Below are 72,089 nucleotides of genomic sequence, written 5' to 3' on the forward strand. Positions count from 1 at the left end.
CCATTGAATGGCATCAGGCAACTCTTTCTCAAATTATTTCATTATTCACTCCCCAGAATGAAAGGAAACAGAAATGTTGGGCATTTTCCTCAAATTATCTCCTTTTGTTTAACTCTGTATCCCCCCCACCCCCACCCCAGGCACGGCTGAAAGCTCTCCCTGAGCCTTTGTGATGAAAATTGTATTGAACTTAAATCACGTTTTACCACAATTGTGCATTGTTTGTGGCTATGCATAGCCTGAAAAATAAAGGAATGTTCCATAAGTACAGAAGAAGTGGTCTCTTCCAGTGGTTAGGGAGCTAAATTAAAACTGATGAGATCTGGATTTAATTCCCTTCTCTGTGAAAAACTGAAGCAAGTCATGTGCAGTCAGCTTTTCAACTGACTTTTTCTTCAGTTGGCAGGCCTACTCCAGTTAACTCGATCTCTCATTTCCCAGAATGCTCAGCTGTTTCTTTTCTTCCAAAGGCGGCCTTCTTTTGTTGCCTAAATCATAGCGGACAGCTCCTGCCAAAACCCCAGTCCTATCCAAGGATGGACTCTTGAAAATTTGATAGACTCTTTTCTTTTTATGGGGGGAAAATCACCTTGTTTTAAGCACTCCTTGACTGACATACTGAGATAAAGTATTCAAAATAGTCCCATTGGAATTAGTAGGATAAGTTAGGATTCACCTAACTTGTCCTTTTAATTAATTAATTTTTACATTTATATTCTGCTGTTCCTCCAAGGAGTCCAGAGCAGCATACATAGTTATGTTTCTCTTCACAACAGTTCTGTGAAGTAGGTTAGACTGAGAGAAAAGTGACTGGCCCAGAGCCACCCAGTGAGTTTCATGGCTGAATATGGATTTGGGTCCTTCCTCCCCTGGTCCTAGTCCACTCTAACTAATACACCATGCTGGCTCTAATTTCAAAGGGGTTACTTTGAGTAATTTTTATCAGTATGTCAGCTCTTATCTGTAAAGAAGATATATCAGTGCTCTTTCATTATTGTTGTTACAGAGATATTTAATATATGTACATACTTCCTTTTGTTATAAGGTCTGCAGAAGATGTATCAGCTACCACCCTCTGTGACTGTGGCTGCTTCACATACAGTTTGAAACCACAGGTTGGTGAACCCTCGGTTAGCTACCCAAAGTGCGAATCGTATTGCAGACGATCATCCATCCGCAGTCCATTCACCTCTGGTTTCCGGACAGAGGAACCCCTCCCTCTTCCTGGTCCACCGAGACCCAATCCCAGCAAGCCATTCACATCGCCGAACTGCGGGCAGGGCATCAGAGCATTGTTAGGGTGGCTGTAATTGGACACAATCTCCAAGGAGGCATGCCCAGCGAGATCATGCCTTTTCCAACTTGATGGTCAACTTCAGCAGGGTAAATTTTAGATTTACATTTTAGTTTTTTTAGTTTTACATTTAGTTTTACCTTTTAGCCCCTTCCTCACTGTACTGGCAGAAATGCCCTTGCAGTGACTTAAAAGCTGCACAGTCATGCAGAAGCACAAGTATTTCCACCCGAGAGTGGCAAGAAGCACTTCCATACGGCAACAGGGTATGGGGAGATACACGCAGGACAGCAGCCAATGAATATGGGTGAGTGGCAGGCTGGTTGCTGGCACAAGGTTTGGAGCAACAGCGAGAGTTATCCCGTGACACAACCATGCAGCTGGTCCTGTATCCCGGGGAGGATCTAAAGCAAATTAATTGGTGATGGTGTTTCTGGGAGATGTTGATTGATTGATTAAGTGCAGTCAAGCCGATGTCGACTCTTAGCAACCACATATATAGATTCTCTCCAGGATGATCTGTTTTCAACTTGACCTTTAAGGTCTCTCAGTGGTGCAATCATTGCTGTCGTAATCAAGTCCATCCACCTTCAAAGTCCAGCTTTCGCATCCATAGAGTATCATGGGAAGAACCATTGTCCAATCAATTCTAATCTTTGTAGGTGTAGATACGTCACGGCATCTAAATAGCCTTTCCAAGGCCTTCATTGCAACCTACCATGTGCTCGTCTGCGACATATTTCTTGACTGCTGCATCCTTTACTGTTGATGTTACGTGCCTGGAAAGGCAGCATCCAATGAAGGCATGTGCCTCCCACCTTTGCTCAGGGGGATTGGCCAGTATTCAATACATCCAGAATTTAGAGAAGGGGAGGGGGACGTCCACTCACCTTCACAGTAATCACATCATTGGGAAGGGCTGTGATGGGGATCCCCCCCCGCAACAATCACTGCATACCCCACCATCTAATGGCAGCCTGAGAGCAGCAAGTGGACTTTTTCTAGTGGGAATCCACTTGCCAGCTGCCCAGCCATGATTAATAATCAATAACCAGGAAGTAGTTATTTATTGATTAATTTGAGGATCCTGCATCCCCCTTGCAGAGATCCACTTTTAATCTCCCTGGGCAAAGACAAACTGTCTTCCCCAGTTGGGGAGGAAGGGACATGTTGTCCCCTTCCTCTTCCCCTGCCCAGGAGTGCATTGGACCCCTCTCTTCCCACCCTTACTGTTTATAGATAGACTTAATTTACCTTGCGGACAAATCCACGCCTGCTGGCAGCTTCCCCCCCCCCCCCCGGTGGAAAATCATCTGTCCTGATTAAGCTTGTCAAAGGGGGAAATGGTCTCTTCAAGGTGATGAGGGAGAATAGCAGGGTGATTGCATCACATTCCCCTGCCAAAACAGTGTGATAACATGATGCAACAACTTTCAACACACCTGCTTCCTCCTGTGCTTTTGATTCTTTCTGCTCCAGATATCAGGGCAAGGTACCCGGCTGAAGCCAAGCCCTCTTGGTTCTGAAACTACTCCCTCAATGGCCCCCTACCTTCCTTCCCAATATGCCCCACAAAGCAAGCTGCCTCTTCCCCATCCCAAGCTGATCCCACCCACCACCCACCCCACCCCACCCCGCCCAAGCCCTCAGAATGACCATTTACATGAAAGGCAGTCTGTGTTTCTCTTCCAAGTAATCATAGGGACAGAAAATGGCTGAGGCTTGAGTTCAGGAAGTACACTGAAGTATTCCCAAATGGTGAAGTGAGCAGGTCTAGTAACACATTTAAAATAACATTGTTTCCAGTGCTATCTATAAATATATATATATAAGCATGAAAATAAAATGAATTTCAACATATAAAAGAAAAGAACTACGCAACCTTAAAACTGCAGTGTAAATTGTTTACAAACCATTTTACCTTCAAATGCCATTGTGATGACCACAGAGTCATAAATTCATGAAACCTTGGAAATGCAGATGATTCATAACACTAATGTGAGACTCCAGTTAGATCTTATTCCATTTTTACTTACGAAGTGTTCCCAAAAGAGACACATAAACTGCACACTGTAGCTGTCAACAAGGTGGGTGGAATGTGGCAAAAACTCTGAGAAAATTCTCTGAAATTTCTCCTTGGAAAGAACCCTGAAATTGAAGAGATTTCAGTTTCTCCTTCTGGGAACCCTGAAAGACTAAAATTCAGAGGGATTTCCACATTAGAGAAATTTCTACACATTGTTGTGTTCAATCATACAGGCTGGAGCTCCTCAGTGTAAGGGGAGCCTGCTATTTCTTATTTATTTATTTATTCAAGTTTTATAAAACAATTAAAATCAATTAACAGTTAAAAACAGGCTATAAAACACCATAAAACAATCAACAGTTAAAAAAAATTCGAAAACAGTTTAAAACCCTGGAAACCCAGGTTACGACAAGTTAAAAACATTGACAACAATTTAAAAACCCTGGAAGGCCAGGCCAAACAGATATCTTGGAATATGTTATCTTGGAAGTGGCACGTGAATTCAAGCTCTTGACCTTCTGGCATTTGCCCCTCTCCTTCTGAATGTAGGTTGCAACCCAGAATCCTCAGTGATGTCATAGCTGGTTCATCCTCTCTATTTGTACAAAGATGCCCTCACCCTCACAATGTGCTGAAAAATGCATTGACCTAGCCAATAAAAAACAAGGTTATAAACACTGAGTGGGGATTGATGAGAACCCCTACTAACGACTAATACTGCACTGGTGCAACTTCCAGACTACGGTTTCACTGTCACACCATGGTGGGAAAGAGACATTTTTTAATTATCTGTCCATGGTGCCTTCTGAAAATATGTCCCTGAGGGTCACACAACCCTCACAGAAATATTTTCTTGACATTTTAGTTGGGTTTGTGACAGTGCAGGCTGTGGACACTCACCCACTACTATTCAATACAGAGTTATTTTTAGTAGTGATTCTAATAGACATAGATAGCCCACAGGTCAGACTTTTACCATGCAAGTCCTTTAAATGAATACAAATTTAAAGTCTTCAGAATAAAAGTGAGGTGGCTTTCTGCACATTAAAAACATATCTGGAATGAAAAATGGATAAGATTTGTAATCTTGTGGTGGTAAAGGAAACCAGTTGTTTCCAACGCTGGGCACATTATTAAGCCAACAATAAAGTTCAAGTTGTCAGAGTCGGAGCAAGTCTCAGCTGGGGGTGGCTGTCGGCAAATACTTATATTGATTTCACTCCAAAGTGCATCAGGCTTTCTAAAGAGCTCTCACAGTGAGGTGCTTGACTTTGGTTGTTAATTTTGAAATGACCTACTGGATGCAGACTGGTCATATTTGTTGCCTGGTGATTACAGCTGTTTTGAAGATGAGTTATCACGAAAGCTGCCTCTTTATTTGTAATGCCTAGAATAAAACAGAGCTGTTCATTTCAAACCAAGTTTGCATTCAAATTCTCATCCCGTTGGGGAACTTAGCAAAAGTAAACCTGTAAAGGGGTTAGAAAATTATTAGAAAGAATTTAAACAGAAGATGGATGGAAGGCCAGGTCCTTACGGGATATTTCACGTTCCATTGCTAACACAAGCCCATTCAGAAACTGCACAACATAGCACAGGACCGTCCAGAGGATTTATGGAACCTGGGGTAGGTGTGATGTTGGGGGCCTTCTAAAAAGACTCATGTATGAAAAAAGCTGGGGGGGAGGCATTTGTGAGAATTATTGCATTGGGTGGTCCACATGGGAGAATTTTCACACGTAGCTCCTCCTTGCCCAGTTTACCATGGTCAGTTCAGAGTCTACATTTTGCAATTCAATCTCATCTTATACTCTGATAAACCATTCATTCTCTTTTTAAAATGGAAACTTTAAACCAAATACAGGTGGACCTCGATATGTGCGGGGGTTCCATTCCGCGCTGCAGCCACAGATATGGAAACCGTGGATATTGAGTTAAGGGAACCCATGGGATCACAGGGGTTAGATTCCTAGTCAGCCCAAAATGGCCAAAAATCGGCCAAATTTCATGGGGGGAGCTTCTTACCTTGCTCTGCTGCTCCCCTAAGTCATGCTGTGGCCCCAAATTGGCCAAAATCAGCATCCCCCCATTTTTTAACAAAGATGGAAGCCATTTTGTGGCTCCGTCAAAGCAAATGGTGACTGGAAATGATCTCTGCAGTCATTTCTGGCCACCTCCAACCCACAGATACACAAGGTTGGCATGTGTCCCACCCCCTGCCATTGTTGCCAAGGTTGGGTGTCTTTTCCCCGACCACAGATACATGAATCCATGGATATGGAATCCGCAGATAATAAGGACAACCTATATGAAGCATTCTGTTGAACAATGCAGCAGGGTCAAGGCAGAGATTAATAGTATGCCTAGGAGCTGAGGCAGTGGGGTTGCTTTGAGGGGCCCAGGGCAAATTGCCCTATTTGGCCCCCAGACAGCCCTGGCATAACTTGGCTGGTTCAGAACTGCCTGTGCCACTGCAAGTGTCTAAAATACCAGCCATACTATTTCAGAACGTCCCTCTTCTGTTACTAGATAAAACTGTGCAGTTAGTGCAGCACAACTGTGATTGCATAGTTTTAAAACGCAGCTGAACAGGGCTGTTCCACAACAGCATGGGTGGTGTTTTAGACTCCTGCAGTGGCTCGGGCAGTTCTGAATCAGAGCTTAGATGCTTTAAAATTGCATGAATCAGCTATTAGATCAGGGCTGCACAACTTAGGCCTTCCAGCTGCTTTTAGACCACAACTCCCATCATGCCCAGCCACAGTGGCCAATAGTCAGGGATTATGGGAGTCGTAGGCGAACATCTGCCAGAGGGCCAAAGTTTTGTAGCCCTGCATTAGATGTTTACAATTTGAATTGAAATGTCTGTACTGGGGCCAGTCAGAATGGAGGCCAGGAAAGGCATTTGGCTTGGGCTTCAAGCTTAAAGGTGACCTCAAATTTAGACATTTTTTTCCAAAAAAAAAAAAAAAAGGTGCCTTATTTTATGTTCCTGTGTTGTTACTTTTAATTTTTATTATAGCTAGGGGCCTCAAAAGCTCAAAGTTGTCTAGGACTGTCTGACCCTCTGAGAGGACTTAGTCTGTACACACATACATGTTTTTGTCTGAATGACTGTACCTGTGTTCAACATACGCAGATTGTACAACTGTTGAATATAATGCATGAATAGGACTACAGTGGTCTCTATTATGGCTGCACCAAATATTCATGATTTTTTATTTGTAGGATGTGGGGATTCTCACCACCACCACCACACTTTTGATTGTGAAAAAACTTCATTTAGATTGTGAAAACATTCACTTTTTCCAGTAATATCTGTGCCATTATTTCCTTTGGGTGCTGCTTTTTCATTTCTACTAGTTCCTTCTGAACCAATTTCATGGATGATCCCACCCAATCAGGGATCACATGTTGAATGGAATGACATCACAATGCTACATTTGATATGGTAACACTACTGGGCTTCAGTAACTAAAACCACCACCAAAATCACATATATGGCTCCATTGCTCCAGCCAAAATTACCTGCCACCTCTGTGGCTGCCCTGCCCCATTAAGCTCTCCCATCCATGCATGCTGCCTGGGCTGTGGTGTCATTAAATCATGCATTCTGTTGGGCAAAACCTAATAGAGGCAGAGCAGCCATGGAAACAACAGGTAATGTAAGAGAGTGCTTTCTTCTTCATGAACTCCTCTGCCTATTACGTAAGATCATCGGGATAGGGCCCTTTGCAGTTACCACTAGATCATTGAGTGGGTGACCCAAAACCAGGCCTTCTCTAGGGTTGCCCTGGGGCTCTGGATTGCACTCACAGGGTTCTGGAACACACTCCCAAACAAAATCAGAAACTCCCCATCTCTAGCTGTTTTTAAGCGACTTTTGAAAACACACCTATTTTATTAGGCTTTTAGTTTATTATGTTTTTTAAAGCGTTATTGATGGTTATTTAACTTGTATACATGATTTTAGGTTTTAATTACTTGGGGGTATTAATTTGTAAACCACCTAGAGATTTTATATGGGACATTATATAAATGTGATAGACAGACAGACAGACAGATAATCCGGGTTGGGGTGGGTCGGAAGCGGGGGGCAGGCAGGTGGGAGAGGAGAGCTGGTCTTGTGGTAGCAAGTATGACTTGTCCCCTTAGCTAAGCAGGGTCTGCCCTGGTTGCATATGAAAGGGAGACTAGAAGTGTGAGCACTGTAAGATATTCCCTTAAGGGATGGAACCGCTCTGGGAAAAGCAGAAGGTTCCAAGTTCCCTCCCTGGCTTCTCCAAGATAGGGCTGAGAGAAATTCCTGCCTGCAACCTTGGAGAAGCTGCTGCCAGTCTGTGAAGACAATACTGAGCTAGATAGACCAATGGTCTGACTCAGTATATGGCAGCTTCCTATGTTCCTGTGAAGGGCCCTTGACAGCCCTCTCCTCAAGGGGCCCAGGGACAGTTCATGTTCTTATAACAGGGCTGCCCAATTACGGTTATGCTAGCACTTCTTATGCTTTTATTAGCTGGAGAAACCATACTTTTTGCTCTTCCAGCAGTAAGGCCTTGGGCACGGTGAGTATCTACTGGCAGAAAACAGAATAAGATGATTGTCGCCTACTTGCAAGGAATAAGATGCCACTCCAGCTGCTGCAGTGGTACCAGTGCAGAGATGGAAATGGTAAGGCCCCCTCTCCCAAGCCAGAGTGGCTGCCAAGAATAGTGACTACACAATAACATTCAAGCCAAGTCATAGTGACATGGCAGGCTCAAAATACAATGTGACCTTCTCTGCTATTAGCCTGCTGCTTTCAGTCTGGGTTACACGATAAGCAGAGTTGGCAAGATCAGATTAGCCTTTACTGTAAAACATGTGGTGTGTGTGGAGCAGGGGAGGGAAGACTGCCATATTCGGTTCCTAATAATGATGCCGATGACATAAAGACTAGGCAACCGGATTATTTCTTCCAGGGAAAATACCATGGTCCAAAATAAATTTGCTAAACAATGTTCCCTGACTAGAAGGAACAGTGAGTTCTAAAACCATCTTTAGGTTTGCTGTGCTTTGCCGGCAAGCCTGAGCCCTTTTTTAAGAGGTGAGAAATGCAGTGGCATGTTTATGAATCTGTCGATTTAAAAATAAACACTGGGAAAGGGAAACAAACCCATGGAATAGTTGCTGGTTGGGCTTTATTGCTCTTGACATAGAGCATGGGAGGGCTCTTTTTAGTCTTGGGTAACTTGTTGGCTTTGGACTATAAATCCCATCATCCCCAGCCTTCAGCCATTGTGGCTGGGGATCATGAGAGTTGTAGTCCAAAGTTACTCAGGACTGCTTTAAAGAAAACAAAAACCTGAAATTATTGACATTTTGTTTCGCAGTTCATTTTCTGGAATCATTAGTGAAAGATAAAGAGGGTCATTTCCTGTAGGTGTTGTGAAGGGTATATCTATTTTTCCCCAAATGTACCAGAACAACAGAATCATGAATGAATCTTGTCATTTCATTGCCTTTAGGCAACAGAACATAAACATGCAGCAAGTTGGGTTCAACCTGTTCTTTCTTAGTCAGAGTCTAGGGTGGAGGAAAACTGACACTGAGTCAGGCACTTAAAATGGTTTATGTCAGTCAGAAGGTATCATACAAGGCATGGGGAAAATCTGCTTTGCGGCTGTGAGCTGACAGATTGACATGTAGAGTGGGTGAGGCTGGTCACATCTATGGATCGAAAATCATTTCACTCTGCAGATACTGAATGTAGATATTTATTTCCAAGCTCAGATGGGAAGCAGGAGATCGGCTATATGCAATGGTTATGAAGAACATTTCCCAGGCTGGGATATCAGATCTGAATTCCCCATAACTGATTCCTATGTTGAGCTATGTTGAGAGTAAAACATAAACATGACTCAAATACACCCTATGTGAATCTGAAATTGGCTCCTCTGACCTTTAGGTAATAGGAAACCCTGGATCATCTGCTCTGGTAGCATTGTGAATTCCAGGCCAAACAGAAGTACCTTCACTGCATCTCTTAGTCATGCAACTGCTGCTTCAGTTTCTGGGAGGACTGATGGTATGGACATTTTCCATGTGGGGTGGAGCAAAAAGATTGAGTTCATGAGCCAGGCCCACACATTTTGGTCATCGGCATCATCTCAGAGGATGAATGCTCATAGTGGTTTCTGGCAATGTCTACTCATCTGGAGATGGAAAGTAGGTGATAGCATTGTTGCACCTGTAGATTTCTCTGTGTGATCATCCCTGTATCCCTACTCTCAAGCAGGGTAAAATTGCAGTCATTTTTGCCCCAAAGGGTCAGGGTAACGGTGAACAAACTATTGTACTTTCTCCATGGAATAATCTTTGGAAAACTTTCCTGCCAATTTTCGTTTCCATTCCTCTGACATCAATAAAATTTCATAGTAATTTCTCTATGTTCAAAACTTTTATAATAGCACTGCAAAGTTGGCCATTGCAGACCCAATGGTCTGGACAATCAGAGCATGATAGCACTCTGGAAGCTGAAAGTCTTGAAATGCTATCATCTATTTTCCATCTCTAGACGTGTAGACCTTGTAAAAAACCACTATGAGCATTCATCCTGCAGATGGTACTGACCACCCCAGTACATAGAACCCTTTCACTATGTATAGCAATTGCTAATGTAGCAAATTGTCAATTGGCCAGAAATAGAGGTTGCTCCCAAGGAATAACCACTTGTGCCCTCCACCTGCCTCCAGTAAATAGCATCCCTTTCATAAATAGCATCTCTTCCTTCCTCTTCAGTATATATAAATGGAAGTTCTGCTTTGCAGACTTGCTAATTTTTTGCATGTTAAACAAGGCGTCCATACTTTTTAAAAAAAATCAGAATGATTTTACTTCAAATGTTTGCCAGTAATTTACATTTAGGAGTATTTACTTGAAAATCATTTTAGATTTATTATAAACCAGTATTTAGAACCCTGTTGCAGTGAAGTAATGCTCTGTGCCATAGCTTCAAAAACTGGCAGTGCACATACATCACAATATTGCCACAATCCTCCCCCCCCCGCCCCTGCTATAAAAGTCAGCAACTATGTACACACTGGAAAGCCTACATTCCAGTATGGAACAGCTCATTTTTAAAGGCAAGGCCATATTTAAAAGCAGTGATGAGACTATGCTATTAACTGCAGTGATAACATATATAAGGCAAGAAGGTGCTGGAGGGCAATTTCAGAACCATTCTAGACTTACTGTTGCCAACAAACATAAGCACATAGGAAACTGCCTTCCTTCTAATGAGGCAGACCATTGGTCCATCTAACTCAGTATTGTAGGGATGTGCGAATCTTTTCATGGGTGAATCAATTGAACTCAAATCTGGCCAATTTGAGTGATTCAACCTCAAATCAAATCACCCTTGAGAATGCTTACCAGACTTGCGGTCGAATAGAATCACCCTCAATTTGATTCAGCAATTTGAGCCTCCATTTTGTCCCCAGCAATCTCAATTTTGTCCCCTCCAAGTTTCTGCCATCACTGCCAGGAGTACGGTAAATGTTTAGGATGATTCATAGGGAATCCCTATGAAGAAGTTATTTCACAACCGAGAATCCACACCACTTAATTTTTTTTAAAAAAAAATCACCCCATTGCCCGATTCTTTTGGGGGTTGGGTGGCAGTTGGCACCCATGGGACCTTGCCACCCAACCCACTTTGGTGGCCCCTAGCCCTTAAAAATGTGGCCAAATCGATCCAAATTTGAATCAATTCTAATCAAATTTGAATTGGATCAACCCAGATTCAAAGGAAGCAGATTCAATCTTGAATTGAATCATGCTGATTTGATTCAGACTCAAATTGAATCACAACAATCAGTTCATGCACATCCCTACATTATTGTCTACACAGACAGGCAGTGGTTTCTCCAAGGTTACAGGCAGGAGTCTTTCTCAGTCCTATTCTGGAGATGCCAGTAATGGAACTTGGAGCCTTCTGCATGCAAGAATTTTGAGTTTGAATTTAAATTCAAACTCAAGAATTGAACTTCTCTTGCTCCACCTCCCACCCACTCAACTATTCCCCCTGCAAAACTATCCCCCCTTCCTTTCCACTCACTTACCTAGTTTGCTGTTCCAATGGCGGTAGAAAGGAGATAGGTCTTTCTCACCCCTACAGTATCCAGCATTTTATGAGCCACACAACAGGAGTGATGGGAAATGTAATTTGCAAGGGTGTTGAAAGGAGGAGTGTCAATGGGAGGCCATTTGGAGGATCCTGAGGTGGGGTTGGAGGAATTAGACACCTTTGCACTTCTGATGATATCAATGAGGGAGTAACAGGGACAATTTACTTCAAATATAAGCCAACTACACCCGGAAGCAGTGACTATCAGCGCCATTACATTAGGTCAGACAACACTTTTGTCCTGCATCCAAAGGGATATTTTTTTGATGCAGAAGGGTTTATAGCATCTAAAACAGGCTGCATGCTTACTCTCTGAGTAATACAGAAAAAGTGATTCTTTTGTTAGTTAGACATAGCATAACACTTTAAGAATAGCAGGCATCTCTTTAGAAAAGATTAACAAAAAATGAAAAAGACAAAGTTTCTGTAATCACTCTTTCATCTGACTGTGGGAAAGCGGAATAAAGGGTGCATTATCATGTCATAATAGAAGGGTGATGATTCAGACTTCAGAAGGCAGCTCTGCAATTGTTGTGTGAGTAGAAAGGTCTCTGGGAAATATTTTTCTTTGGAAGACCAGGAAATGCCTGGGGGGGAGAATAAGCAACAGGGTTCTTTAAGGTGAAAACCTTCTCTCAGATACTATCTGTGCTATAGAGGAAAAGATGAATCTACTAGTAGGTGGAGGCCTGTTGTTGACTGGGCAAAGTCATTTCACATAGATTACACTTATAGGAAAGTTCAAGAAATTAAATTTATGTAATATAATATTTTATTAATGCAAATGCAAAAGAACAGTGAAATATGTAGGATTTCAACTTCAAACATCATTTGTTCTATTGAGTGCCATGTACAGTATGGTACATTTGCATCATAGGAAATTTGAATCTGAGAAAGATATTCTGCTTCTCTTGGGAGTGATGTCATTTTGAAATTATTGATCTGATTATTGAGCGTTCAAATCTGTTGAGAACAATAACAGTTAAAATATTATTATTATTATTATTATTATTATTATTATTATTATTATTATTATTATTTTAAAAATATTTTCTAAAACATACCAAAAAAATTTAAATCTTTCCTCCAGCATATTCCAATGAAAAAATAGTGCATTGAGGGAATTTATTTTATGTTATTGTTCAGTGTTTATACCGCCTTTCATAAAGCATCCCAAGGCAGTTTACAAGAGTTAAAATACAATAAAACTCCATAAAATCATTTTTAAAAACTTAAAATCAGTTAAACCATAGAACACCAAAAAACAACCACCATAAAAAAGACAAACAGAAGAAGGAAAGCTAAGAGACCTGGCAGCCCCTAAGGGGTAAAAGCCTGAACAAATAAAAAAGGTCTTTACTTATTTATGTTTTTAAGCAGCCACAGATGTGACAGAGCAGACATTCACTGAGAGAGCATTCCAAAGCCTAGGGGCAACAACAGAGAAGGCCCTGTCCCATTTGCATCTTGATGGTCTCAGCTGTTTTGCACAAACACACTGACAAACAAAGAGGTCATTCACATAATCAAAAACTGCATTCTACCCTGGTTTGGGACCTGTGTGTGCCAGGGGCGTAACTATAATAGGGCAAGGGGAGACAGTTGTCTGGGGGCCCATGGCCTTGGGGGGCCCCCCAGAGACAAGTCACATGACAGACTCCCCCAGCCTCACACCCACCTGGGCTCCTTTCAGTTGTATTCATCCATCCGAAATTGATGTGTTAAGACCTGAAGCTACCAGAACAGCATGTCTTAGGATGATGTTCTATTGTGGCACATAGGAGAGAGAGAGAGAGAGAGAGAGAGAGAGAGAGAGAGAGAGAGAGAGAGAGAGAGAGATGTAGATTTTACTATGCTTTTTGTTACCACTATTCAGCCTCATAAGATTTCTTTACTTCAGGAGCTGAGCTTCAGTGAGGGGGGGCATTTTAAAATCTTGTCTCTGGGCCCACTCCAACCTTGCTACGCCCCTGGTGTGTGCTCCCAATTTTCAGTTGCGTGGAAGCAATGTAAGAGGAAAACCTGGGTAGAAGTGATTGTGTTGAAACAAGGTAGGAGGGAAAGCTACCCAGGTTTTCCTCCTACCTTGCTTCCACACAATGGAAAATTGGAAGCATACACAGCTCCCAAACCTGGATACAAAACAGTATTTGATTGTGCGAATGACCTCACTGCTTTTGATTGTTATGGCACCAACATTATTTACAGGCTGTCCCCCCAAAGAAGAAGACCCCGCTCCCCTGAAAAGCAGTGACTGTTTCATGCAGCTGCTCATTAGTTAGCACAGACACCAAGAAATACTGTATGTGTTAGATTAGTGTTTTGCCACTGTTCCGCTATTTGTTTTCCAGATGGCGTGTTGTTTCCCCATCTTGCATTTTGCATACACAGGGCTACATTCATTCCTTTCACAATACTGATGACTATAGGAGAACTACATCAGGAATGAAGCTGGCCCATTCCACCCTCTTCCCTCCCTCCTCCCCCCACTACAGATGGTTTTCCTCATGATTATTTGACTGACACTAATTATTGCATTGGCAGTGCATTGTAATTCACAATGAAGCATTTTTACCGTTTCTGTTCACCTAGCCTATTGAATAATGTAACGAATTGGCATTTTTGCATCTATATTGTATTAAACAACAGGTATTTGATGTCTGAGGTGGGAATGCAGTGGATTAATGCTCACACTTTCCCCACTGACTACTTTCCTGTGTAAATCTTGTTGTAGATTTACTAGCCACTCACTCCAGCTGCCTGTTTGGGAACTTTTTACCAATAGCAAACAGTTGGCCTGTCTTATTGGTCTCAGTTCAAAGGCAGGCCCATTAATGCACATTTTTCTATAACTGGCTTAATTGCACATCGATTTCAGCATTCAGCCACTGCTTTTTTTGTGTGTGAATCCAGTGATAATGCTCTGAAACCTACTGCTTGTTTGGGACGCTACCTGGAAACAATAAAGATGTGGCTTCCACATCAAGAATAATAATCATGGATGATGTTACATGGCTGAGGGTTCCTTTGTGTAGCAGATTGCTGCATAATAGCCTGGGATGACTTATCAATGGATTAGGAGATGATCCCTGGATAGGTGGAGAGCTCTCTTATGTGTTTGGAGATAGCTATCAGAATGTGGAGAAGGTGAAACTCCTCCAGCTGAGGGGAGGTGGCAGATGTGTTGCATAGAGAAACAAATGTTTATTTTAATTTTTGTAAGATTTGCATACCAATTTTCAAGAAAAAATGTTCTCATAGTGAAGACATATAGCAAAAGTAGACATACATAGCAAGAGAGACTAAGAGAGGTCTGGAAGCCGCAAAGAGGGAGGGATTGGCTGTGTGGCCCACACTAACCAATGGGCTGGCAGCCTGCAGGAGTAGCTTCCTTCTTTACCTCTGCTTTGGGGTGAATCCCAATCTGGACAAAATGGAGGAGAGAATGGAGCCTCAGTTGGGTGAGTGGAACACACTACAAACTGAGGGTTCTTTACCAGGTTTGGGGGCAAAATTGGAATTGTGGTTGTATTCCAGAACCACAGTTCTAATAATTCAGATATCACAGGGGACGAACCGGAAGTGAGTTCCCTTCCAGTTTGGTGTGATGTCCAGAGGGCGGCTTCTCTCTCTCTCTCTCTCTCTCTCTCTCTCTCTCTCTCTCTCTCTCACATAGCAAATCTTATAGGAGTGCTTGGACTTTGCCTCTACCTGATGTTACTTACTTGTATATTTGTAAATAAAGCCATTTAACAAAAATGCTCTAAGTATCCAGTCCTCTTTCAGCCAGAGAAACCAACCCTGGTAGCGCTGGCTGATATACTGTGCAATATTCTGCTGTGTTTTAACGGAATGTTCACACACTTACACAATAGTGAAAATGCAAAAATTGGGCAAAGTTGCACAGTGGGTGGCAATTATTCCAATGACCGTTCATCATGCAGTTCTGTTTGCATTGTTTCGTGCATGGAGAAACCTGGTCTTGTGGTAGCAAGCATGAATTGTTGCCTTTGCTAAGCAGGGGCTGCCTTGGTTTGAATTCAAATGACTGGCTAACTGTGAGCACTTTAAGATATTTCCTTTAAGGCAGTGGTGAGCAAATCAAATGTCCTGGTGGGCAGAAACCAACTGTAACTTGGCATGTGGTGGTTATGTGGGACAGGGGGCGGGGGCATGGCTGCCTCACCATCACTATTCCCCCTGGCTCCAGAGCCCCTCTGCTCTCATTGGGGCCAAGAGCTTGCTGGGAATGAGGGCACACATGCACCTTGTGTCTCCATCAGGGCAAATGCATGTCCTAATTCCATGGAAGCTCCCAGCCCCGACGGCAGAAGAGGGGCTCAGGAACTATGGGCGGTGGTGGTAGTAGCAGCGCACCTGCCCCCAGTCCCACAGCAGCGCACTGCCTTCCCGCATCTCCTGCTGCCCTTCCCTCCACACTTGACAGGGCCAGTTCCTGGCCCCAACAGCTCAGGAGTGAGGGTGAGTGGTGGTGGGGAGGCGGGAGGCAGCTGGCAGCGTGCTGCCACAGAACTTGTTCCCCCAACCCCACAGCCTTACACCACCTTGCCACTGCTCCTGCTGCCCCTTCGCCTACTTGTTCACCAGGGCCAGTTGGCTCCACTGCGGGCCAGCAAATATTTACCTACGGGCCAAATCTGGCCTGTGGGCCATATGTTGTGCAGGCCTGTCTTAGGGGATGGGGCCGCTCCGGGAAGAGAATTTGCATGCAGAAGGTTACCAGTTCCCTCCCTGGCACCTCCAAGACAGGGCTGAGAGAGACTCCTGTCTGCAACCTTGGAGAAGCTGCTGCCAGTTGGTGTAGACAGTGGACCAATGGTCTGACTTGGTAAAGGCAGCTTCCTGTGTTCGTATGCAGGGGTGTAGCTAGGGGAGAGGGGGCCCATGTTTGCCCTTCTCCCAAGCACCCACTAGGAGTGAGGGATTTAATGAAGGAAATAGGGAGGAATGGAGATGGGGGCCCCTCTGAAGCTCGGAGGCCCGGGTTCTTTGAACCCATCCGCTCAATTATAGCTATACCCCTGTTCCTATGTCCCTATGCATTTGTGCAAGAGTGCTCTTGTACAAGTTCAAGCACATTCTGTTAAAACACACATGGAACACTGCACAGTATGTCAGCCACTACCCCTTGGGACATCTCACTGCTTAGGGAAGTGAAGATGAGCATGCAACAATACTCATGGCACCTCTAGATCTCATAATCGTGGCATGCAGTTAAACGATGGGTAGAAGTTTCATTGTGATCATTTTTGAAGGTCAAAAACAAATGTAAATCCCAGTTCCTGGTCCTGTTTTTTCCCTTCCTCCCAGCAGATCCATACATCACCTTTCCACCATCTGTTTCAAAAAATATAGCATCACCTCTCCTAAATATTCTAATTCTCTTTCTAAAAATATTAAGACTTTCCCCTGTGTCACAATATGGACACATAACAGGATGTATTGATGACAGAAGAAGGATCACATGATGCTAATTATTTTTTACTTAATAATGGGAATAAAAGGTAGGAGTGCATAGTAGGAGTGTTTTCTACTAATGTGATTGCCTCATAAAAGAATGAGCCAACAATTGCTGCCATATTCCAAAATGACAACAGCCCACGTCCCAGCTAAACAAATGTGTGTGTGTCATCTTAAGAGCCATTTATCAGCCCTGGATCAATATTTCCTAGCAATACTATAAACAAAATGGGATTGTTATAGAAAGACATGTTAACACTTCCACAAATCCCCCCAACCCCCCCGTCTCCATTAGTGGGCCCTAGCTGGTCATTTTCTCCACGATGACTAATGTGTTCCAGGAAATTGCCTCAGTCATTTCCAGATATCATTCCACCATTGCCTGAAAGGTCCTTTGTGGCCTTCATTGGGTAAGGTGCAGGCTGTCTAGATGGCAAGAATATACATCCAGAAAAGCTGTGGTGAATGAGGCCTTTGAGGAGACCAAACCTGGCTCTTAGGTTTTGGTAGTAATTCTAGAAGTTACTTGGGTTCGATGAAATGAAATGAAAATTAATATAGGATGATCATAGACCATAATTTATCAAGTGCTAATTTATCATGGTGTTTATGAAATTGCATGGTAAGCCAGTTGGCCCTTAGCCTTCTATCAAGTGGTAAAAACGGTATCACTTCCTTGCTGGATTTCCCTGGATTTTTGATTAGAGGTAAAAAATATTGTAAGATTCTGCTCATTACTTGATGACTAGCTTACCAAGTGTTTACATGCATACAATGGTAAATTACCTCTTTCCTATATTATTAGTATTATTTATTGACCTACATTCTCCACAGCATTATGAGGGTGGAGCAAAAGCAATTTGCTCCAAAAAGAACATAAGAAGAGTCCTGCTGGATCAGGCCCGAGGCCTATCTAGTAGGGGTGTGCAAATTGATTTGGACTTGAATCAATTTGACTTGAATCTGGCTAATTTTAATGTTTCACCTTCTAATCGAATCAGATTAGAAGTCAAATTGAATCAACCAGATTCAGATCAAATCTATCCGAATCGATTCAGGTTGTACTGTATGGGACAAGGGAGGAGGGAGAGGGAGGAGAGCCCCAGTTTGCACAAAAAATAAACAAAGTGGTGCCGGGTTGCCCCAAAATTGCCTTTATTGTGCAGAGCCCACACAGCAGGGGGAGGCGGTGACCTGAACCGTCATCCCCCTTTGACAAAGAAGAGGCATGGAGGCATGTTTGAACTGCTCCTGGTGGGAGCGGTAACTGCAAAACTGGCAGTGGTGGGGAGGCAGTTGGCGACCCGACCTGCCATACCCCTGTGGCCTCTGACCACTTCTTTGACAAAGAAGAGGCACGGAGGTGCCTGTGAACCACTCTTGACAGAAGCGGTAACTACTGCAGAGCTAGCAAGGGCAGGGAGGTGATGACTAGACCTGCCATCCCTCCCCACAGCTGACCTGGCTGGCTGCTCACACGGGGTGAAGCCTTTAAATGGCCTCTGCGCAGGCGCGGGGAGGCCATTTAAAGGGATATCCCAGTGTTCTTTTAGCTAGAACACTGGTGTTTCCCCACAAAAACACTTGTGTTCTAGCAAAAACAACAACTTGTCCCTGCGGCTCAGGGGATATAGAGTCTATCACCCATGTTATTCTTTGTTGCCAGTTTTATAAGGACGCTGGCACCAAATTTATTGCTCCTATTTTAGGCATTTATCCTGGTCACACAGACCAATTTTATTTGGAAATTATACTGGCCAGTTTTAAACCTGTAATTTCAGATAATGTGGCAAAGTTCTGTTTTGTGGCGTCGAAGCTCCATAAAGACTGTGTTAGTAATTTGAACATTTTGTGATTTTGTAAACTTTTGAAATTCTTGAATTTTCTTATTAATGCTATTAATTGTTATTGTTTGTTAATCTGGTCTGTGACCACAATAAACATACTATTCCTACTACAACAGGCTATCCCCTTGAATGGCCTCCCCACACACACATATGTGGAGGTTGGAACTGCACCACCGTCACAGAGGTGACTTGGTAAACAGAGCTTTGTGCATGTGTGGGTCCATGCCAGGGGGGCAAGCAGCACTGCCGGCAGCCAAGCTGGCCAGCTAAGGACCTTTGATTTGACTTGAAGCCAAACTGCAATTTCTGGTTCATGCACACCCCTAGTCAGAATCAAAAGCTTATGTTTGAGTGATTTGTGATAAAAACCCAAGAAAAGCTTTGCTGGATCAGGCCAAAGGCTCATCTACCCAGCATCTTGCTTCATACACTGGCCAACCAGGTGCATCTAGGAAGACTATGAATGAGGAAAAGAGGGCAGCCCTCCTGTTGGTCTTCCCTAGCACCTGGTGTTCAGAGGCTTGCCACATCTGCTCCTGAGGGAAGTATACACAGCTATAAAGGCTAGTAGCAACTGATAGCCCTATCCTCCATTAATTTGTCTGATCCCTTTTTGAAATTGTCTGGACTGGTGGCCATGACCACATCCACCGGCATCCATAGTTTAACTACATGTACAGTATCCAGAGGCGTTCTTACCCCTGGACCTTGGGTCCTGCTCCATGGCCTCCAAGGTCCAGGGGGTCCTCCTGTGCCACCCCACCCCATTGCTGCTGAACCGCAGTGTCAAAAACCTCAATAATTCTAGCCACCATGGTGCGGCCGGGGGTGGGGTGTGTGGGATGAACTGAGCAGGCCTCCCCCCCTCCTAAGGTGGTAGCGGCGTGTGGAGTGGGAGCAGCCACTTGGCCTGACTGTTCGGCCCAGCAGCCCTTGAGAACTGCGAGGTGCTCCAGTGCGCCTGCGCAGTTCTCAATGGCCGCTGGGCCAAACAGTCAGGCCCAGCGCCTGCTCCTGCTCCACCCACTACTGCTCCTGCTACCACCACCACAGAGGTGGGGGAGGCCTACTGAGCTCACCCCCGCCCCACACGCACACCACACCACGGGCACACACATGGCGGCTAGAATTATGGGGTTTTAGTGCCACAGTTTTAAAAAAATTAACTCACAGTGGGGGGGTCGGGGGGGTCCAGTCTGTGCACCAAAATTACCTAGTTGCACCTCTGACCATATCAATAATTACTTTCTTATGTTTGTCCTGAATCTCCCAGCGTTTAGTTTCAATGGATGACCCTGGGGTTCTAATATTATGACTGAGGGAGATAAACGATCACTTGATCCACACTGTGAATGATTTTATACACCTCTATCATGTTTAGACAAGATACTAAAATTTCTTAGGATAGGAATGACTAGGATATTCTATTAAGGACTTCCGGGGAAATAGGATTTGCAGCCTTGGAGGGATGCAGTCTTCATTCACAGAACTCCATCCATTCTATCTTTATATGATGTGAAAATGATCAATATTTATATACTGCTTTTCAACAAAAAGTTCCCAAAGCGATTTACATAGATATAAGTAAGTAAGTAAGTAAGTAAGTAAGTAAGTAAGTAAGTAAGTAAGTAAAATGGGCTCCCTGTCCCCAAAGGGCTCACCACTTAAAAAAAGAAACATAAGATAGACACCAGCAACAGCCACTGGAGAGATGCTGTGCGAGGGATGGATAGGGCCAGTTGCTCTCCCTCTGCTCAACAAAGAGAATCGCCACTTTTAAAATGTGCCTCTTTGCTCCATTAGCAGGGGACTGTCTTTATCATGGTTTCTGCCATCCTGAGCAAGGTTTTCTTGAACTTCCTTGGTAATGATTCACATGCTGATGGTACAAAATATAGCTGGAAAGCAAAGTGGGAGATCTGACTAATACGACATATTCCTTTTTGAAGTAGGTTGGGGGGGGGATGGCTGATAAATTATTCCAAACATAACTGCAAAATGTAATAAGAAAGGATTGTGTGGGAGCACGTGTGCCAAGCCTCAGAACACTGAATGCTCCTGAGGGCTGAGGAGCTGATTTCTTAGGAAGCATCTGGAGAAAGTGTTATGCTAAGCCGGGAGAATCATTCAGACCACCTGCACTCGACAGCAACTTGAGGATATCTCGTTCCCTGCCAATTTGCCAGGGCAGCATATCAAGGGGTTGTGCAGATGAGGTCAGCTCATTTGGAAATGCTGGCATACTTCCCAGGAGAAAGACTGAAGAGTGCTTTGGGGGTTTTCTTTCCCTTTCTTGTTCTGTTTCTCCTTCTACTATTTTTATTTTTATTTTATTTTGTGGGGAGTGCATCCATAATGGGTTTGTGTCTTGGATGGCGCTATACATAGGATGCATGATTTGAACAGTTGTAATTAGTTGGGAGGGGGAGGGGGACTCAATGCATTATTAATTATTAATTATTAATTAATAGTTAATAGTTGATTTTTCATTGTTAATCATTAACTGTTGATCATTAATCATTAATCCATCATTAATTATTAATGCTGCTGCTGTTGTTTTCTTGTATATTTTGAGCATTAATTTGAAATTATGGAAAACGTGGTTGAAAAAATAGCCATTCTCATTTATTAAAAGGCCGAACCAAATGATCAAACAGAAGTATCCAAAGATGCATACAGCTCTTGACATAATTGATTATTATCACTATTCTTGATTGACAACTTTGTTCTTTTGTACTGTAAAAATACAAATTAAAAAGTTTGAAGAAATTATGTAAATGTATGCTTAATAAATTGTTAGTAAAATAAAGTTGTGCCTTCAAGTCAGCGTCAACTCCTAGCGACCACAGAGCCATGTGGCTGTCTTTGGTAGAATACAGGAGGGGTTTACGATTGCCATCTCACGCCCAGTATGAGATGATGCCTTTCAGCATCTTCCTATATCTCTGCTGCCCGATATAGGTATTTCCCATAGTATGCGAAAAATACCAGCAGGGATTTGAACCGGCAACCTCTTGCTCCCTAGACAAGTTACCTCCCCGCTGCGCCATTAGGTAGGGGCACAGTTCACGAGTCTTTTTTAAAAAAAATGTTAGTAACAACAACAAAAAACCTGTGTGATGGGCAAGAGTGATTAAAAAGGCTAGATAATGTCTGGCATACTGTATAGGTGGATCCCATTTTCTGCGGAGTTCCTGTGACTGCAGATTTCCACAGGTAATAAAATCATTGATAATGGGGCACTGGGGCAATGGGAATTGGAGGGTTAGGCTCCTGAAGCTGCAGGAAAAGCGTAAGAAAGGGTAAGAAATAAGAACATAAGAACAGCCCTGCTGGATCAGGCCCAAAGCCCATCTAGTCCAGCATCCTGTTTCACACAGTGGCCCACCAGATGCTATTGGTGGGCACAAAACCGAATGGCCCAGTTTGGTTCAAGTCTCAACAGGACCTGCACAGGACCGGGCCAATTTGGTTTTGCCCCCCATCGAACACCCCCGGGTTCAGGGGTGGTGGTCAGTGAGTCATTGTGAGTCATTTATAAAAAGAAATTAGTACTTACTCCCTCTGGGGAACATTGAGACCGAGTTGGGGGGGGCATGAAGGTTCCCCTCCCCCTGCCAAACTTCCTTGTGCCAAAAATTGCCCAATTTGGGCATCCTTTGGCCCTTTCCAGGTCTTTGCCCTTCACAGCAGCCATTTTGGAGACCGCCGTGCATGCACAATGGGTCTCCACATGGCCTGGGTCATGTGGCCAAGAACGCCAGAAAAGTTTGGAATTGGGAATGGGAAATGGAATTAATTTTCCCCCCAAACCTTGAAAATAGCTTGGTTTATTCCAAGCCCAAATCTGAACACATTCAAAGCCTCTGGGACCTAGGAATTGAGGGAATGTTCGACGGATTCCTAAACTCAGGTCCTTTGAGGCAGCAGCAGAGTGGTGGACGAGAGCAGAGCCCTCTCTTTTTATCAAGCATGTGACCGATGGAAGGAGGAGGGGCAGAGCTGGGCCCGCTGCAGAAGGAAGTGGAGGGCTACATGTGTGCCTTCCTTCCATCGGCCAGGCGTCCAGCCAATGGGATGGGCAGAGCCAAGCCAACCACCAAGGGAGGTGGCTGGAGGCTGCCGCCAGCAGCTGCAGGTGGCCGGCATCTGTGATGGGAGCCCTGGTTGGGGGGCGTTTTGAGGCTCCTCCGGATGCTCCATTGCTCCCCAATGCAGGGCATGATGGGTTCTTTGAACTTCTCTGTTCCTTTACTGCTCCATCCCTGCTTATACTGAGCCAGAGGTCGATCTGTCCCAGTCCTGTCCTCTCTGTCTTGCAGCAGCTCTCACCTTTGGCATGCGAAATATGTGCTCCGTGTGACTGTCCTCTATGGCCTCTCCCTGTTTGCTTGATGCACTGGATTGTTTTTGGCATAATTTGTCTCTCTTTGGTCCTGATTTGGTATTTGCATGTGCTCTGTACCTAAACGAGGTCAAAGAGGGCAAGGTGGTGATGATCACCACACAGTAGTAATCTGAGACTGCTGGCAACCTTTCATTTATTTCCAATTTAAATCTCTTCACCAACACATTTAGGCCTGCTGCCTGTGAAAGCAGATTAAATGGCTTTCTATGTTAGGACCAACTTGTCACCAAATGCATATCTGATTGTGCGCCCCAGGATATATCTCTAATAAGCCTTGTAGCTGCCTCTTAGTCTTTCTCAGTGTTTGTTCTCCTGGCTGCCAGCACCGTTTACTATTCTGTGGCAATGTTCACAGTCTGTAAAGCAATAAACAAGAAAGCAGCTGAGAGAAGGGAGAGAAGCAGAAGATATTCAAGGGGCAAATGCCTCATGTGTTCTGAAGGAGAAGCCACCAGATTTAAGTGTGCCTTAACGGAACAGTCTGTTCTTTTGTCTTCTCAAATGACTGCTGCCTGGATTGATGACAGTATCTCTGCTTGTCTTTGGAATCTCAATGGAGCTCTTAGGCAGTGGTGCACCGAGGTCATAAGAACGTAAGAACAGACCTGCTGGATCAAACCCAAGGCCCATCTAGTCCAGCATCCTGTTTCACACAGTGGCCCATCAGATGCCGCTGGAAACCTACAGGCAGGGGTTGAGGGCATGCCGTTTCTCCTGCTGTTACTCCCCTGCAACTGGTACTCAGAGGCATCCTGCCTTTGAGGCTGGAGGTGGCCCACAGCCCTCCAACTAGTAGCTGTTGATAGACCTCTCCTCCATGAAGTTATCCAAACCCCTCTTAAAGCCATCCAGGTTGTTGGCTGTCACCACATCTTAAGGCAGAGAATTCCACAAGTTGATTATGTGTTATGTGAAAAAGTACTTCCTTTTGTTGGTCCTAAATTTTGTGGCAATCAATTTCATGGGATGACCCCAGGTTCTAGTGTTATGGGAGAGGGAGAAGAATTTCTCTCTATCCACTTTCTCCACACCATGCATGATTTTATAGACCTTGGTCATGTCTCCCCACGGTTGTATTTTTCTAAACTAAATAGCCCCAGGTGTTGTAGCTTTGTTTTATAAGAGGGGTCATTTTGGAGCCTGCACCTGAAAGGCTTCAGAGCCCACCCCCTGCCATGAGCCCCCTTGCTGTGAGCCCCCACCTTAAACATATATGTTTTAAATAAAGCCTGCTTCCTCCCTGCTGCTGATCTCTCGTCTTTGCCATTTTCGCCACCATCTGCATGGCCAGTGGGATGAGCCAAGCAGGTCTCCCCTATGGTGGTGGCATGATGGGCGCAGCAGCTGGTGGGCCTGTCCTTCTGGGCACCCAGGTGGTGGAGATTCCTGCCCTGCTGCCCAGCATGAACTTGCAGGTCATCAGCACTGGCATCACGGAGCTGGAGGAGGTAACCTTTGGGAATGCCTCCACCCAAATCGGGCTGGGGATGGAGTATAACCAGCTGCCCTGCCTCAGCCCTGGGGCTTTCCAGCACAATGTCTCCCTGTGCTACCTCAGCATGGCCAGCAATGGGATCCAGGAGCTACAGCTGGAGCTCTTCCACCCACTGGGAAGGCTGGAGTCACTCATGCTCTTGGGCAACCAGCTCCTCCACAGCCAGGCTGCCCATTCAACCAGCTGGGCAGCCTCAAAGAGCTCCAGCTCCAGGGGAACCAGCTCCAGGCCATCCAGCCGGGGGAGGGGGGGTGCTGGACCCACTGCTCTCCCTTGCCAAGCGCAACCTGGCCAAGAACCAGCTGGCTCGCCTCCTGCCCTAGCTCTTTGCGCAACTGTGGTGCCTGCTGGTCCTGCGGCTCTATGAGATGGATGTTCCTGCTCGGGCCATCGAGGCCCTGGCCGAGCTGCAGGAATTGGGGCTGCACCACAATTGGATCTGGCAGCTGCCGCTGGGGTTCTTCCCTGCCAACCGCAAGCTGCAGAAGCTGTTCCTCTCCAACCAGCCACTGCGCCGGCCGCCACCACAGGGGAGGCCTGCGCGGCTCACCCTTCACTCCTCAGCCATGCATGGCAGTGAAAATGGCAAAGGTCGGTGCAGTGAGGCAGTGGCAGGGCAGGCGCGGGTTTGCAGCAGGCCTCTGGGGAGGCTCCCCCAAACATTTGGGGGGGGGAACCCCCAGGAGACAGGAGGCCACAGACCAAATCCCCAAGGTCCGTGGGGGAAATCGCCTTTACTCCTAGGGCCCAAATTTATGAACATTCAGAAGCTTCTATACAGATCAGCTTGCAGGTGAAATGGTTGGTGGGCAGGCCAAAGAAAGGGACCAGGAAAAGGCCATAGCAAAAGAGTAAACTGGCAAAGAGCCATGTGCATAGTGTTCTTACATCAGGAGCATCTGTGGAGTTAGAAGCTCCACACATACATGGTTTTCTTGACATGGAGCTAACAAACCCTATGAGTCAATGGGCAGATTCATGTAAGCTGGAGTCATCTACGTGAATGGGTGTATTGGAACTTAATCACCCACAAGAAACAGCTGGATATATTTGGATTAATCTTAACTAGGAAAGGTGAATCCTTGCACTATGTCAAACATATTCAAAGGTTAGAGAACATAGAGAATGGGGTAGCATTCACATTTGGCTACCCAAAAATCCATTTCCTTGTGTCTATTATTTCTCCTATTTACTCCTCTGGTTATTTATTTATTTATTATTTATCTAGTACATTTCTATACCGCCCCCATACATAAAAGTCCCTGGGTGGTTCACAATCTAAAAGCAACCATTAACACATTACTATGGTTTAAACAATTTAACATACAAATAAAAACTCTAAAACCTGAAGCTTTAAAACTATGAAATAAAAGCCTGGCTAAACAGGTATGTGTTCAGGTCCTTCTTAAAATTATTCAGAGAAGGGGAAACTCTAATTTCATTAAGAAGCATGTTTCAGAGTCTTGGGGCAACATTACAAAAGGCCCGGTTTCAAGTTACCAACAACTGAGCTCCCCAGATGATCTTAATAGGCGTCAGGGTTGATGAAGAAGAAGGCGTTCTCTTAAATACCTTGGACCCAAGCCATTCAGGGCTTTATAGGTAATAACCAACACGTTGCATTTTGCCCAGAGACTTAATGGCAGCCTGTGCACTTCTTTGAATGGGTATAATGTGATCTCATTGGGCTGTTGCAGCTGGCAGCGGCCCGTGTTTGGCCACTGCCATGCCCCCTGGCCCCACCCTGCCACATCTGACATCAGATGTGGGGGCGTGGTCTCCCTCCTAAACAGAGCTGTGCAGCCCCATTGGGGGGGGGGGAGATCGGCCCACACTGCGTTGGGCAGCATGGGCCGGAGCAACTCTCCCTGCCTTTAAGGCAGAGAGAACCACTCCTGGCCTCACTCCAGGAAAATCACTCTGGCCGTGCTGCCAATGCAGCACAGGGCGATTTTGGTCCCAAACTGGGTCGCACAGCCTCATTTGGAAGTGAAATAATGCCCCCCACGTATGATGCCAGATGCGGGGGGGGGGGGTTGTCCGTGGCTGTGAGGCATGACCCCTGAGGGCAGTGGCCCGGGTTCTTTGAACCCATTCGCCCAGTGGTGGCTCCACCCCTGGCTACCATGTCTCATAGTGACCACTCGGGGGCGGGGGGGAGTTAGGGTCATGGATAAAAGTGCTGGACTCCTCCCCTCTTTGTTCTTCCATTGTTAGTCTCCATTTTGTCTCTCCAGAGATGGCTGTTTGTTTTGGTCTCTCTCTTCAGCCATGGATGACAGCTGAAATAAGCTGGCGGCGATTTCACATTTGTTTGTAACTTTTTTAAAAAATAAATAATTGTAGTTTTTCAGTACTAAAGAACTGTCTCAAGACCTCTTGCTTTGCTTCTTTCTCACCAAACTGGTTTTGCTCTGCTATTTGGGGACTGAACTTCCATTCTTCTCCTACACGGGCATCCCCAGAGACCAACCTGGCTGCTACATTCTGTACTAGCTGCAGTTTCTGAACTATGTACAAAGGCAGCCCAACGTAGGGCACATTGCAGTAGTCAAGTCAAGTCATATGCACCATTTTTTTTAGGTTGTTTATCTCCAGAAATGGATATAGCTGTTGTATCAGCCGACGCTGATAAAAAGCACTCTTGGCCACTGCCTCAACCTGAAGGATCTGGGAGAGGTTTGGGTCCAGACGTACTCTCAGACTACATACCTGCTCCAGAACAGGCAGACCCCATCTAGAACAGGAAGATCTAAACCAGTTCCTGAGTCTCAACCTCCCACAAATTATCTCCAGTTTGCTCATCTTCCTCATCCAGCCCATTACTACTTCTAGCAATAGCAATAGCAATAGCACTTACATTTATATACTGCTCTATAGCCGGAGCTCTCTAAGCGGTTTACAATGATTTAGCATATTGCCCCCAACATTCTGGGTACTCATTTTACTGACCTCGGAAGGATGGAAGGCTGAGTCAACCTTGAGCCCCTGGTCAGGATCGAACTTGTAACCTTCTGGTTACAGGGCGGCAGTTTTACCACTGCGCCACCAGGGGCTCTTTCTAGGCAAGCATTTAGGAAGTTAGGCCATTTCCTGATGAAGTTGACATGGAGAAATAGATTTGGGTGTCATCAGCATATTGACAAAATCCTGCTCCAAATCGCCTGATGATTTCTCCCAGCAGTTTCATGTAGATGTTAAAAAGCATTGGAGACAATATGGAGTCTGGTGGAATTCCATACCAGAGCTCTTGTTTTGAAGAGCAAGAGTCTTCAAGTGACACATCTGGAACCTACTTGAGAGGTAGGAGTGGAACTACTGCAAAGCTGTGCCTCACACTCCCAAACCCTTTAGGTGCCCTAGAAGCATACCATCGCCAATGGTATCAAAATCAGCTGATAAATCAAAAAATATCAACAGTCACAATCCCCCTGTCAGTTCCTAATTGGAGATCATTCAACAGGCCGACCAAGGCCATCTTAACCCCATAGCCGGCCAAAAGCTAGTTTGAAATGGGTCAGATAATCTGCTTCATCCAAGACTGCCTGGAGCTGAGATGCCACCACCCTCTCAATCGCCTTGCCCAACCATGGGAGGTTGGAGATAGGCCTATAATTGCCTAATTCTCAGGGATCCAATGAAGGTGTTTTTTTCAAAAGTGTTCTAATAATTTCCTTCTTGGGACAAGGAGGCATCCTGCCCTTCCTCAGAGTAGCACTGATGATCTTACCAAGACCCTCTCTAATAACCTCCCTGCTAGATGTTACAAGTCATGCAGAGCACGGGTCAAGAGGACAGGTGGTAAAGCACTTTGTCCACATCCTCAGGAGTCATAAACTGAAATTGATCCAGTTAAACATCATAAGAGGAGATGCTGGACAGTAGACTCTAGGCAGTAACTGTAGAGGCTAGTTCAGCTCAAATACAAGAATTTTTTTCTGCCAAAAAAAAAAAAAAAGCATTAAAAACATCACAATGGGTAACTGATGGATCCCTGCCTCTGCTTCCTTCCCCTTTCTCTCTTACATCCATTTTATTATTGTGATTCCCTTGGGACAGGGACCTTTATTCTCACTGGCAGATATCCAGATTAAATTACTCATGAGTAGTTCTAATGAAATTAATTGGACAAGTTAGCCATGACTAACTTGTTCATTAATTTCAGTGGGACTAATCATGGATGATTTGGTCTGGCTCTTTGCAAATCACCATGTACTATGGATGGTAAAAGAAAAGGAGGAGGAGGAGGAGGAGGAGGAGGAGGAGGAGGAGGAAGGTGAAGTCCCAAGGTCATATTGAAAAATATGGTACAAAAATTCTACATTAACAAAGGTTCAGTTGGAAATGAATGTTTTTCCCCCCTTGTAACTGGAACATTCTACCACATTCAGTATAGCTTTGGATGTTCACTTTTTCTCTTTTTTGCATTGTATTTGAGTTTACTAACAATTACATGATATTTTTATTCGTGGACTTACAGACATTCATTTTTCATATTGCTTCACTGTTGGTTTTCTTGGACCTTCCTTTCATGGGCCATGTATTTTCATCTCACCAAAAGGAAGGGGAGGGAATTGAACGCTTATATCATGCAGTCTTTCTGAAAATGTAAGCAGTTCAGCCTGATGGTGCTCATTGGGTGAAGAAGAAATTGTGGTTGAATTCAACATAGTACCGAGTCAGGTCCATTGAGCCCTGTTCCCTATGGCTCTCAGTAGCTCTCTCCCAGTCTTACCCAAGATGCTTTTCGCTAGATATACTGGGGATCGAACCTAGGACCTTGTGCATGCAAGACATGTACCACTGAACTACAACCCCCTCCATGAAGTCATATAGCTCAGAAGCAAAGAATGGATGGAGGGGCAAGTGAATTGAAGTATCTGCTACTGAAGGGGTGAAAGGTAGCAGAGACCTTGTTCAAGAGAAGGAGATTAGCTTAGGCCCAGGCTAAAATTGAACAACTTTATAGCTAGTCTTAGAGTTATCAGACTTCTCATAAGGTGATCAGTGTTGCTCATCACATTTGAAAAATACATTTATTTTCGCATTATCTTTCTTTTAATGGTGTGTTATTACTTTACATTTCCTATCTGTGTGCCTATATTTTCCATTTCAGGTTTAGTCTAAAAATATGTTTAATTACAGTGTGCCTGTTACTGGGGTGATGGGGAGACCAATAAATGCAGAGAGTTAATTTTAATGATGATTACTATTTAATGGGTGAATATTTTTAGCTAAATTTAAAATGCAAAAAGGGTTTGCTGTTTTGGTGGGACACAGAGCAAATGGAGGGAAAGAACTTCAAAATGTGTAACAGGCGCAGATAACACATTATATTAATTCAAATTAGGGGAAGGAATTTATGGAAGAGGCCAGTCTTTGGTTGTATACATTGCACATAAATCAAGAGTGATAAAGGGTGGATTTTTTTCTTCTTCAAATGAAAGGGAAGAGCCAGGCTCGGCAGCTTTCATATAGAAGTGATCGCTTGACATGTCTGGCCAAGAATCTCAAATGCTTTGCTGTGCATTATCACATCCATTTTATGGGAATATTAAGCATCTGTCAGTTTTCAAAGAGAGAGAAGATGGCACTCCTAGAACTCATAGGGAGCTGCATACAATGTGTACACGGCATGGCTAACATCTGCTAAGAGAAGGGAATGGAATTTTCCAGAGAACGGCATGTTATGAATCACCATGGCTGAAAACATGTTCCAATAAATAATCCCTCTTTGTGTGAAGGGTAATGCAGTGGTTGCAAAATGCCTGTTCCAGTGGTCTTTGACCCCCAGTATCTGTTCTTGAACTCCATTTTGAGGCGGTTTATTTTCACAGTTGAAACGTTAGATGAAACCATAATATTTACTATTCCACATTTGTTCAATGTCAGTGTAATATATTGCTAGGCAACACCCAGCAATGAAAGAGAAGGAGTGTCACTTTTCATTCAGCGTATCAGCTAAAAAGGGCAGCCGCTGAATGACAGCCTAGTTTGATAATCCCTTATTGAGCTAGATAGTTGTACCAGAACCAAAATATTAATGGAGACTTTCATTTCCTCCTCTATAAACATTCCGGTGAATATGGTGCTTATGAAAGAAGCTGGGTTGGACAGGTCTGGCATATACCAAAGTTCTGTATTTACCCAGATGACAAGCAGCCACAGGTACAGCCTGCCCATGCTTGAACCTAATCCATAAGTGCCATGAACAGCAGGTGAACAGGTAGTTTTAGTTCTGGGACAAACCTCATTTAATCCATGCCACAACACATGAGGTTGGAGAATGCTTTAAAAACCTTTCCATCTTTTGTGATAGGTCTTGAACTGGAATCTGGAATAGTTTCCATGTGGGTCAAGATCCCTACGGGCTGGATCCAGCCAGGCGGCCATGAACAATTCAGATTGCCTAATTCTATACTATTTTTTTTAACCATAAGCTCGCTTCACACATTGGCAGACATACTGCACAATGGTCTGTGTGCACAGTTGCACAAAATTGTATTAGAAATGAGAATTCTAAAGCATTGTTAGCACCATAGTAACCTCTTCTGGCCTCTAGAGGCATGATGAGATGTTTAGGTCTGTCTTGTTCAGTTAGGCCATATTCACATTTAATGGGAAACTGGAGTTGACATCCAAAGGTGTCCAACTGTGGTTCAGACACAAAAGTGACCCAAGGTTTCCCTCCCCAAACTCCAATTTGAACCTTTGGTTTGTAGTGAGTTTCACTACTCCTAACTGAGGTTTGCATTTGGGATCATTACATCCGAATGCTGCATTGGAGTCCCGGTGAGCTCTAACCGAGTTGAGGAGGAGGAAGCTCCTCCTTCGCTCCGGCTGTGGTTGGCTGCTGGGGCTGTCCTTCATTCCAGAAGAAAGTTCACACAGCCAGTTCTTCTACCCAAACAAGCCAGTTCTTTATCCTCTCTGCAATCTCCCTGAGTGCAGGTATTGGTGGTTACATCCGAATGCACCAGGGATGTGGGGAGGACAGAACCATGAATCCATTGGACTCTCGGTTCCGCATTACATGCAAATGTGGCCTTAAGAGTCTGTTAGAACTATTCAGTTGTTGCTGAAGTGCCTGAAGTGCCTGTTTGGGTATGGTGTTCAATGACTCTCTCTCAGTATGTGATGTTTTAGATGTTTTCATTTCTTAATAAATCTTAATTTTTTTTAACTCAACCTAATGTCTCTAGATAATTTCTGGGGCTGAACCTCTCTACCACCAGAGCATACTCTGCTGTTTGAGGGTTTTGATGTTGCTCCTCACATGCCACAACAGAGTGCTCCTCTGCAAAAGTAGTCATGTGATGAGCAGTCATTGCAAATATAATGCATTATTATTTGCAATGACCGCCCATCACATGACTGCTTTTGCAGTCATGTGATGCAAACTTGGAAATGTAGGACCAACAAAATGAAGTATATTTTCCACACAACATATAATTAATCTATGGAATTCTCTGCCACAGGACACAGTGATGGCCACCAGCTTGAGTGGCTCTAAAAGGGGCTTAGACAAATTCATGGAAGACCATTCTATCAGTGGCCATTAGTCTTGATGGCTATAGGCTACCTCCAGGTTCAGAGGCAGGGTGCCTTCGAATACCAGCTGCAGGGCAGCAGCGGCAAGCATCTCCTGCATGCGGACTTTCCAGAGGCATTTTGTGGGTCACTGAAAAGTGGTATATAAATCAAACAATAAAGAAACAAACAAACTCTGACTCTGATGTGGCAGGCTCTAGCTTGGATAACCATTCCTCCTAGACAGACTACACGTGCTCCTCGGAGAGAAGGTAGGGAATCAATCTAATGCATTAATATCAAGGCATCTGTAGGGAAAAGGTTGCACCAAAAATGATCATTCAGATCTCTCCATATGGTGTTTACTGAAAAAGGTCTGTGAGCAGGGATACTGCTGGCTCCCATTCCTGGGGGAAAAAAATTCAATGACTAAATCATTTGATTTTAGATTCTTTATTCTCCGGCATTAATTAGATTTCTACTGAAGGCACCCTTGGTCTTGAATCATTCCTCTTGGAGACAAATAGTGTGCATGCTGATTCTCGCAGTATACGATCATGTATCTTCAGAGAGAGGTGTGTGTGTGTGTGTTTTTGTGTTTGTGTGTGTGTCACCACCCATGCTGCATTCACAACTTTAAACAATCAAAAGCAAAGTAATGATGACTCAGATTGGATGGAAAATCAGAGAAATATTCTGGCCATGTTTTCATCCACATATTGGCCCTTGGAATTGTTTTGAATGTTTCATTTCCTGTGAATATGACTTTTAAGACAGATGGAAAGAAAGAAAGAGGTTCAAGGATACACACTAGGCCTGGTCACACAACTATCAATGCCAAGGTAGGAGGCCTTGTACCCTGGTTTGCATGGCTGTGTGAATTCACCAAAATCCCTCCAACCCAGGATGCTCAAAGCAGTGTAGCCCAGCTTTTGTACCCTGCTCTTTACCAAGGTAGGAAGAGAAAAGAGCTCTCCTACTTTGCTTTTCTGGTTGTGTGGATCCACTCACCTTTCCTATCAGCTGTGGTCTGGAAACAATAGAAAACTGTGGCTACAGGGGCTGCCAATGTGCCACTCTGCCAAGCACACTCGATGATCCTATACTAAAAGTGTGAGGAGAGTCCTCCCTGGTTGCATATGAATGAGGGACTTGGTATGTGAGCACTGTGAGATATTCCTCTTGGGGGATGGAGCCACTCTGGGAAGAGCAGAAGTTTCCAAGTTCCCTCCCTGGCAGCTTCTCCAAGATAGGGCTGAGGGAGATTCCTGCCTGCAACCTTGGAGAAGCCGCTGCCAGTCGGTGTAGACAATACTGAGCTAGATAGACCAATGGTCTGACTCAGTATATGGCAGCTTCCTATGTACTTGCAGCTGTTTCAGCAGGGCTAGTCCTGCCTCTTGCTCCTTTGTGGCCAATCAGGGGACAACTGCTGTTGTAATGGGGCTTTCCAGTCTACTGGCAGAGCAAAGCATGCTGGGAAGGCCTGCTAGGTTTTCAGAGAGTTCTCTATGCTTGCAGCTCTGCTCTTTTTATAGGGACCTACGCTTAGAATTAATATTTCTATTGCTGGCTCGTTCCCAGGAAATTTGCCTAGCCAACAAGTGGCCTTCCTGCTTGAGGATAGTATTCCTGCCATTACTCAGAAAGTGGCGGGTTCCTGTGTGGCAGCTCGAAGAGTGTGTCGGCTTCTAATTAATAAATTCAGTGCTGCCTTGTAGCTTTCTAGTCCTAGTATAGTTGGTGGGTTTGGAGACTGCTGACCTGTTAATCTTTTTAGTTGTTATTTATGTCTTTTATTTAATTGAATATTCATTTGTCTATTTTATCTTTTTTTGAGTTTTAGTAATTAACTCCCACCTTAAGATTGGGAGGTTCTTGGTGGTTCCAGTATTATACCCGAGGGTATTGTGATAAAAGTGGTATTATGTTTTTATTTTAAACTGTGTTATATGTTCTATTCTATTCCTTTGTTGTGCTGCTCAGAGACTGTAATAAACTTTGATTGACTGATATGCTTTCAGCTCTCAATTGCAGCAATGCACACCTTGCCTGGGTCACTCATGTGGTTTCTGGGCTTGCTGACTCAAACAGAGGTTCTGTTACTACTAGGGTAGGAGCTCTTTAACCCTCCAACCCACTCCCATATGGTCATGTAAAAGGCCCTATTAGTCCTTTTGCACAGGCAATAAAATGATTTGGGGCTGTAGGCCAGTTGTAGAGTATCTGCTGTTCATACAGACAGTCCCAGATTAGTTACACAGAAGAATCACAAGATTAGGCTGACTCTGCCTGGCATAATTTGTCTTTTCACTGATGTCTGGGATAGTCTTGATGCATTAAAAAGTCATTTGGTGGGCGAAACTAAAGGTCTCCTTTTTTATTTTTTATTTTTTAAACCCTTTAATTTAGGTCTCATTGAAATCAGTAGGCTATAGATTAGGTACAGCTAATTGGTCATATTGGATTTAAGTGAGATTTAACCACATTAACATTCTCTGGAATGGGAGCTTTGTCTGCTCAAGTCCGAATGGGGCTAGAATCCTAATGAGAATCTTTTGCAGGGAGCTTAGAACTCTGATGTTATACCAACTGTGTTGCATCACAGTTTACTCCTAAGCAAATTGTAAAGCACTGGCATTTAAAGTGTACAGCTTTGAAGCTATAAATGGTGTGGATCCAAGAAATCTTAAGGACAGCCTCCTTTTGTAACACGGTTTCACAGCTTTGGGCCTCCTGCAGATTTTGGACTACAGCTCCCATCATCCCCAACCATAGTGGCCAGTACTCAGGGATTATGGGTGCTGCAGTCCAACATCTTCAGTTTGTGCAGCCCTGTTCTGTATGAATCTACCTGTCCTCTTAGGTCCTCAGTCGGGGCCCTGCTCAATGTCCTCTTGCTTCCAGAAGAAAGATGAATCAGTACAAGACTTTTCAGCCATCAGTGGCTACTAGTCACGAAGGCTATATGATACCCTTTGGATCAGAGGAAGTATGCTTTGGAATACTAGTTACTGGGGGATAATGGTAAATGTCAGTTGCTGGGATTGGTGGCAAAAGGACATTATCTTCATTTTTTGTTTCTGGGCTCTCTAGAGACATCTGGTTCACCACTGTGAGAAACAAGATGATGCCTGGAATCGACCTTCGATCTAATCCAGAAGAGCTCTACTTAGGTGCATAGGCACCCTGGCTCTGGATCTTGCTTTCTCAGAAGGCTGGCATGGCCACCTAACCCCTTGCCATCTCATCCTCTTGTTCCAGAGGCCATCTGGAACAAGTGACATTAATTATACCTTGATACTGCTGCTGACTCTTCTTGCTGCTGACTCTGCATTAGGAACATTTCAACTGTTTTTGCACTGCTCTTAATGCCTCAATGAGTTGTTTTGTTCATTGGCCAACATGATCCACAGACCTCCGGCAATGGAAGCAGGGCTCCAGAGGGCTATGGGTCTGCAAGAAGCCTTCAGCACACTGAAGACATCTTTGCACACCAGACCAAGCATGGAGGGGAAATAGGGAGTGATTTTTGCATCTCCTCCCTCCCTACAAAAGCCTTTTCCACTTGTATAAATCTGCTCCTGAGGCCTGCACAACCCTCAACAACGTTATACAACTGTAAAGGGCTTCTGAAGGGGAAGGAGCGGTGTGAAAAACACTCCCCCCTCCCACTCTAGGCCCAATCTGCTGCACAGGGATGCTAAAGGCTTCTTGCAGATCTGCAGCTGTCCTTCTGTCACTGGAGGGCTGTGCATCATATTGGCTAGTGGATTTTAAATATTTTTGATAGCCACCTTTAAATATTTTTGATAGCCACCTTGAGTGTTTCTCCCTCAAAGCATGAAGTCAGGATATAAGAATACAAATAAATACAAAAGGGGCACTCACGCGATCCATTGCATTGATACTCATAAATCTGTATGTGACGCAAATCCCATAGCTGTCCTTACATTCATTTACAATTGTGCAAATGAGACGGACTTGAGAATGTGTACATATCAACATTATTTCAGTATGGGGAATGTGAATGGCAATGTCAAAGGGTGATGTTAATTTGCAGAAAACATCATGATTCCCCATGAAAAGTGGGCAAGAGGTGAGATATAAAACATTTAATATGGTCATGGAGGACTATAACCATAATCACATAAACAAGCTGAATGAAATTAAAAAGCACAGCAAGGAAAGCAAAGCGAGAGGATTCTTAAGAGGGTAAGGAAAATGATGAAGAGCCCGTTTCAATTATATCAGGAAGAAGTTGTCAGAGAACAAGACAACAGGACAAAATGGGGCTACTTAGTACAAAGTAAAGTTGTGCCATCGAGTTGGTGTTGATTCCTGGTGATCACAGAGTCATGTGGTTTTCTTTGGTAGAATATAGGAGGGGTTTACCAATGCCATCCCCTGCGCAGTATGAGATGATGCCTTTCAGCATATTCCTGAAATGTGTAAGATGGTGGATCCTAAGAAAGAGCTAATTGGCAATTGCATAAATGAGAAAGATGGCAGGTGAAAGATCTTGACACTATATTCTAAATATACAGAGCAAATGCCATCCAAAAATCAGAAATATTCAGAATTTTGGAATAAAAAATGTGCAGAGAAATGCACAAAGTTATGATGAGAACAAAACTTCTGATGCTTCCTCACTTCCTGCTAGTGCTCCACTAAATAACCCTTCCTGATGACACTTGGAGGAAAAAAGGAAATGTCTTTTTGTGTCATGATAATATCCGTCCAAGGCCCATTGGTCTGTTGTTAGCTGCTTGTTGAAATACTGGATGGAACATCTATAGTTCACAGTGCTGTCCTTTAAGCACTCTTAAATCTCCCATGTAATTTAAGGACTCAGTTGAGTTTTTCTGTTTGTGAGAGCCACTTGACAGCTTGGAGCTGTCCTGGGTCCTGGAGACCTTATTCTGCTTCTACTATCTGCTATCCTGACATTTTCTTACTACTGGCCCATCCTATCCTGCTGATGCCTACTATCCTGCTGCTTACTGCCCTCTTATCAAATCCCCAGTGTTTACTACTCACTGTCAGTCACACACCCTGGTCCAAGCTGACCCCTTCAGGACCTGACCCCTTCAGCACCCCATAGGCCCACCATCTAGGAAGGCATGAAATGCTTAGCCAATGTTATGAATTTATGACTGCCTGAATTAATAAAATATGTGTTGACTTCAGTTTGGATAAAATACATACAGAAGTTGCTCAATTCTAATGGAACTGGCAACAACATTTCAAAAAGATGAAGTTCAAAAAGAATTTCATTCCAAGAGGAATCATTTGAGTATGTTCAGGGAAAGCCAAATGAGTTTTTAAAAAAAAAACCAAGGAAATTTTCTTGGGCGGTGTGTGTGGGGGATTTTGCTTATCTCTAAATTTTCTACTTTTAATTCATAAGCCTATGCACTCAAACTCACCACTGTGTTACCAAATGTATCTGAAACACATCCACCTAAATCCGGACTACACAACTTCAGGCTTCCAGCTGTTATTGGACTACAGTTCCCATCATCCCCAGCCACAGTGGCCAATAGTCAGGGATGATGGGAGTTATAGTCCAATATCTTCAGGAGGGCTGATGTTGAACCATACAAACATGGTTTGAACTCATAGCTCATAGGAACATAGGAAGCTGCCTAATACCAAGTGAGACCATTGGTCCAAGCAGCTCAGTATTGTCTACAGACTGGCAGCAGCTTCTCCAAAGTTACAGGCAGGAGTCTCTCTCAGCCCTATCTTGAAGATGCCAGGGAGGAATTTGTAACCTTCTGTATGCAAGCATGCAGGTGCTCTTCCCAGAGCAACCCCATCCCTTAAGGGGAATATCTTACAGTGCTCACATCTGTAGTTTCCCATTCAAATTCAAAGCAGGGCAGACCCTGCTTAGCAAAGGAGACAATTAATGGTTGCTACCACAAGACCAGCTCTCCTCCCTATAGCTCCCTCATACCTCCCTATGCCCAGAGCAACAATGGGGCCATAGCTCAGTGGTAGAGTTTCTGCTTTGAATGCAGAAGGTCCCAGGTTCACTCCATGCCATCTCCGGGTAGGGCTGGGAAAGACCCCTGACTAAAAACCTGGAGAGCTACTGCCAGTAAGTGTAATCATACTGAACTAGATGGACCAAGGATCTGACCTGGTGTAAAGCAGCTTGCTAACAATCTTATATCTTGCTCCATGAGAAATCACATGTTTGTAGAGGTAAACTAAAGCATAATAATTTTCTGACTATCGTGGATGATGTAGCTGCGTGGACTGTAACAGAGCTTAGATCAGCAAAAGATTCTGATATTGTCTTCTGTCTTTTTACTCTATTAACTAGTTTCACTGAGTGGGGAGAGGCATCCATAAATTGAGAAGATCTGTGGAAGGAATGGTGAAACAATCATAAGATGTAAGAAGGCAGTAAAAAAGTCAAGCATGACTTGGTAAATTAGAGGCTAGGAAGATATAGTAAACACCTTCAAGCAATGTAATAAAGTGAATCTCTGAGTAGAATAATGCAGTTACAAATGAAATCCAAATAAAAGAGCAGATCACTGGGAGAAAAACAGTAAGGGAAAGAATGATATAGCAGAGTAAGCAACTAACCTTTTGACAAAGTTTGGTATTTTGACCATAATGGCCAGTATTCCCTCTAACAGGGATTCCCAGGTGTTGTTTACTACAACTCCCAGAATCCCCAAGCAAAAGCCATTATAACTGAGGATTCTGGGAGTTATAGTCAACAGCATCTGGGAATCCCTGCTATGATGACCACCACAACAACTACAATTACTAGCCAAGAATAATTGAATGATAGGAACATAAACCCATTACTGGATATAATTTTCAAGATGCACAATCCTGAAAAACATAGGTTGTTGATTTCCGAATACCCCCTGCCATAGTTCTCCTCAAATAGGTCAAGCTATTCCTCCCATCAGGTAATAATTTATTCTGAGCCAAATCAAATTAAATCAGATTCCCACCATGCATCAAATTAAATCAGATTCCTACCATGCCTCTAGTCTGATCCTTCAATCCCCTTCCACACAGCCAAAAGCCTGCCTCTAATCCACTAGCTCCCAATCCCATTCCTCTGCTCCTGTCCAGGTACTCATTTTCTTACCTTGCTGTGACTCCCTTCCCCAGATCCTGATGCTGGTACTGCTATGGCAGTGAGCCAGGTGCCAGAAAGCTATATTTCTTAACATTTCTGGCACCTGGCTTACTGCCACAGTCAGATGCTGGAGGCTTTCTTCATCCATCCCTTGGACCATTCTCACTACAGAGCCAGAACTATAGGATGGTAAGCAAGCAGAGGTGTGTGTTTGGGTGGGGTGTTAAAGACATATAGAGCTTGAAGGAAAGGGGATTGAAGAGAAGTGGATGGGAAGCAGCTATGGCTTTGAAGCAAGCAGGGGAGAGGAGGATGAAAGCAAGAAGTTGGGTGGGTTGGTCAGTCACTTGGTGGAGGGAGGAGTTGTGCTCATCTCTGACTCCGATTGAAAACCAAGCCAGAGAAGAAACCAGGGTTCATAATGCTCACCTTGATTTGAGGCAAGCATAATGAAGTTGTAACGCTTCCCTAGATTTGAGGTAAGGATAATGAGCTTGCAATGTTGTGGCAGGCAGCAGAAGTGATGTGAAGAGAATATGAAGGGGAAAGGTGCAGATAAGCAGAAGCATAGATAGCTGCGAGCTAGTCAGGTAGTAGGTCTGAGGAGAGAGTGCTCATTTTTTATTCTGGCTAGTAGTCCTTCTGTGATGTATCAAAGTACACAACACTTCAGTCAGACTGGAGACACTTTCTCTAGATCTGGTTCTTCCTACTTCAGTTCCATTCATCAACTACAAAAGAATGTATGTGGGTGACTTTCTTTCCTCAGGGGTATGAATAGGCTGCACACATGCAGAACAGAGTTGATTATCTGTACTTCCAAGAACTACAACTGCTTACAGTAGGATCTCATCTCGCTCCCTGCCATCCCTCACTTTGTTGCTGCTCCATTAAAAAAAACCCTGGCAAAATTGTTACACAGTTTTAAGTAGTAGCATATCAGACGGGGCGTCATCCTGCAAATTGTTCTGAAAATGAACGACATGCAAGAATTCCGTCAACCTTTTAATTCTTGTACAAATGGCGCAGGACTATCTGCTTCAGGGGTTGGAGGCTGTCATCAATCATGCAGCAGATACAAATCTGAACTGAAGACCAGGAAAAAGAGTGTAGAATATAGCCATCTACAAAACTCCCAATAACACCCACTGCTGTCTGCCACCGCAGCCTGTGGGCTGTTTAATCTGTATCTATGACACCAAATAGAAGTCTGGATCCTGCCTGCAGTGTATGGCACATGGTTGCATACTGCCATTTTAATAAAGTTTGAGTCTTTATGTGAAATGCCTTCTCCCACTTGCATTCTGAAGTGGTACAGTCCAGGAACAGTTTTATCACCTTGTATGCTCTTATTGAAGATGGGAACAGAGGCAATATGGAATGGAATGGAATGGAATTGGCCAGACCCTTATGATATGCAAATGACCCAGCCAGGGGCATAACTATAATAGGGCAAGGGGAGACAGTTGTCTGGGGGCCCACTGCCTTGCCCCCCCCCCGAGGCAAGTCACATGACTGACTCTCCCAGCCGTGCACCCACCCAGGCTTCCTTCAGTTGTATTCATCCTCCGAAATTGATGTACTGCACATAGATTTTTAAAGAGAATTCAGTATTCTTGCTTCTTCCTGACTGTAAACTATTCTATCTGAGCCAAAATGGAGGACTGAGCCAAAATGGGGAACCAGTTTCATGAAAACGTATGCCGAAACTGAAGAGATACTCCCATCTTTTAGCAGTTATTTAGAGATGACTGTAAAATGTCCAAGAAGCTATTCCATTTTTAGAATGATAACTGATTGGCTAGGATGACTCATGTGACCTATGTGTCCTCATTCTAATAGGCTTCATTTGCCCTTTGTAATTTGTTATGTACCATTCATGTAGTGATGTGCACAAATTGATTTGGCACATCCAGTAGGGATGTGCTGAATCACTTCAGCACGCCCCACCAAATCATTTCAGTGGGGTGGGGAGCAGTACTACTGAGCATGAGTAAAGCCAGTCCTTACCTGCTCCTCCTCTGCTCCACTACATTTCCTGGTGCAGCGGGACACTGCTCAGAAGTTCATGTGCGGCTGTGGTGCTGCATTCAACAGCTTGCACATGGCGGTGGGATGCACATGGCAGCCGTGCATGTGCGGTGGCCATGTGCATCCCTCCACCATGCTGCATGGAATGCACATGGACTCAGCTGCACATGTGCTTCTGAGTGATGCAGCAACACACCAGGAAATGCAGTGGGACAGCAGAGGACTGGCTTTACCTGTGCTTAGAGGTACCACTCTCCACCTTGCTGAAATGATTCATGCACATCCCTACACTGATGGTGGTAAACTTGTAACAAATCTGACCAAAAGAGGCCACCAGTGGATCTTTTTGTGGCAGTAAAGAAAATTTGCTTTTCTGTGCCAATTTTGTGTGCATAATGTCATCCTGCAGAGCTTCACCCACTTCACCACCCACCCATAGATACTTTCTATGGATTGGTATGGAGAATCAAACTGCGGAACAGAAGCAGGATGTAATTATACACTGTTTGGACTTATTGCGTGGGAGACCTTTCAGCCTGTTGTATGGGCTGTTTTACCTGAGGATTTGGACAGGCTCCTTGGAGGATTGAGGCCTTTCATGTACATTCTGGTTCCTTGCCCACCTTGGCTATTGAAATCTGCCAGGATGGAGCTGCACTGGGAGTGCTCTGTCCCAGGTTAAAGTGGGGACACAATGCCACAGCTACCATCAACTGCACTTGTGGGAAGGGGACATTGCCTGCAAGACACACACCCCTGCTCTTCATTGGCTGGGCTATTTGAGGCCCTTTGTGAGTAGCTCTCCTTCCTCATGCTTTCTTCCACAGGAGAGGCCAGGAGCAAGTCCACCTCCACTTGTACATGGTGGATAAGATAGTGCTCTTCTGTGAACTGTGGGGGAGAATTTGAGCCAAACCCCTTATTTAGCAGAGAAACCCAGTGTGATGAGAACAGAACTCAAGGAGGAGATCTGAAGGCAATTGCTTAAGGTCGAAAACAAGTAAAGTACCTTAAACAAGTTAAGGTCAAAAACAAGTTAAACACACGACCGAAGTGAAGCACCTCAAGGTGGTTTGTTGGGAGAGTGGGCTTAGCCCACTCTCCCCACAGACGGGCAGGGACCACAACAGAGCCATTAAGAGTAGTGGGGATCGAGGGCTGCTGGAAGTCCCAGAATGCCCCTTGGGAGTGTACAGGGAATTCTGGGGAGACCCCTGTTCTGGGAGGCTTATTGGAGTTTTCCTGCCGGGGATCTTCTTGTGAGTGACCATGGCGACTCATCATTGCCAAATCGCAGTTAGTGGAGCGCTTGCTCTGCTAACCTTGGTTTTTTTTGGGGGGGATAAGCGGGCTAACTGCTGGGAGCCACAAAGTTCATGGAGGTTCTCACAACCATGCAAAAGTGGGTTGGACTCCCTTAGCCCGCTTTCGAGCAGTTGTGTGAATAGCCTCAAGGTTTTTTTTCAATAAGTTACAAACTGATCTAGAAAAGCCTATATCCTGTAGGAGCTACCTCATGGTGGAAAGAAGAAGAAAAAAGGACAGAGCGAGCACAGAATAAGGGAATGTCCTAAGGGTATCAAGCTACCAATCAGAAGAGATTAGAGCAGAGGTACAAGAAATAAGAGAGAAACAAGGGGGGCAATCCTATACTCTCTACCTCTACTCCTAATGTCCCCAGTGGCCTATAGAAATAATTGGTGTTGAGTCGATGCCAATGGAGTCACATCTCTAATATGAACTGGACCCATTTAGCTGTACTTTGGTTCATGTGTCTGGCTCTGTTTTCCACTCTTTTAATCATTATCCCCAAATATGCTATAGACAATTTAATAGACATGGCTTTATTCATTTATTTTCAATGCCATCCAGGGTATTTGAATAAATGAAGTGGTACAATGTAATTATTATCCTTTAAAAAAACAACCCTCGGATAAGCTGTTTGGGTCAGGTTTATTTGTTGCAGCTAATTGCCTGCCTGAAATATATCAACAATAAACATGTTGGACAACCTAACAGCAAACGACAATTAGTGCGCCAGTGTTGTGTAGTGGGCAGAGGGCCAGACAGATCAGGAAGACTGGTGTTCAAATCTCATGAAGTCCACTGGACCAGTCACCCCACCAGTGCAGCCCAACCTAACCGGCAGGGTTATGGTTAAGATAAGGTGGGAGAACCCTCCCATAGGCCATTTAGATTCTTGGGTGGGAGAAATCTATGGAAACTTCCTACATCATGTCAAAATGAAGTATCTGTTCCAATTAGACTTTACCTATAACTTAAATCACTACTGCCTCTGCTGCACACACTTAGTTTTAGGCTTATTTTTAGAAAAGCATGCCAATCATATTGATTTATGTCAAATTAAGTGTGATTTATTTTTTCTTATGCAGATGGCTTAGAGGCAGGAAATTAAGCAAGCCCTTTTCAGTAACCATATTGGCTGGAAGAAAACTGCAGTCTTGATAGGAGGAAAAGGATAATTGTTTTCTAGAAAGCTATCCCCTAGGTATGGAACATTTGCCAAAAAAACAGAGACGTAAAGGAAGAAAAGAAAGCACATCCCAACTGTTCTGATAACTGTAGCAGCCATATAGAGCAGATGGATTGTGAGTCCAAGATGCTGTCACAGAGAACCGATGTTGCATGTATGCACAAACTTAGACAAATTCATGGAGGACAGGTCTATCAATGGCTACTAGTCTGGTGGATGTAGGCCAACCAGTTTCAGAGGCAAGATGCTTCTAAATACCTGTCGCAGGGGAGCAATAGCAAGAGAGAGGGCATGCCTTCACCTCTCACCTGTGGGCTTCTCAGAGGCATCTGGTGGGTCACTGTGTGAAACAGGATGTTGGACTAGATAGGCCTCGGGCCTGATCCAGCTAGGCTGTTCTTATGTTCTTAAATGGAATTAAGATTGTGACTGCCATGCTGGACATTGGCACAGCCATTTTAAAGAGTTTTCATAACTCTGCATGGTTAGGATTGCATGACTCTGTGTGAATTTATGTATGCAAGTGAGAATTAGGAGGCGTTTCCTCTGGGAGAACTAGCAAGCCTAGTTGTATTGGCTGACATACTGTGTGGCAAGCTGGCCATCCAAGAGAGATGCATGCCCACTGCTTCCAAGCCAGCCAAGAGTCTGTCGTGCAGCTTCCAAAGGCTGCTCTGTGCCTGTGAAACTGTGACTTACTTCCATTGGGAAGGATGGGAGTACGTTGCAACTGCGATGACACATAGCTTTGGAGGAGCAGAGCAGTCCACCCCCTTTGAAAGCTGCATTGATGGGCTCTTGGCTGGCTCAGAAGCCGTGAGTGTGCACCCTTCTTGGGTAGGTAGCTTACTGTGCAGCATTAGCGAAGGGACTATCAAGGTCCAGAGATGGGCTCTAGCCTATGCTTGGTCAGATTTGTGATGGGTATATCACCGTCAGTAGGACACTGATGCATATCCTGCCACACATCACTTGTGTTGCCTGCTTCAGGCCATGGTGGGACTTATACTGTTGTATACTGTAAATAGGAGAGGTGTTGATAGAGCGACACTTCTGCAGGAACAGTCATCTGGCACTGCTGGAAGAAGGCTATGGGCACAGAGGAGACTTGTAGTGAGCCCTGAGTCCTGAGGGCTCTTGGCAGCTGCCCAGCTATGCCCATCCCTGAGGCTGGCCCTGCTAGCCACATATTGACAGCACTTCACTGTGATTGGAATCCAATTCTTTAGCACTAAATACATGGCAAAAAGGATGGCCTGATCTGTCTCATTCTGCTTTGGCTACATTGTACATTCCTTACGAATTGTGTTCTGGGAACATGGCAAACCAGTCCAGTGCCCCCTACCATTTATAAGCACTAACACGATACACTAACATGGCAGTAGTATAGATACTCCCCACCATCCAAGCCGATTTAATCTCTCTGGCCAGGAGTAAGTGGGCTCACATTCATGTATCACAGCGAAAACATTCCCTTCCCATAATAGCATTCATTCTAAAATACACACCGATCAATATTTGCAATTTGGTTACCTTCCAGGTGTGTTCCTTTCCGATGAATTTATGGCATAGACAATTTACACAGGAAACAGGCTGTAGGACTGTAAGGTCATGCAAGAGTCCTCCTGGCAGAGGCAGCAACTCCAGCTGTTACAATGACATTCCTAATGCAATGACTTTTCAGTGAACAGAATCAAAGGACTGAAGTGTGTTTCCCCCTCTGCCTTCACATGCACCATTAACTATGCAATCAGTGATCAAATTACATTGTGTTCAGTGACACCACCTTGGCTCACCCTGAAGGTTTAGGAAACCTACTGTTCTTTTGTACCCTGTCCAAAATGTACAAACCCCAGGGCCACATCACTAATATTTGTCTAGCAAGCAGCAACAAGTTGAGCAATTATGAATGAAGCAGAGTTTCCTCTCCTTTGCTTGGCTCTATGCGTACTATTGATTAGAAGCTGGCTTTATATATCGATCAGTGGTGTATCTATAATTGGATGTGTTAAAAGAACATGGACTGCCCTGGGCTGTGTGAGAAGAGGGATCACTTATAGCTCACATGCTGCCTCCACAGCAGTCCCTCAGTCCCACACATGGTCCAACTTGCCAACCTTCACTGGTTGTGGCGCAGTATGATGATGTCATGGCCCAGTGCTAAGCCGCGACCTAATTATATTGCACCATGGCCAGTGAAGGCTAGCAAGCCAGGCCATGTGTGGAGACTGTGGGCTTAGTGGGGGCTCCATGGGAGCTAACAGAGACAGCAGGTGAGGGAGGGACTGTGAGAAAGTGCATAGCAAAGACAGGCCAGGGTGGGCACCTTCAGACTTTGCCCTGGGGTTCCCATTGGAGTTAGAGAAAAGCTCTCTCTCCCTGAAAAAATTCATTGTGCACCAGCAAAAAAAGGGGGGGTTCCACACAGGTCCCTTTCACCCCAGCCCTTTGTGAGCTCGCTACTATCAATCGATGTAATTCCATGCTTTGTATCCTGCTGTGGCATTCTGGCAAAAGTAGTTCCATACTAGGGCTGAGCATCATATTGGCCTGATAATTGGGTCCAAGATCAATCCTGATGGAAACATTCCTCTGATACTGGTAAAGGATTTAATACCAAGCTGTGTGGCATGGTATTGGGCTGAGGTGGGGTGCTAAATTTAAGTAAAGGTCCAGCTTTCTTTGAATAAATCAGACGAACCAGGAAGGAAGCAATGTCACGATCCTGCAGCCTCTTTCTGGTGCATTACTGGGAAAGAATGGCCTTGCCCTCTCATTACTCCCCCCTCCCCAGTAATGCACTGGGGAAAGAATGTCATGATGTTGCTTCCTTTTCTGGTCCATTCCCAGGGTGAGACCAGGGAAGGAAGGGTGGTGATTTTAAATGCCACCACTGTGGGCACCCAATTTATTTAAAGAAACCAGATCTTCATTAAAGTTAAGCACCCCCATGCATTGAGTTGATACTGGTGTAACCATTCAGTATAGTGCAGGCTACCCTAAGGGTTGTATTACTGATTCGAGCATTACCTGGACTGGGTTGATCCTGATCCTGATGAGTGTGCATAGCCCTATCACACACATCATGTCTCAACACCCTGTTCCATCAACAGAGGTTTTGCTGTAATAAAGAACTTGGTGGTGTTGAGTGACTGAACTGTCCTCACATCGCAGAAGGATAAGGCAGGTAGAAGAGTCTCTGGAAATGGACGGAGCTCTTTTGATCCCATGTGAGATCTTTTGATCAGCAGGTGAGATCAACACTGGGAGATCTCCCGCCTCACCTGTGGCAGTTACCAGAGACTGCAGCAGATGTTCTGCAGAATAGTATATCAGGCTTGTAATGTTGTGTGCATGCCAGTTATGCAACTGATATTACACAAGAGTAAGCCCATGCTTTAAAATGGGCCTAACCTTATGTAGTGTGTGCAAATGTTTGCATTTGTGCAGCTTGCGTGCACTCAGTGTTACTAGGCTGACATATCGTTGCACAGTATGTCAGCCAGCATTTTCCATGGTTGCAACCTGACGGTGAAATTGTCCCTCCAAAAGGAGAGCGACCTAATATCTACATTACTATCCTTTGTGCAAAGGCAAAAATCTGTCTTGCTTGTTTGGGCTTTTATTGGTTAAATTTAACTTAGGGTTATTGTCACATTCGGTTTGCTTTACTAGGCTGGTCTGCCCCATTTTGTCTGTTGATATTTTAAAGGCTGCTAAACCAGTTCTTTATCTGTTATTTTTGTATAATGGCATGTTTTTATTCTGTTTGCTGTTCTCTGTTGATGATCGGTTATGTTTTTATGGAATTCTGTTAAACTGCCTTCAGTGCCATTTGTAGCATGCATATTTTCAAAATAAAATAGGGATCAGAGAGACAGAAAGACTTGAAGGAATGAGGGGTCAAAGGATCAGGGGCCTAGGAAAAGAGGGAGCCGGAATCTGAGAAAGCAATAGGCCAAGGGAAGCAAGGGAGGCTAGGACAAGTTGGAAGAAGGAGGGGTACAGACGAATAAGGGTAAGGCTTGAAGGAATTATTGGAAGGGTGGGAAGGAAAACGAGGGGGACTAGGCAGAGGACAATGTATACATCCAGGAGGTTGAAGTTCACATAATGATTTGAAAGAACATGGCTACCATTTTTATTAAATGTTATTGACAGACGTAGGGTTAACTATAAGGTAGACTGCAGGCTATTTAATACTGTTACTCTGATTTTGACTATGAAGCAAATGGGTTCTTGATTTAATGGGAGAAGGAAAATGACACCAAGATGTGTATATATGCATGTTGTCTAAAACTTTTGAAGCATGTGTAAATTTGATTATTTGTGAAATTGTTTATAGGGAATTTTTGGTGTGTTTTTAAAAAAATTATATTTGTACATCTGTTTTTGAAAAGTGAATGATTTTTGAAAAAAAGAAAGAACCAGCCAACTCTTTGACTAGAAAAGTGGAGAGTGCTCCAGAGGCTACAAACATTTGTATTTTGGAAGGGCTAGAGGGGAGTAATCCCAAGGGAGGGCATCTGGGAATGCAACTGTGTGAATGGAACTTTGCTACCCTCCCACACAACAGGAATCCCACCAAAAGTATGTACTGTGTATGGGAAGGGAGGGGGAAGATGTTTGGGAGATCTCTAAGGAAACCCGGCTAGAAGATTACTGCCAAAGTACAAAACACTGTACAGTTTGTGACTCAAATCTGTTTGTGACTAGGATTCCGAATGACTAAGCTGAGAGCTGTGAATGATCTTGCTGTTTCAGGCAAAGAAAAAGAAAGGAGCTGTTTAAAAAAGAGAGAGAGAGAGAGAGCTCCCTGAACAAGATCTCTTCCTTTGTGGCATTCCAAAGCATACTATCACTGATTTCATGCATGCAGCTTCTTCCAAGCCACATAAACGGGAAATGGGTGTGCTGTGCACAATGCTTTAATAGTACCCTTTTCCTCCAGTTTCTGAGCTATAAGAAAGGCGTCTGACTTCAAAATGTCGTTTGGTGTTTTTGCAGAGAATGGAGATGAAAATATTGGTTCATGTTTTAAGGCTGGGCAGACAACTTTAGGCTCTCCAGCTGTTGGACTACAACGCCCATCATCCCCAGCCACAATAATGCTGCTGGGGGTGATGGGAGCTATTGGGCTCATTCAGACATAGGTAGACAAACCTGTGGTTGATCTGTGAAGCCGGGAATCATTCTGCAGACAATTGTTCAGCCAAATTTTCGCAACCCCTGGCTCCTGGGCCAAGGGACACCTCTCTCATCCTGGTCTGCCAAGGCTGCATCACACCAAGCTTCATACCTCTTGCATCGCCAGACATCAGGATGTCACAAAAGCAGCAACCATTGGCCAAAAGCTTTGAGGGAGTGTGCTCAGTGCAATTGTGCTTTTTCAGCATCGACTGCCCTCCCTCAGCAGGAAAAAGACATGTTAACTTTTTCCTTATACCACTTGCACCACTGCCTTTGCAAGGGCTCTGTAGCTATACAGTCTTACACAAGCACAATTATTGATACCAGGGGATGGCGATGGAGTCTCGGGGAAAAGAATCAGCCATGGGCTGGTGGTTTGCATTGTTCACAATGGAGTTTATATTGTGATGTAGCTTTGATTCTATGGTGTAAATGTACATAGAGGTGGGAGAACCGAACCTGGGAAGATTCCAACGAATCCTGGGGAAGGACCTCAGGTGCCGGACCAGAGGAAGGTCCGAGGCTAGTTATCTGAGGGGATCTTACTGACTTTCTAGGAGGGAATATTTATGAGGGCAGGCAAAGGATCCTGCGGCTTGGCCCACTGTGTCCAATGATGCTCTTGGATTCACAGAACCCAGCCAGTTAAATGTTTAAAGTTAAAATGTCTTTTTCCTGCTGAGGGAGGGCAGTCCAGGAAGCCTTAACACACACTCTTGCCCCCGTGCTGGCTTGCTGGCTGGGGATTAGCCCTCTCATTAGAGGGCCAGTCCTTTGGGGGGAAAGAAAGGCACCCTGTACTTCAGCTTTCTATTGGATTGCACTCTCATGAGGTAGGCCTTCCAGCTATAGGGAGACCCACTGATGTGGGACTCTCAATATCTCTGGTTAATAATAGAACACATACTCTGTACCTCCCACGTCCACTCAACCCTTCCAGACTTCCAAAGAGTCCAGTCCACTTAGTGTGTCCAAGTGGTTTTGGGTGGGCTGAGTTAGGAAAGACTGGGGATGAATCCTATGACTAGAGCTAAATAGGCCGGGCTGGGACCAGTGCTGCAGTGTATGATCAGCTGCTGCAGGGCATCCTGGGGCATGGCCCCTGTGGACTAGAGCAATCCCTGGAGAGCCAGGTGACCATGCGGGGCAGAGGGGGGAGGATGGAAGTGTGTTACAGGGAGACCAGATGGTCAGAGGGAGCATTCACACTTTTGGTTTATGATAGTCACATGGTCCGAGAAAAATGTCACTGGGGCATGGAACTAGCAACAGGGCTGGGTGGCAACAGCCCTCTGGCCTGCATGCGTCTCTCCATGGCCAGTCACTTTCACGAGAGAGTCACTTGGGAGAAGGGCATAAGCACCTAGTGCATGTGCTATCATCACACAGGGCTTTCAATTCCGGTCCCTTTGTCCCATTGGACAGCTCCGCTCATGAGGTATGGCTGAGACTGCATGATTTCACCCCAGGGGGAGGGGCTGGGCCCCCCTTCCCCTACAAACTGGTACCAAAAAATTGAACAGGATCACACACACACAAACCACAAAGGGCTTTCTTTTAACTACAACTTAGGGTTATTCCATTTATGGTTAATTTTCCTTTGCTGGAATGCATAATACCACACCAGTCTGGGTTACTTTCAAACTGGGGGCAAAAGCTGAATATCTACACACACACACACACACACACACAATTATCAGGACTCTTCCCCAATGCCCCGCAAGGCGGGGCACTCACCCGACTGGGCAGCAAGCAGATCAACCGCCGCGGGTTGCCAGGCCGTGCATGAAGCTGACGGTAGGGGCGTGCACAAAACCGGCTTGGCCTGTTTATTTTGAATTTGAACCCAGTTTGAACCAGGGAGGGTAGATTTGGTTTTGGTTTTGCTTGGTTTGGTTTTTGTTTTGCCCCCCCTGCCGCCTGGCCCAATTCGGTTTGAATTCAAACTGAACTTGAACTGGTTCTGAAAGGTTCTACATAGGGTATAATGGGGACTCAAACTGGCCCATTATTCCCTATGCAGAGCACCTAAGGGAACAAAAGCAGGGTGGGTGGTAGGCACCCATGGGTGCCCACCATGCACCAAACCCTAAAGCAATTGGGCACTCCTTCCACCCTTGCTAAAAATGGCATAGCAGCCAAAATGGTGGCCACCGTGCATGCGCAAAAGGCCTCTGTGAGGCCTGGCATGACCCACAGCCTCGCAGAGGCCATTTGCGCATGCGCGACTGCCATTTTTGTTTATTTTTTAAAAAATGGCCACCATAACCAGGCCTCGCAGAGGCCTTTTGTGTACGCACGGTGGCTGCCATTTTGGCCGCTGCACTGGTTTTATCAAGGCCCGAATGGGCCGGAAAATGGGCCGGAAAGGCCCGAACGGTGCGTTTTGAAGGCAGGCGGGGGAGGGGGAACCTCCGTGCACCCCTCCTGCTGCCTCGACAATCATTTTAAAGGTAATTTTAAACTTTTAAAAAGTACTTAATATTCATGAACCCCACAAACCGTCGGGGTGGTTTTGGTTCTGCGGGCTATTGAGCCGGATGGTGTTTGGTCTGGGGGTTGAACCATCGAACCCCTGTACCAAAACCACGAACCTTGAACCCCCGAACCTGTCTGCATATCCCTAACCACTAGCAGCACAGAGGAAGGCAGGCAGCAAGAAGTCTTGATTGGTTGGAACTCAGACTGGCATTGCCAATGCAATGCCCTATTTGGTCTGAGTTTGAACCTTTGAACTGAACTGAACTGGTTTGAATTTGAACCAGTTCGAATTCGAACCTGTTTGCACAGCCTTAGCCGACGGCAACCATGCTGGGAGGCAGGGGAGGGCGAGGAAGCTGGGAGGACACCCACCCTTGACTGGGCCAGAATGGCCTGACAAGCCATTGCCTGGCTGCAGCCAGGAGCTAGCAGGTTCCTCCACTCTGCAGAGACCCTGGGGGATGATGCAGGGAGAGGAAATGGAATCCTGTAAGGTGAACCCTTTAAGGGCTAACAGACAGAATACAGGAGCCTGGGAATGGAAGGCAGGGGGTGGGGCTAAGAGGGGTGGTGGCTGATCCTGAGAACATATATAACGGGCTTGAAGACAGTGATGAGGAGACCAGTGGCCTACGTGGGCTCCTGGGGAGAAGCAAGGATTCCCTCTCCCTGGAAGATGGAGGAGGAACAGGGGGCTTAGAATCTCCTCCCATCCTTCTGAGGCCTGTATGCACAGGGTTTGTGAGGTATGTGCAAAGGAAACGCCACACACACACACGAGAGAGAGAGAGAGAGAGAGAGAGAGAGAGAGATCACTCTGTACAGTTGGAGAGAGCAGTACTGTCCACTGGAACTTTAAAAATACAGACAATTTTCACACATGCAAGGCCACCAGTGTCCTGACACCCGACCAGACAATGATTGAAACACCTTTTAAAAGGATTCCTTGCTGAGCAGCTGCTCTAGATCAGGTGTTTTGTGAATGGAAGGGTTCCTTGCATGTGTACCTCCTCTGCTTCCCCAGATGGAAGCTATCGAAATGCTTTCTATGGTAATTCTAAGCAAGAATCCTGCTTGCCAGGCAATGTGCAAAGGTGTGCATTGCAGGTTGCTCAAGAAATGCAATCCTCAATCCCGCTTGGTGCCAAGCACACAACCACCCCCCTTCTCAGAGCAAGTCAGGCTTTGTCAAACCAGATCCTTAGAAGCCTTGTCTTTCTGAATCATCAGCTGACATCAACATCAGTTGATGGTTCAGGATAGACAAAACAAGATAACTGACATCCTAACTATGCAGCCACACAATGGGTAGAAGCATTCCCACTGCAGAGAGCTTCCAGAGTTGCATGAACCTCAGGAGCACATTTTTGAGTGGCACATGGGATATTTGGAGGAAGGAGAGATCAGTGAAAATGCCTACCACCACCATGACATGATGGTCCTTTTAGAACTCTGGAAGCTCTGGAAGCAATGGGAATGCTTTTACCCACTGTGTGGCTGCACTGGTAGTCAGAATGTCAGTCAGTATTTCTTATTAATCAATGTATGGAAATTGTTGCCACAGAACAGGCTGCTGGCCACTAGTTTAGATGGCATTAAAACTGGATTAGACACAGTTATGGAGGATGTGTCTATCAATGGACCGGGTCTCACGATCCATGAGACCCGGTTTGGGGTGGTGAGCGGGAAGGGAGCCCTGGGCGGCCAAATCAGCCGCCGACACAATTGCCAGCCAAATCGGCCGCCCACACAATTGCCGGCTCTGAGATGGAGCCGGCAGGGGCTGGGGAGCTTGGGGGCCACGCAGCCCCTGGAAGCCCCAGTATGCCCTGAGTGAGTGTGCAAGGCATACTGGGGAGACCTCCAGAGCTGGGAGGCTGTTTTTCGCCTCCCCTCCGGGGGTCTACTCATGAGTAGGCATGGCGTGAAGCTGCATTGCGGCTACTCTCAATTAACTCTCGATTAAAAAAAAAAAACAGGTTTGCAGAGCGCTTGCTCCGCAAACCTGGTTTTGAGGCAGGGGTTCTTGAGCGGGTTACCCGCTCCAGAACCACCAGGCTCCCAGCCGAGCACGGTGGTTCTGACGATCTTCCTGGAGGCATGTGATTGAATGCTGTGGGAAGCAGGATGCAGGGCTAAAAAAAGGCTGAAATGAGTCTCTCCTCTGTCTCCCCCCATACAGTACAGGCTGAATTGATTCAGATTTGATCCAATCCAACGTTGAACTGAAGTCTAATGGCTGCCCCTCAACTTTTGAATGCTGTTCCCCTGAAGGCTTTGACTTCAGTTTGCACATCCCTGTAACAAATCCCATATACTGTTTTAATCCCTTATGCTTCTACCTCAGACCATTTTAATACTCTTATGTAGTTTATGCTACAGTATCTTGATCATAACAGAGAAGAAAGTCTGGGGAAATCCACAGGTATTAGGCTATCTCAAAGTTGGCAAGGAGGATATAGTCTGCAAACATCTTTTTTTAATATGGTTCTCAAGCACAGCAAACAAGTCGTTCTCAGGCAGAGCAAACAAAAATTCTTGTATTATAAAATGTGTTGGCCGGCGGTTGATCTATTTGCCTGGTCTTGTCCACAGTAGTGCAAACATCCTGAGAAGTATGATTCTGCACCTTGTCTGCATCTAACATACATAGAAATGTCATTATTTACATTTATAAAGCTGAGGCATGAAAGTCATATGACTCCTAGAAAATAAATATTTTAACCAGCAGACTGTCATGTGACTTTTCAACTGCCTTCAATGAAAACAATGACTGCAACCATTAAGTTAATGGTTAATGGACTAAGTTACCCATTCCTTAGTCACATCAAGGCTGGATTACTGTAACACGCTCTACGTGGGGCTGCCCTTGAAGAATATCCGGAAACTGCAGCTAGTGCAAAATGCGGCAGATAGGGTTTTATCTGGAGATGCCCAGTGGGAGCACATCACACCCATTCTGAAAGAGTTGTACTGGCTGCCAGTTAGTTTCTGGGTCCGGGGGCTCTGCTCTGGGTGCCGACAATGAGGGAGGCTCGGTGTCGTGCACACGGGACAGGGCCTTCTCTGTTGCTGCCCCCAGACTCTGGAATGCTCTCCCGGTGGATATTCGCTCCTCGGTCTCCATCACAACTTTTAGAAAAATTGTAAAATCTTGGCTTTTTGCCCAGGCATTTATTTGATTCTCTGCTGCTGCTCTTTATAGTCTGTATTGCTGTTATGCTTTTGTTTTAAATTTTTAATCAGATTTGTTTAATATTTTTTCACTTAATATTTTAATTGTGTCTTTCCCCCCATCTTGTGTTTAAATTTTTTGCTGTAAAGTGCCTGGGGATTGCTTTAATGAAAGGCGGTATATAAATTTAACAATCAATCAATAAACAAACCACATATCCCATGCCATTTCAAGAGTAATTTACCGCAGATATGATTATCTTTCTTTATGAGCTAATAAAAATACACTCTGAGTATATTCACACGAGCATGCAAAACTGGGCTAAGGAAGCCCAACATGGTTTTGCACGCCCGTGGGAAGCACCAGGATCATCATAACGCCCAATCCTGGTGGCTACATGGTGGCAAACCCACCTAAGTAGCCTCCCTGTTAAATGATGTTAAGGGAGTGAGAACTCCCTTAACTTCATTTTTCTAATTGTGTGTCTGCTGTGGCTATTTGTAGTCATGGCTGGCACACTCGGGGGCAGAGGTTCCCAGTAATGCACTGCACACTCACGTGTTACATTATTGGGGCTCTTGGGGTGGGTGGGATGATATGCGGTGGCACGTCCTGGCACCCTGACCCCAGGAGCTGCCAGGTGAGCCTCCAGTCGTCTGGGCAGCGATCCGTCTGCCCAAGGAAACCACAGCGATCGTCTGCAGGGAAGGTACGTTAAACCCTCTTTCCCCGCAGACCGCACCAGAGCTCTTCTCACAGATTGTGAGAAGAGCTCTTCTGCGAAGCGATGCATCTTAGAGGAGAGAACCATCTCTCTCTCTCTCTCTCTCCCTCCCTCCCTCCCTCCCTCCCTCCCTCCCTCCCAGTTTGCCTCAAGGAAAATAGCGATCCATGGATGATTCTCTATGCTTGACCACCAAACCTGACTCTTAACAAGAATTCTGCTAGAATATGCACAGTCTCAGTAACCCTCCAGGGGAACTTCATTCAAAAGTTGAGGGGAAGCCATTCCAGGCTTCTCTGTCTGTCTTCCCAGTCTTTCCAAGCATCACCCACTCCCCACCTCTGCTTCAAGGAAAAGGGCAACTGCTCAACCGTGGCCACCATATTCTGGAAATAGCCAAAGCTGCTAGGTGATGGATGGCTGCAGCAGACAGAGTTCGAGTTGGACTTGAGGTCAGCCAGGGACTGAGAGAGAATGGAATATGAATTGTCTGCCTCAGCATTCATTTCCGGAAAGAAATGGTCTCAGATTGGATTTTCAAATTAACAGCCGCAACTTTCATCTCTGAAGTGTTACGAGTTTTGACTGCAAAACTGCATACTAGCCTGGGTACTCTCTCCCAGTGTATCCTGAAACCAGTGCAAGCTGCTCATTTGACCCTGTGAATGAGCATCCTGGGTGGCTCAAATTAAAACTGGGGTTCCACACTTTTCAGCTTGGGTGGCTCCAAAGTCCCAACTTCGCCTAGGGCAGCAAAAACCCTAGGGCTAACCCTAGGCTTGAGCATTGAAGGCCTATTTGCACAAACCACTGGCCTTTTATTTGACTGAGTTCCGTCGAGCCCAGCTGCAGAGAGGGGAAGAGGATCTTGAGAACAGGGGTGTGTGTGCCCATTATTTGAGCTCGAATCTATTCGAAATAGGCCGTTTCAAGTGTTTCAAGCTGAAAACACCCTTAAAATAAAGGGCCTGTTTCAAACTCGAAACAGCCCCGTTTTGACCCCAAATGTTTCTAGTGTTTTGAGCGCCATTTTGAGGCCTGTTTTTCAAGGGCAGTTGGTGTACCGATTGGGGTCAGTGGGTAGATCAGGACTCCACTCCGGACTTAGTGTGTTAGCCTGCTTTGGAGGACTGGTCTACTCAACCATGCCAATTGGTAGACCAGCTCTCCCTGAAAAAACAGGCCTCAAAATGGCATTCAAAACACTCAAAATGTTTTGAGGGTTTTGAGGTTGATTTGTCAAAACAGCTGGCTTTGGCTGCAGTTTCACTGAATCAATTTGAGGATTTTGTCATTCATTTCGAGCTCCAAATGAATTGCAAAATCCATTTCGTGCACATCCCTACTTGAGAGAAGACAAGATGGGGGCAGGGGGTTGAAGTCCAAGTTCCTTAACCAAGTAGGCAATACAGCTGAAACCCTATATTAACAAAACAAAACAAAAAGGCTGACTTGAGGCATTAGCTAGAATGGTAAGACTCTTTTGATTTGGTGGAAGGATTAACTTCTATATCGAACATCTGCCTCCAACATCAGCAAAGTCAACCAAAAGGACTACGACTCTATTAAAAGTTGGATGCTGATTATGGCTTTAAGCTACCACTTATCCCTTTCAACATGATTGAAGGTGTTTTATTTATTTTGTGCATGATTCGAAATGCACCAGGTTTTCCGAGAATGTGGCCCAGATTTGTTCTAAGATAAAATGACAATATGAGCTCAGAGAGAAAATAAAGCATGCAGAACAGGCAGGATCATAGACTCGGCTGGCAAGCCATCAGAAGGAAAGTTGCTGCAATCCAGTAACCAACAATCTCGAAAGGGTACGTCACTGTTGAAAGGAGAGAATGTGTCAATGGATATAATTCACAGAGTCAATCTTACACATGCCTGGGTAACTGTTTAGATAATTAATTGAAAACAGAGGGTTTTCAAAGACACTTTTCTGCTTGGTGTGTTGCTTTTCCATGCAATGTGAGGTGATATGTAGGTCTTGAGAGAAGTTGGTGAGGTTATCGCTGTCTGCTTAATTGGAGAACGCACCCTCTGTGGCAAACCAAATCAGTATTAGCTCATCACTGCTTTAGAACTGAAATAATGTTTTCAGGAGAGGGGAAAAAAATCTGTTTTCCTATGGAAACTCATGAAAACAGTATTGAAGACCTTAGTAACACAACTGGGCTGTCTTTAGCTCATGAGTATAGTGCCTTTGTTTCTCAGGGGATATATTCCACTGTTGGTTTGCATTAGAGCATTAGACTGAGAAGAGTGCTGCTAATGTTGGATGCAAATGAAACACTGCATTGCTGTCATCTTGCTACATCTTATGTAAATCCCAAGGTAATTAACTCAATTTACCAGAAATATAAAAGGAGTCATGTTGGAATAGACAATCCAGTCCAGCATCTTTTTTCCAACAGTGACCAAACGGTAGGGTTGTGCAAGTTTGGATCAGGGTCAAGGAGGTCGTGGAATCGCTGGTGGGCAGGTGAACTAGCTAGGAGGCTGGCTGGTGGGCTGACGGGCTAGTTTGCAGTGGAGACCGTGAATGGTAGGGCCAGTAGCAGATGAGGCCAACAAGCGGATGAGTGAGAGAGCATTTCAGCAGGCTGGTAACCTCCAGCCTTGACTACTGTAATTAGGGATGTGCACAAAACTGGACAAGCCAGTTCAGCTCAAATCCGAACCGGTCTTGAGCCGGCCTGCCCCAGTCCAGTTCTGTGCACATTAGAACCGGATCTGGTTCGAGTTCGAACCAAGTCAGTTTGAAAGGCTTGGAGGTCTACTGGTAATTTACTTTGAAACTGCTGAAATGTTTTTATCCCATGAGTTTGTTTTAACTTTTTATTCAGTGAAATTGTTTTAATTGTTTTATATTGGCCATGTTTTAAATTGTGTACCCTAGAACAGGGATCCTCATCGTTGGGCCCCCAGATGTTATTGGACTTCAACTCCCATAATCCCCAACCAAAGGCCACTGGGGTTTGGGATTATGGGAATTGAAGTCCCCTAACATCTGGGGACCCAACGTTGAGGATCCCTGCCCTAGAAGATGCACATATCTTATAAGATAGATAGATAGATAGATAGATAGATAGATAGATAGATAGATAGATAGATAGATAGATGCAGGATGCCTACATGGAGGAGATAATGGACCTTCATGGATTCCACTTTTGAATAAACAATCTATTGTGGTAGATTGGTGCAAATATAACCAGTGAATATGGGTTCATAGCAAGGTTGGAGTTTTAGAATAGCAATCCCCTGCCCCCTGCCCAACTGCACTGTTTTGTGCTTGGTTGCACATGAAAAAGAAAAAGAAAGGCTTGCACCAGTAGAGAGAGAGAACCAAATGGGGAAATTCACATTTACTCCCCAAAGCAGATAGATGAGAGGTGTGCATGACTTAACAGAAAATGAAAGAAATGGGGGTTAATTTGAAAGAAGGAAGGAAATGAGGGTGCTTTTTTGATAGAAAAGAAAGGAGGATGGCATCATTTAGGGCTCTGCTTCAGGCAGCAAAAGGTCTGGATCAGTATCCAGAGGGTGCTCCAAACCCTTGATCCTTGCCTTATTCTGTACCTTTCCCAATTCAAGCAGTTGCCTTTGAAACTGGACACAATTTGGATACATCATGGTTGGACCACAGATGACTATGACTCCATTCTTTATCCAATTTAATACACAATGGACTACATTCCTGTGCTGCTTCTCCTAAACGTTGCTTAAAAGCTGTAGCAAAGCAGTGACATTTGAATGCCTGCTGCTTGCCTTGTTCTCGGCATTTCAGATTCTGTTATCTCAGCCAGTCTACAGAAGGCTAATTATTTGTATCTCCTCGTAGAATACATGCATACATTAGAGCGGTATCTGCTGGAAGGATGTGTATTCTAATTAGCATGCTGTCTCTTAAGTACAAGCCTCCCTGCCACCCTAGAGAAATTAAAAGGAAAGGATTTAGATATCAGAGAATTTCCCAAAGTGAGAGAATGGAATAAAAAGGGGGCAAGGGTAGATCGGCTGCCGTAATGCTGGCAGCCAACTGCAGAGTGAAGGACCTTTCTGAACATCAGTGTTTTTGGGCAATATCACATATTTATCTGAGCAATTTTTATACCATTGTTTGTAACATTTCATAACAGTTTAGGAAATGACAGGCTGGTTCACATGACTATTAACATGGGGGCAAGAGGTGGGCTACCCACAGTTGATCATCAGAACTCATTTCCCTCTAAACCTGTTGACGATGATCATATGGTCAGCCCAGGTTGCTCCCAGCACGGCTTCCAAGCTTTTGTACCTAGTTTTTAACCAAGGGTGGAGGAAAAGAGAGCCCTCCTACCCTGATCCTTTAATCGTGATAACCCTCGTGACTCGTCTCCCCAGCCACCAGCACCCAGCACACCCTCCCCCACACGGTTACCATAGAGAGCTGTGCATGTAGCAGCTGTTGTCAATGGATGTGCTAGCCTGCAAAGCACACTCTATGATCCTAAAGGTGGAGCAGCTTTGGCAGTGCTGGGTTTGTGGAGCCTGCTTTGCATACAGGGTAACATCTCAGCTGGCTTCCTTCCCACCTTGAAATGGTAATATGGACAAGGCTAATAAATACTGCATTAAAAACTTGGTCAGACAGTGGAGAAGAGTAGTGGTTTGTGGCGGGAATGTGGTACATACACACTTTCCCTGTGAGCCGACAGTTTTTGATTGTGTGAATGACCTCACTGTTGACTGGACAGTAGGGACGTGCAAACCGGCTCGATGTCAAGCCAGTTTGACATTGAAGCGGTTCATTTTGACAGTTTAGGGTCAAACCAAACCACCCCGTTCGGTCCGACCCCGGATCGAACACCCTGAACACCCTGTGAATGTTCAGGGGCTCCGCGAACACTTTTTTGTGTTTAAAAAATAAAAATAAAAAAATGTTTACCTTACTCCCTTCCGGGGAGTTGCTGGAGGTGGCCGGGTGTGTGTGTGTGTCCACGGAGGTTCCCTCTAAGCCCACTGGCTGTCTTTATGTCCTCTTCTGGCTGGTTCAGCTACTTTTTGGGCAGGTTTCAGCCTTCTCTGCTCGGTGCAGCAGTCATTTTGGAGGCCGTGCGCCTACGCGATTGTGTGCGGGCCACACAGAGGCCAATCATGCAGGTGCACGCCCTCCAAAATGGCCACCATCCAAGCAGAGAAGGCTGAACAGCCGGCCAAACTGGCCGGAGGTGGGCAAAAGGACAGCCAGTAGGGGGAGGGGGAACTTCTATGGACGGACACTCCCCGCCGCCTCCAGCAACTCCCCAGAAGGGAGTAAGGGGTGTGTCGGGGGGGGGGAGGTTGACTCGAACTGAACCAGGCCAGCTGTTTTTCAGAAGCTGGAAGAGGCACCACCAGTCAAGGTGACCCGAATGGAGGGGAGGTTGACTCGAACTGAACCGGGCCAGCTGTTTTTCAGAAGCTGGCAGAGGCACCACCAGTCATGGTGACCTGCTGCCGCTGCCACCCCTCCGGGTGCCCTTAGAAGCCTTTTAAAGGCAAGATTCCCCTTTGCTTGTAAAGGGAAATCCTTACCAGTTTCCCCTTTATAAGTAGAGCCTGTCAAATGAGTTAGACAAATGCACCAAATCACCAGTCGGTTTGACTGAACCAGTTCACAGACCAGCAATTCAGTTCAAATTTGGTTCAAATTCAAACCAAATTGCAAAACACAGTTCTGTGCACACCAATGATGATTCTCCAAATCCCCAACTTCCCACCTCTCGAATTTTTTCACACAGGAATAATTTGAATGCACATATCTATCCACAGATAGCTCCTTGGGGGCATTTTAACAAAGAATCCAGAGCTCCAGATTACTTGAAGAGCATACTTTTCGGGGGGTGGGGTGGGTTGTTATTTGTTATTTCATGAGACTATTTTTAAAGTTAGGAGGTGGATCTGTATTTTCAAAGGTTTGTTTGGTTGAATTTGGATCCTGGTATGCTCGGTTTGTTGTAGGGGTGCACCATTTCTGGAAATTATAGAATCATCTGGTGATTATGTGAAGAATATTTTAAAGCTCACCAGAAAATCCTCAGAATTTCCCATTTCATACCCCCACACCACTGCCAAGAATCTTCAGAGATTATTTTTGGGCACCTTCATCTGAAGTCTACTACAGGTCTCATGTCCTCCGTCCTGATGTTTTTCTTTAAAGCAGTAATTAATCATATAGAATGAATTCACAGTTATTTCTATTAATTACTTTGAAATAAATAATTAATGCTCTGAAAACTGACCATGGATCTTGGACACCAGGTCATGGTTGGTTCTGGACCACTTGGACATTGGAGTTGTGGCCCTTTCTTGATGGGCTTTAGAAACACACTTCTTGTTTTCTGCCTACCTGGGACAGCACAAGCAGGGCAATTGTCAAGCACTTAACTGAGCAGCCACCATGGATGAGTCAGAAGTGAGGCAGGCCTGGATTGAGCTAAAGCTGCCTTTCAGCAAGGAAGTCCTTTGCTCTTTTCACAAAATGAGCCTGTTCCATTTAACAAAGCTAAGACTTACATCTGGGCAGAGTCCTAATTCTTATTATGGAAACCTTGGGAGGAGGTGAGACAGAAGAAACAGTTGTTGACTTGCATTGTTGACTGCCTTTATGTCTGATTAGCAGCAGTGCTGACAAGTGTTTTGACATGACAGGTTGTCAGAACATTGGAAAGCAAACACCTTGGATAGAAGCTAAAGGGCCATGGAAGTAATTTGAAAGAATAAGGACTGTCAGAGGTAATCAGACAGACACATGGATCTCTATTACAGGTGTCACTAGACAATCCCAAAGTGGCAAAGTAGCAGACAGAGACTCACTGGGGACTTTGCAGAAGTATTTCTTGATTTTCCAGATCTACAGTCTGTTCTACCCACAGTGGCAAAGAGAGGGTGACCCTTGTTTCAAAATAAAAATACCCTTTAAGATACGCTATAAAACAATTTTAAATATGGTATAAAAATCCCATCTGCTTAAAGAATGACTATCAACTCATGGCCTGGTTCACACAATTGTTCAAATCTAGGTTGAATGTGCGTTTCTGACGTTAGCATGATGGTGTGAACCCACACCCAGGTGGGAATCTTAGATTTGTCTTGGGTTATAAACCACCTAGGTGTGGGTTCACACAATCACACTAATGTCAGTAACACACATTAAACTTAGATTTGAATGAATGTGTGAATCAGTCCATTGTCTGGGCAATGGATCTTTACCTGTGACATTTTACCCTGCTTACTGGGTTAGGAAGGTCTTCTAATGTAGTGCTTTTTTCAGCTCTTGCAGAGGGGTGGTAACTGTCCCTTTTCAACCCAAAATATCCTCCCGACCATATTTGCATTCCACAGACTGGCAACAGCTTCTCCAGAGTTGCAAGCAGGAATCCCTCTCAGCCCTATCTTGGAGATGCTGCCAGGGAGGGAACTTGAAACATTCTGCTCCTCCCAGAGCGGCTCCATCCCCTGAGGGGAATATCTGGCAGTGCTCATACTTCTAGTCTCCCTTTCATATGCAATGAGGGTGGACCCTGCTTAGCTAAGGAGACAAGTCATGCTTGCTACCATGAGACCAGCTCTCCTCCCTAGAGATGTAACTGCTATGCAACTGCTTTGAGAACTTTATTTTTTTCTGGAAAGTGGTGCCTAAAGTATCACCACCACCACCACCACCACCACCACCATTTCTTTCAATCAATCCTGATTCAGCCTATGGTCTCCTCTAAAAAAAACCCTCTTCCATTTTCTTCTGCTGCCTTTATGCCAGGAATTTCTTCCCTGAATACCCCACTGGGACCATCTCTCTCTCTCTCTCCCTTAAAAATTCAGTTGAAAATCCCCGTGCTCCAGGTGGGACTAGAAGGCAGTGGATCAGTCACTCCCCCCAGACAAGTATTTTGTCCCCTCACCCCCACTGGTGTTCCTATTAATCATCAGCTAAAGTAAGACTGCAATCCTGAGTGTGCTTCCTTGGCAGCGAAACCCCTCAACAGCAATTGCATTTATTTCAGAGAAAATATGTATATGATGACAGCATTACTTTAAAAAAAACCTAACATGCAGGACAAAGCCCACCCCCCTTCCTAAAAATGCACTTTGCCCTTTCTTTGTGCCCCACCCCTTATTTTTCTTCTGGTCCTCTCACAGCTCTCATCCCCAATTGAAACCATGCCCCAAAAGAACATTTTTTTTTAAAAAAAATCTTAAAATAAATAACTAAAATGTAATTGTGATGCAGGCCTATAGGCCTATACTGGATGACATTGGCATGCCCCCCTCCTCAAAAAGGGAAGAAAAATCACATGGCACTCTAGGCATGGTGGTTCCGTGTGAGCTGCTGAGCTTCCTCACCACTCCTATGGAAATCAGTGCACAGATTGGTCCTGTCCATTGCACAGACACCATGGCACCCACACCAGTGAAGACACAAGACTTAGTTGAAGATCAAGGACCACAACAGTATTAATCCAAATCAAGCAACAAGGAGATTGGCTCTCCATCCTCTACAGTGCAGATACTAACATCTCATTTCTCAAGGCAGAAGTTCCTAACCTAAATGCTTCGAGTGATTGCACCCCAGCTCTGCATCCAGAGCCGATTGCTTCTCTTCTTCTCTTCCCAGCCAACCAAAGATGTTGCAAGTCACACTATCTATGTTTCCCCTGCTAGCTAGAGGAAATCCCCAACCAGTACTCTCTGAGCCTCAAAGCTTCTAGGAACTGACTAATGGCTCCTCCTTATGCCAAATGCATGCCTTGGGGTGCTCATCAAATGCACTTTAACCTCAGTCAAGCATGACTTGTCCCCTTAGCCAAGCAGGGTCTGCCCTGGTTGTATATGAATGGGAGACTAGAAGTGTGAGCACTGTAAGATATTCCGCTCAGGGGATGAAGCTGCTCTGTGAAGAGCAGAAGGTTTCAAGTTCCCTCCCTGGCTTCTCCAAGATAGGGCTGAGAGAGGTTCCAGTGTGCAACCTTGGAAAAGTCACTGCCAGTCTGTGAAGACAATACTGAGCTATATAGACCAATGATCTGACTCAGTATATGGCAGCTTCCTGTGTACTACTATTACTACTACTACAACAAATATTTATATACTGTTCTTCAACCAAAGTTCTCAAAGCCGTTCACATAGAAAAATAAATAATAAATAAATAAGATGGTCCCCTGTCCCCAAAGGGCTCACAATCTAAAAAGAAAAAAAAGGCAGGTGCCAGCATGGTATAGTGGTTAGAGTGCTGGACTAGGACCAGGGAGATCCAAGTTCAAATCCCCATTCAGCCATGATACTTGCTGGGTGACTCTGGGCCAGTCACTTCTCTCTCAGCCTAACCTAGCATTCACAGCCTAACCTACTTCTCTGTGAAAGAGAAACTTAAGTATGTAGTACACCGCTCTGGGCTCCTTGGAGGAAGAGTGGGATATAAATGTAGTAGTAGTAGTAGTAGTAGTAGTAGTAGTAGTAGTAGTAGTAGTAGTAAATTCAGCCATCCCAGGTCCTTCGAAAGGACTCGATGTCTGGATAAAACAAACCAGTCAATAACACCTTTCTGACTGTGTAAACAAAAATAATAATATAATTAATAAAGATACTAGCAACAACCACTGAAGGTATGCTATGCTGGGGTTGGATAGGGCCAGTTGCTCTCCCCCTGCTAAATATAAGAGAATCACCAATTTAAACAGTGTTTAAAGTGGTCTTGCATTGTACCAGTCTTGCATTGTACCAGCTGTTGTGACCAGGGAAAACCTAACTACAAAGTATAGTAAACGGTAGGCAAATGATACCCCGCCCCTATCAGTGACCAGTTCTGACAAGAGTCAAAAATATCAAGCCCCCAAAAGAGTGAGCAACAGCCCACATTCAAGGGCAGGTGTGAGAGATGCCTCTCTAACCCTGAATGAAGATCTGGGAGGGCACAGGCTGCATCTGCTCTCAAACTTTAGCCCCTCCCAGATTCTCAGCCAATCACACTGCCCAAGACACCTTGTACTTCATCCTGAAGCCAGTCGGGGCAGCCAGGTGGGGCAGCCCAAGGCTTGCAGGGTGATAGGCATTATTGTATTGGTCTCCTTGGGAAGCCAGAAGTGCAATCTGTAAAGCTGTGTATCACTTTATATTTCCTGTTCCATCCATTCTAGCAACATCTGTCATTTTTGCCCATGATCAATAATCAGGATACGGTGCAAAAGAAAGCTTAGTGGTTGCGATGGGGACCACCGTTCCTCTTCTGTGAGATGGGTGCGAAAACCTCTTATTATTTCCTTCTTAATTATTGAAGAGGCACTGTGGTGTGCTAATAAATTGGTTGGGGTCACAAAAGATGCTGGCAAAACATTGACTGCAGTTCATAAATCTCCAGTGTATTGGGGAATTACCGATGCCTCCAGGAAACCAGAAACACAAACAGCTTGTTCGATGTCAGTTTTGCAGCGATGGCAAATACTTAAGCAAATAACGAGAGAGAAAGTGATGCATAATTAAAGGTTTCTTCCAGATAAACTCCAGCTTATGTTTATTTTAAGGGTGGCAGCGAAATACATTTGCACTCATGTATGTTTCCAGAGGTGTCAATTTCACACATCTCGCTGCACAAATAGGGTCTAAGCACATAATGCATTATTAAGCAGGGAGATGCATTTCAAAGTGAATAACATTACATACAAAGAGATCAAATATTTAATTTTAATAGTGCTGGAGAATCATAAGCACAGAAGCCTGGAATAGATTTAAACAAATGACTTACAGATGCCCACACGCGGATTATAAGCACATGCAACCAGAGGATTGAGCAAATGAACAGAGGTTTGATTTATGCACAGCTGTAATTGGGCAAGTTGGACATAGAATCCTTAGGTGTGTTCCTGTTCCTGGGCTTCTGGCTCAGTGGTACAGCACATGTTTGTACCTAGGACAGTGGCTTCCAAAAGGGTGTTCTGGGGAACTTCAGGAGCTTAGCAGGGGTCACTCAAAGGGAAAGCCTAAACAAAGCCTAAACAAAACAACAAGGAATTTGTAGTGGGTAAAAGAACCAATAGAAATAAGACAACCAACCCACTCACCACATGTAATATTCTTGGAATTCCTCAGGAAGATGGGGAGGACCGAAACACGTTTGGCTGGCATAAAGGAACAACTTTGACTACACACTCTTCAGAGGAATTCCAACAATAAGAGCACAGACTTTTGGCAAGCTTCGATACGCACAATTGCAGTGCACTCTTTTACTTACATGTTGTAGGAATGGCAGTATAATTATTTTATGGAATTTCATTTGATTGGTGTTTTTATTATTGTGACTTCACATGTTTGCAATTTACACAGTGAAAATCAAATTGTGGTTTCTATGTTCATAACAGATCAGGATCCATAGAATATTACATGTGGTGGGTGGGTTGCTTTTCTCTTTCCTGAAAGCCTACCACTACCAGCATTTTCCTGCATTGTGCAGCCACTGGAGAATACTTTAGGTAGAGATTCCCAATGGCGGCAGTGACACGAAAGTGATGGTGCATAGCTGCACATGCACACAACAGCTCCCACTGTTGCTAGCAGAGGGGAGAGGTTCTTGGCATGCTCAGAAGCCACCTGCACACAATCCGTCTCAAAGAGAGGCATGTTGCATGATATGTGAGCCACTATATTTCGATTTATATATTGTATTGTTCCATTTCTATAGCTCTTTTCATTAACATAATCCCAAAGCAGTTTGCAATATAATTGAAACAATGCACAATTAAAATGCACAATTAAAGGTGCAATTATTAAATATAAAAATAACATATCTCTCTTAAAAAATTTAAAAACTCATATAAAGCAATAGTACATAACACACAAAGCAGCAGTAGTAAAAAAACCCAATACTTTAATATGTTTACATGTATAATTATTGTGAGATGCGCAGATAGGTAAGTGGGAAGTCAATATTTACTTCTGTCTAGAATTAAATGAATGAATGTAATTTGAATGTAAAAGCTATTATAAAAGCCAATAAAAATTATAAAAGCTAAAAAAAACCCCAAACTATACCTTCATTTCAAAGTCTAGGTGAAGAGACACGTCTTTATTTGAATTCTAAAAACTGTGATGGAGGCTGAGGAGCGGATGCCAGCCAGGAGAGCATTCCAAAGCCTGGGTGCAATGACCGAGAAGGCCCTGCCTGTCCCGTATGTCCAACAGCCGATCCTCTCTCACCATTGGCATGCGGAGCAGAGCCCCCTCCAATGATCTTGTAAAGCAGGCAGAAACCTTTGGGAGTAGGCCGGGCCTGCACAACACATGGCCCGTGAGCTGTATCCAGCCCGCAAGGCTTCTTTTCTTGGCCTTCAGGGCCATTCCCACTATTTGCCACCCTGCTGAGCCCTCCACAGGGTTCGCTTTCTTCCCGCTTGCTTGTCCCGAGCCCCTCGGCTGCTGTACTGTTGGCCAAGAGCTTCCTGGAAATGAGGGTGTACACGTGCTCTGTATCTCCTACAGAGTGCACGCACACCCTCATTTCCAGGAAGCTCCCAGCTGCCCCTGAACATGTAGCTCCAGGGACTTTAGGAGGCTCCTGGAGAGGCGGGATGGGCTTGGGAAGGAGTAACACCTTTTTATTTTATTTTATTTTATTTATATACTGCCCTTCCAAAAATGGTTGGGGCCGGTTTAGCTCACACCCTCCCCTTCATGTACAGAGAAAAGGGTGGGTAGAAGCAAGCGAGGAGAAAGTGAGCATCGTGGAGGGCTCAGGAGCCAAAGGGAGGCGATCAGTGAGTCCTGTAAAGCACATGCTTGCTGCCACCTCCCAGGGCTGGACTGGGGGCACTGAGAGGGCAGTGGAATGAATGTGGGGAGGGTGCCGGGTTTTGAGCAGAATGGGTACTTAAGGGTGGGAGTATTCACTGCTGCTGGGTGTGGTAGGGCACAGGGGCACCCCATGGGTGGGGAGCACTGGGAATATGCCCTGTTGCCCTGTGGGCCAGTCCAAGCCTCCCACCTCACCAACAACTCTCTCCAATATTTTCCCTTCTGGGCTGTTTTCCTGCCAGCCCAGCCCTTGGGAGTTGGGTCATGGTGGCTGCGGGGACGGGTGGGTGGTGAGGGCCGGGCAGATTTATCTTTTACATGGGGGAGGGATGGTGCTATTTACACAGTTTGTGGCTGAAATGCAGTTGGTTGTGCTTGTTTGAAGACCCCACCACACAATCCTTTCCCGCCCCCTCGTCACGCCTGTCCCATCCACTTTATCACTTTCTTACTTTCTTTCCCTCTTTCATTCTGGTAAAGCCTGTGCCTGCCCCTCGCCCCTGTTTCTCACCAAGCCCAGCCTGCCCCATCCTCTTTCTTTTTCTTTCTTTCCTTCCCTCTTTCTCCCTCTTAAAGTCTCATAAAGCCTGCGCCCACCATTCCTCTTTTTCTTTGTTTATTTCCCTCTTTCTCCCTTTCCCAGTCGTGTAAAGTTTGTGCCCGCCATCCCTCCGCCCTCTATCTCTCTCACCAAGCCCAGCCTGTGCCTGCCATCTTCCTTCCTTCCTTCCTTCCTTCCTTCCCCTCTTTCTCCCTCTCCCAGTCTTGTAAAGCCTGCTCCCACCACCACCCTGCTCTCCCTCTCATAAGACTAGGAGAGCTAGTCTTGTAGTAGCAAGCATGACTTGTCCCCTTTACTAAGCAGAGTCTGCCCTGGTTGCATATGAAAGGAAGACTAGAAATGTGAGCACTGTAAGATATTCCCCTCAGGGGATGGAGCCGCTCTGGGAAGAGCAGAAGGTTCCAAGTTTCCTCTCTGGATTCTCCAAGATGAGGTTGGGAGAGATTCTCGCCTGCAACCTTGGAGAAGCTGCTGCCAGTCTGTGAAGACAATACTGAGCTAGATGGACCAATGGTCTGACTGAGTATATGGCAGCTTCCCATGATCTTCATCCTCATTGGTGGGGTTTACTGTGAAGGATCAAAAAAGGTGCAGTGAAGGATCAAAGTGTAATTTATTCAAAAATTCAGAGAAAAATGTTTCTTATTTATTCCTTACAAGTGCCCCATGTTAAGTGGGATGATTTGTGTGAATAAGCTGTGTGAAACCATGGGGGCTTGTATTATTTTTCTTACAAATACACTATTTTTAAGTTCGTTTGTAAATTATCAAGAAGGGGTGTGAATCCATGGAGCTTCTGCTGTTTTTATGTATTTTATTAGAAGGAATTTTAATTCAATTTATTTTAATTTAATTTAAATTAATCTTGGCCTGCCAGAACTTCAGAAGTTAAATTTTAATTAAATTCATTTTAATTAATATAATTTTAATTTGATTTTAAAAATAATTAATATTTAGTGTTACTTTAATAACCAGCACCCTAAACATTGACCTCGGCCCCCACATTCCAAGTCACAGTCAGTTTCAGCCCACCAGGGTACTTGAGTTGTGCACCCCTGGAGTAGGCAGTCCTTCAGATATCCAGGGCCCAAACCAATAAAGGTTTTAAAGGTCAAAACCAGCACCTTGAATTGGACTCAGAAACAAATTGGTAGCCAGTGCCATTCTTTCAGAATGGGTGTAAATGATCCCAGCAAGCAGCTCCAGATAAAATCCTAGCTGCTGCATATTGCACTAGCTGCAGTTTCCAAATATTCTTCAAGAGTAGCCCCATGTAGAGCATGTTACAGTAATCCAGCCATGATGTGACTAAGATGTGGGTAACTGTGGCCAGATCTGCCTGCTTGAGAAGGGATGCAGCTGGCACACAAGCCAAAGTTGTGCAAAAACACTTCTGGCCACCACCTTCAACTGAGCATCCCAAAGTAGACCCAGGTCGAGCAGTATTCCCAAGTTGCACACCTGCTCTTTCAAGGGGAGTGCAACCCCAGAACTGGTCAAATCCCTTCATCCTGATTGGCTCTCCTACTGAACAACAGCACCTCCATCTTGTCTGGGTCCAATCTCAGTTTACTAGCTTACACCCAGCCCATCACAGCCGCCAGCCCCCGACTCAGGACATCCACTGCCTCCCTAGCATCAGGTCATAAGGAGAGATAGAACTGAGTGTCATCTGCATATTGCTGACAACTCAGTTCAAGTCCCTGGATGACCTCTCTCAGTGGTTTCATGTAGATGCTGAACAGCATGGAGGACAAAATCAAACCCTGGGGGACCCTACAAGCCAATGGCCAAGGAGCCTTTCACAGTAGTCCCCCAGTACCACCTTCTGGACTCTTCTCCCAAGAAAGGACCGAAGCCACTTGAAAGCAGTGCCTCCAATCCCTGGGCTCAAGAGGTGGTCCAGAAGGATACCATGGTCAATGGTATTGAACACCACTAAGAGGTCCAGCAGAACCAACAAGGATGCACTCCCGCATCAAGCTCCCTGTGTAGGTCATCTACTAGGGCGACCAAGGCAGTTTCAGTCCCATGTCCAGGTCAGAAGCCAGATTCAGAGGGATCTAGATAATTCTTATCATTCAAGACCCTCTGCAGCTGAGACACCACCAAACGCTCTACCACCTTGCCCAAAAATGGGAGGTTAGAAACAGCTTCCTATATTCTGAACAGACGGGAAAGGTGCTACAATCATAAAATTTATACAAATAAGATCAAAATGAATGTTCTGTGTTCTATACATATGTCAGTCAGCTAAAAGCATCCCTTTAAGAGGAAAATTCCAAAGGTCAAAGAAAAAAGACTTTGGGCACCACCAAAAGCCAAAGGGAGATAGTTCCACTGCCTGGGGGCCACAGCTATAAAAGCCCTGCATGTTTGGTTAGATGGTTGTATCTCACAGATAGCTGATGGCTGAAACAGAACCTTACTCTATAGGCCTAAATGGCTTGGGACTGGGTTACCAGCGAGAACGCCTTGCTCCTATGTCCCAGCTCAGACCTTAAGAACTTCTTCAGTGGCCCTGCTCTGAGTTCTCCTGCCAAATGAGGTGAGGTGGGTGGCTACTAGGGAGAGGGCCTTTTCAGTGGTGTCAATCCCCTCTGTGGAATAGCCTCCTCAGGGAGGTTCACCTGGTGTCAGCACTTTGTTCTTTTCGATGCCAGGTGAAGACCTTTCTCTTCACTCAGGTTTTTTAATTTGATTTTTTCAAAGAAGTCTTAAAATGTGTTGTATTATACTTTGTATTTTCTATTGTAATTTGTTTGTTTTGTGTTATGTGTATTAATTTGATATTTTTACTGTTGTCTTGTTGTGAGCCACCCAGAGAACAATTTGTTATGGGGTGGCTAATAAATAAACTTCTTCTTGTTATTTTTTTATTAGTATCATCATCATCATCATCATCATCATCATCATCATCATCATCATCATCATCAAAGGAAGTAGAAGGGTTGACACTGGGAAGAACCATCTCTAGCAGGGGGATATAGCCACATTCCCAGATGTTGCTGAACCACAACTCCCATCATCCTCAACCACAATTGTGTTTGGGAATGATCGGAATTGTAGTCCAACAAGATCTGGGGACCCAAAGTTCAGGACCCCTGGTTTACAGAATGACAGCCCAATGTCGTGAAAATATTATTTATTTTCATTTATATATTACAACCAGCATATCATTATCATTATTATTATTTTGAATTGGGCCTACAACCATTCCAGGAACTAATGATGCTAACAAAGAGTAGACTGCCCATGTTTTA

At 44.8% G+C, this 72,089-nt stretch overlaps 1 long non-coding RNA gene across 1 annotated transcript; it reads right to left on the minus strand.

Moving 5' to 3' along the window:
- Positions 1-12,241: 12,241 nt before the first annotated feature.
- LOC128331682 (uncharacterized) lies at positions 12,242-45,537 on the minus strand. The gene is made up of 2 exons (XR_008310398.1): positions 45,421-45,537; positions 12,242-12,450 (listed from the first exon to the last, which is right to left on the minus strand). It is a non-coding gene; the product is annotated as an uncharacterized LOC128331682 (long non-coding RNA).
- Positions 45,538-72,089: the final 26,552 nt, after the last annotated feature.

The sequence above is a fragment of the Hemicordylus capensis genome, chromosome 6, assembly GCF_027244095.1.
Source record: "Hemicordylus capensis ecotype Gifberg chromosome 6, rHemCap1.1.pri, whole genome shotgun sequence".
Classification (NCBI taxonomy): domain Eukaryota; kingdom Metazoa; phylum Chordata; class Lepidosauria; order Squamata; family Cordylidae; genus Hemicordylus; species Hemicordylus capensis.